The sequence below is a fragment of the Camarhynchus parvulus genome, unplaced genomic scaffold (genome assembly GCF_901933205.1).
Source record: "Camarhynchus parvulus unplaced genomic scaffold, STF_HiC, whole genome shotgun sequence".
NCBI classification, from domain to species: domain Eukaryota; kingdom Metazoa; phylum Chordata; class Aves; order Passeriformes; family Thraupidae; genus Camarhynchus; species Camarhynchus parvulus.
Window position 1 is genome coordinate 1 of NW_022147913.1, and position 64,859 is coordinate 64,859.

At 44.7% G+C, this 64,859-nt stretch overlaps 3 protein-coding genes across 3 annotated transcripts; 2 read left to right on the forward strand and 1 right to left on the reverse strand.

Moving 5' to 3' along the window:
- Positions 1-1,363: 1,363 nt before the first annotated feature.
- Positions 1,364-15,552, forward strand: LOC115915951 (translation initiation factor IF-2-like). Its single transcript, XM_030969652.1, has 4 exons — positions 1,364-1,411; positions 1,969-2,493; positions 9,526-9,656; positions 15,461-15,552. The coding sequence occupies exons 1-4, from the start codon at positions 1,405-1,407 to the stop codon at positions 15,515-15,517; spliced, it is 720 nt and encodes a 239-aa protein (XP_030825512.1). The 5' UTR covers positions 1,364-1,404; the 3' UTR covers positions 15,518-15,552.
- A 5,850-nt stretch (positions 15,553-21,402) lies between these two features.
- Positions 21,403-38,061, forward strand: CCDC97 (coiled-coil domain containing 97). Its single transcript, XM_030969651.1, has 4 exons — positions 21,403-21,671; positions 24,275-24,538; positions 28,625-28,790; positions 37,875-38,061. The coding sequence occupies exons 1-4, from the start codon at positions 21,539-21,541 to the stop codon at positions 37,981-37,983; spliced, it is 672 nt and encodes a 223-aa protein (XP_030825511.1). The 5' UTR covers positions 21,403-21,538; the 3' UTR covers positions 37,984-38,061.
- A 6,396-nt stretch (positions 38,062-44,457) lies between these two features.
- On the reverse strand, positions 44,458-57,362 carry LOC115915949 (transforming growth factor beta-1 proprotein-like; the record flags this gene model as incomplete). Its single annotated transcript, XM_030969650.1, has 5 exons — positions 44,458-44,683; positions 52,048-52,201; positions 53,369-53,455; positions 54,903-54,966; positions 57,273-57,362. Coding segments are annotated over 5 exons (554 nt in total), but the record flags the coding sequence as incomplete, so codon positions are not given.
- Between the last annotated feature and the right edge of the window lie 7,497 nt (positions 57,363-64,859).

Sequence of the window (64,859 nt, forward strand, 5' to 3'; positions counted from 1 at the left end):
TTAGGGATTTTTCAGGTGTTGGAAGGGTTGGGATGCAGGAAAAGGAGAAATTGGGGAGGTTTGAGAGGACAGGAATGGGGAAAACATGGGAATTTTGGGAAATTTTGGGGGGAAAATGGGATTTTGGGCAAATTTGGGGGAAAAAAAGGTGAAAGAATGGGGTGAAAATGGGATTTTTTGGGTTTTTTTCAGGGGGTTCTTGGGGCTTGGGATGCAGGAAAAGGAGAAATTTGGGAGTTTGAGAGGACGGGAACGGGGTAAAAAATGGGAATTTTGGGGGAAAAATGGAAATTTGGGCAAATTTGGGGGAAAAATGGGATTTTGGGAAAATTTGGGGAAAAAAAGGCAAAAAACCAGTGGAAAAACGGGGCAAAAATGGGATTTTTCAGGGACTTTTGTGGGTGGTTGGAAGGGTGTGGATGCAGGAAAAGGAGAAATTTGGGAAGTTTGAGAGGACGGGAATGGGGTAAAAAATTGGGATTTGGGGGGGAATTTGGGGAAAAATGGGAATTTCTGTGCAAAATTGGGAATTTTTGGGATTTTGGTGGAAAAAACGGGAATTTTGGGGGTTGGGAGCTGCAGGGACGAGGAGGGCAAGGACGTGCCCGAGCACGGCGTGCTCCAGATGAAGGGTGCGGGTTTGGGGGGAAAAAAGGGGATTTTGGGTAAATTAGGGGAAAAAATGGGGAAAAACGGTGAAAAAACCGCGAAAAACAGTGAAAAAATGGGGATTTTAGGTGGAAAAACGGGGCAGAAATGTGAAAAAATGGGAATTTTTTAGGGATTTTTCCAGGTGTTGGAAGGGTTGGGATGCAGGAAAAGGAGAAATTTGGGAGGTTTGAGAGGACGGGAATGGGGTAAAAAATGGGAATTTTGGGAAATTTTGGGGGGAAAATGGGAATTTTGGGGAAATTTGGGGGAAAAAAAGGTGAAAGAATGGGGTGAAAATGGGATTTTTTGGGTTTTTTCAGGGGGTTCTTGGGGCTTGGGATGCAGGAAAAGGAGAAATTTGGGAAGTTTGAGAGGACAGGAATGGGGTAAAAAATGGGAATTTTGGGGGAAAAATGGAAATTTGGGCAAATTTGGGGGAAAAATGGGATTTTGGGAAAATTTGGGGAAAAAAAGGCAAAAAACCAGTGGAAAAACGGGGCAAAAATGGGATTTTTCAGGGACTTCTCTGGGTGGTTGGAAGGGTGTGGATGCAGGAAAAGGAGAAATTTGGGAGTTTGAGAGGACGGGAATGGGGTAAAAAATTGGGATTTGGGGGAAAATTTGGGGAAAAATGGGAATTTCTGTGCAAAATTGGGAATTTTTGGGATTTTGGTGGAAAAATTGGGAATTTTGGGGGTTGGGAGCTGCAGGGACGAGGAGGGCAAGGACGTGCCCGAGCACGGCGTGCTCCAGATGAAGGGTGCGGCTTTGGGGGGAAAAAAGGCGATTTTGGGTAAAGTAGGGGAAAAAAACACGGAAAAACGGTGAAAAAACGGCGAAAAACGGTGAAAAAATGGGGATTTTAGGTGGAAAAACGGGGCAGAAATGGGATTTTTTGGGGGATTTTTTCAGGATTTTTAGGATTTGGCATTTTTGGGATTTCCCCAAATGACCCAAAATCCCGTGTTTTCACCCCAAAGCCAACTTCACTCTGCTGGAAGCAGTCGAGCTCCTGGCGGCCATGCAGTTTGTGGAGCTGCAGCCATTCCTGAATTTGGGATATTTTAGGGGATATTTGAGTTTTTAGGATTTTTTAGGGTTTTTAGGATTTCCCCAAATGACCCAAAATCCCGTGTCTTCACCCCAAAGCCAACTTCACGCTGCTGGAAGCAGTCGAGCTCCTGGGGGCCGTGCAGTTTGTGGAGCTGCAGATTTTGGGGATATTTTAGGGGATTTTTTTGGGGGATTTTTTTTGGGATTTTTTAGGGTTTTTAGGATTTCTCCAATGACCCAAAATCCCGTGTTTTGGCCCCAAAGCCAACTTCACGCTGCCCGAGGCGGGCGAGTTCCTGGAGGCCGTGCAGTTTGTGGAGCTGCAGCGGGACGAGGCGGCGGCGCTGGTGCGGCTCTACAACCTGGAGGGACAGCGCGCCGCGGCCGCAGCGGTGACCACGGCAGTGACCACCGGAGTGACCACGGGAGTGACCACGGCAGTGACCACAGTGACCACGGGAGTGACCACCGGGGTGACCACAGCAGTGACCACAGTGACCACTGGAGTGACCACGGGAGTGACCACGGGAGTGACCACAGGAGTGACCACAGTGACCACTGGAGTGACCACGGGAGTGACCACAGTGACCACGGGAGTGACCAATGGAGTGACCACAGTGACCAATGGAGTGACCACACCAGTGACCACAGCACTGACCACAACGCTGACCACAGCACTGACCACAGCAGGGTCCGGCCGCGGTGCCCGGCCCGAGCGCGGCCGCCCTTCCGGAACCTTCCACGGCTCCCGGGGACACCGCGGCTTCCAAGGGGCGGGGAACGGAACAGGTGAGAGGGGTTTGGGGGGATTTATGGGGTTTTGGGGGATTTTATGGGGTTTTGGGGAATTTTATGGGGTTTTGGGGATTTTATGGGGTTTTGGGGATTTGGGGTTTTTGGGGATTTTATGGGGTTTGGGGGCTTTCGGGGGTTTTTGGGGATTGTAGGGGGTTTTGGGGGGTTTTATGGGGTTTGGGGGATTTGGGGTTTTTGGGGATTTTATGTGGTTTGGGGGGTTTTATGGGGTTTGGGGGATTTGGGGTTTTGGGGGGGATTTTATGGGGGTTTGGGGGATTTTATGGGGTTTGGGGGGATTTTATGGGGTTTTGGGGTTTTTGGGGATTTTATGGTGTTTGGGGGGATTTTATGGGGTTTTGGGGGATTTTATGGGGGTTTGGGGGATTTTTTGGGATTTGGGCATTTTATGGGGTTTGGGGGGTTTTGGGGATTGTAGGGGTTTTGGGGGATGGATGTGGGATTGCCGTAGGATCCAGGTGTAGGGTTCCCATGGGATTCCCATGGGATTCAACATTAGGATTCTCATTGGATTCCTGTAGGATTCCCGTAGGATTCACCTGTGGGATTCCCATGGGATCCGGGTGTAGGATTCCCATAGGATTCCCATAGGATTCCCATGGGATCCGGGTGTAGGATTGCCATAGGATTCCCATAGGATTCCCATGGGATCCGGGTGTAGGATTGCCATAGGATTCCCATAGGATTCCCATGGGATCCGGGTGTAGGATTTCCAGAGGATTCCCATAGGATTCTGATGTAGGATTCCCAAAAGATTCCCATAAGATCCAGGTGTAGGATTCCCACAGGATTCTGTTGTAGGATTCTCATAGGATCCTCATAAAATTCCTATAGGATCCCCGTAGGATCCCCATAGGATCCAGGTGTAGGATTCTCATGGGATTTCCAAAGGATTCCCATAGGATTCAGCTGTGGGATTCCTGTAGGATTCCCGTAGGATCCAGCTGAAGAATCCTCATAGGATTCCTGTAGGATTCCCATAGGATTCCCAAAGGATTCCCAAAGGATTCCCATAGGATCCAGCTGTAGGATTCCCATAGGATTCCCAATAGATTCCCATAGGATCCAGCTGTAGGATTCCCATAGGTTTCCTGTAGGATTCCCATAGGATTCCCAAAGGATTCCCAAAGGATTCCCATAGGATCCAGGTGTAGGATTCCCATAGGATTCAGCTGTAGGATTCCACTGTAGGATTCCCGTAGGATTCCCGTAGATTTCCCATCGGACCCAACTGTAGGATTCCCGTGGGATTCCCGTAGGTTCCCGGTGTAGGATTTCCATGGGATTCCTGTTGGATTCCTATAGGATTCGGATGTAGGATTGCCATAGGATTCCCATAGGATCCAACTGAAGAATTCCCACAGGATTCTGTTGTAGGATTCTCATAGGATCCTCATAGAATTCCTATAGGATTCCCGTAGGATTCAGCTGTGGGATTCCCATAGGATCCAGGTGTAAGATTCCCATAGGATCCCCGTAGGATCCCCATAGGATCCAGGTGTAAGATTCCCATAGGATCCCCATAGGATCCCCATAGGATCCAGGTGTAGGATTCTCATGGGATTTCCAAAGGATTCCCGTAGGATTCGGCTGTGGGATTCCTGTAGGATTCCCGTAGGATCCAGCTGAAGAATCCTCATAGGATTCCTGTAGGATTCCCATAGGATTCCCAAAGGATTCCCAAAGGATTCCCATAGGATCCAGCTGTAGGATTCCCATAGGATTCCCAATAGATTCCCATAGGATCCAGCTGTAGGATTCCCATAGGTTTCCTGTAGGATTCCCATAGGATTCCCAAAGGATTCCCAAAGGATTCCCATAGGATCCAGGTGTAGGATTCCCATAGGATTCAGCTGTAGGATTCCACTGTAGGATTCCCGTAGGATTCCCGTAGATTTCCCATCGGACCCAACTGTAGGATTCCCGTGGGATTCCCGTAGGTTCCCGGTGTAGGATTTCCATGGGATTCCTGTTGGATTCCTATAGGATTCGGATGTAGGATTGCCATAGGATTCCCATAGGATCCAACTGAAGAATTCCCACAGGATTCTGTTGTAGGATTCTCATAGGATCCTCATAGAATTCCTATAGGATTCCCGTAGGATTCAGCTGTGGGATTCCCATAGGATCCAGGTGTAAGATTCCCATAGGATCCCCGTAGGATCCCCATAGGAATTAGCAGTAGGATTCTCATGGGATTTCCAAAGGATTCCCGTAGGATTCAGCTGTGGGATTCCTGTAGGATTCCTGTAGGATTCCCGTAGGATTCCCATAGGATTCCCGTAGGATTCCCATAGGATCCAGCTGTAGGATTCCCATAGGATTCTCATAGAATTCCCATAGGATTCCTGTAGGATTCCACTGTGGGATTGCCATGGGATCCACGTGTAGGATTCCCAATAGATTCCCATAGGATCCAGTTGTAGGATTCCCATGGGATCCCGGTGTAGGATTCCCATAGGATTCCCATAGGATTTAGTTGTAGGATTCCCATAGGATTCCCGTAGGATTCAGCTGTAGGATTCCCATAGGATTCAGCTGTCGGATTCCACTGTAGGATTCCCGTGGGATTCCCGTAGGTTCCCGGTGTAGGATTTCCATGGGATTCCTGTCGGATTCCTATAGGATTCGGATGTAGGATTGCCATAGGATTCCCATAGGATCCAACTGAAGAATTCCCACAGGATTCTGTTGTAGGATTCTCATAGGATCCTCATAGAATTCCTATAGGATTCCCGTAGGATTCAGCTGTGGGATTCCCATAGGATCCAGGTGTAAGATTCCCATAGGATCCCCGTAGGATCCCCATAGGATCCAGGTGCAGGGTTCCCAAAGGTTTCCCAAAGGATTCCCATAGGATTCAGCTGTAGGATTCCCATAGGATCCAGCTGTAGGATTCCACTGTAGGATTCCCGTAGGATTCCCGTAGATTTCCCATCGGACCCAACTGTAGGATTCCCGTGGGATTCCCGTAGGTTCCCGGTGTAGGATTTCCATGGGATTCCTGTTGGATTCCTATAGGATTCGGATGTAGGATTGCCATAGGATTCCCATAGGATCCAACTATAGAATTCCCAGAGGATTCCCATAGGATCCAACTGAAGAATTCCTACAGGATTCTGTTGTAGGATCCTCATAGAATTCCTGTAGGATTCCCATAGGATTCCGCTGTAGGATTCCCACGGCATCCGTGTGTAGGATTCCCATAGGATTCCCATAGGATTTAGTTGTAGGATTCCCATAGGATTCCCATGGGATTCAGCTGTGGGATTGCCGTAGGATCCAGGTGCAGGGTTCCCAAAGGATTCCCAAAGGATTCCCATAGGATTCAGCAGTAGGATTCTCATAGGATTCCTGTAGGATTCCCATAGGATCCAACTGTAGAATTCCTGTATGATTCCTGTAGGATCCAGCTGAAGAATCCTCATAGGATTCCTGTAGGATTCCCATAGGATTCCCATAGAATTCCCATCGGATTCCCATAGGATCCAACTGTAGGATTCCTGTAGGGTTCTCATAGGATTCTCATAGGGGCCAGCTGTAGGATTCCACTGTGGGATTGCTGTAGGATCCGCGTGTGGGATTCCCAATGGATTCCCATAGGATCCAACTGTAGGATTCCCGTAGGATTCTGTAGGATCCAGCTGTAGGATTCTTATAGGATTCCCATAGGATCCAACTGTAGGTTTCCCATAGGATTCTATAGGATCTGACTGTAGGATTCCCAATGGATTCCCAGAGGACTCAGCTGTAGGATTCTTATAGGATTCCCATAGGATCCAGCTGTAGGATTGCCATGGGATCCCGGTATAGGATTCCCAAAGGATTCCCAGAGGACTCAGCTGTAGGATTCTTATAGGATTCCCATAGGATCCAGCTGTAGGATTGCCATGGGATCCCGGTATAGGATTCCCAAAGGATTCCCAGAGGACTCAGCTGTAGGATTTTTATAGGATTCCCATAGGATCCAGCTGTAGGATTGCCATGGGATCCCGGTATAGGATTCCCAAAGGATCCCGGTATAGGATTCCCAAAGGATTCCCATAGGATCCAGCTGTAGGATTCCCGTAGGATTCCATCCTAGGAGTCAGCTGTAGGATTCCTGTAGGATTTCATGGGATTAAACGGCATTATTCCCATAGGGTTCTGTAGGATTCTCTTAGGATTTCCGTAGGACCCAATTGTACGATTCCCTTAGGATATCTGTAGGATTCCCATAGGATTCGTCTGTAGGATTCCCATAGGATTCATCTGTAGGATTCCCATAGGATTCGTCTGTAGGATTCCCATAGGATTCATCTGTAGGATTCCTGTAGGATCCAGGTGTAGGATCCCTGTAGGATTCCCATGGGATTCAGCTGTAGGATTCCCTTAGGATTTCCGTAGGATTTCTGTAGGATTCTTATAGGATTCAGCTGTAGGATTCCACTGTGGGATTCCCATAGGATACAACTGTACTATTCCCATAGAATTCCCATAGGATTCTGTAGGATCCAACTGTAGCATTCCCATAGGATTCAGCTGCAGGATTCCCTTAGGATTCCTGTAGGATTCCCGTAGGATCCAGCTGTGGGATTGCCATAGGTTCCAGGTGTAGGATTCCCATAGAATTCCCATAGGATCCCTATGGGATTCCCATAGGATCCCTATGGGATCCCCATAGGATCCAGCTGCAGGATTCCCGTAGGATTTCATAGGGTCCCGTAGGATTCCCGTAGGATATTTCCTGTAGGAAATGGGATCCTAGAGGAGTCCAATGGGGGAATCCTGTGGGAATTCTATGGGATCATACAGGGGAATCCTATGGGGGAGTTCTGTGGGATCCTACAGGGATCCTATGGGAATTCTATGGGATCCTACAGGAATCCTATGGGAATTCTATGGGATCCTACAGGGATCCTATGGGGGAATTCTGTGGGATCCTACAGGGAATGCTATGGGAATTCTATGGGATCCTACAGGGATCCTATGGGGGAATTCTGTGGGATCCTACAGGGAATGCTATGGGAATTCTATGGGATCCTACAGGGATCCTATGGGAATTCTGTGGGATCCTACAGGGATCCTATGGGGAATTCTATGGAAATCTTACAGGAATCCTACAGGGGAGTCCTATGGCAATCCTATAAGGAAATCCTATGGGAATCCTATAGGGGAATCTTACCTGAGTCCTGTGGGAGTTCTATAGGATCTGATGGGAATCCTGTAGGGGAATCCTATAGGGGAATCCTGTGGGAATTCTATGGAATCCTACAGGGATCCTAGAGGAGAATCCTATAGGGGAATCCTATGGGAGTTGTATGGGATCCTATGGGAATCCTATAGGGGAATCCTATGGGAATTCTATGGGATCGTAGAGGGGAATCCTATGGGAGTTGTATGGGATCCTACAAGGATCCTATAGGGGAATCCTATGGGAATTCTATGGGATCCTAGAGGGGAATCCTATGGGAGTTGTATGGGATCCTACAAGGATCCTATAGGGGAATGCTATGGGAATTCTATGGGATCCTATAGGGGAATCCTATGGGAGTTGTATGGGATCCTACAAGGATCCTCTAGGGGAATCCTATGGGAATCCTATGGGATCCTACAGGGATCCTATAGGGGAATCCTATGGGAGTTGTATGGGATCCTACAGGAATCCTATGGGAATCCTATGGGAATTCTGTGGGATTCTACAGGGATCCTATAGGGGAATCCTATGGGAGTTGTATGGGATCCTACAGGAATCCTATAGACAATGGGGGTGACAATGGGGGTGACAGGGTGACAATGGGGGTGACAATGGGGGTGACAATGGGGGGGGGTGACAATGGGGGTGACAATGGGGGTGACAATGGGGGTGACAATGGGGGTGACAATGGGGGTGACAATGGGGGTGACAATGGGGGATGACAATGGGGTGACAATGGGGGTGACAATGGGGGTGACAATGGGGGGTGACAATGGGGTGACAATGGGGGGTGACAGTGGGGGTGACACTGGGGGTGACAATGGGGGTGACAGTGGGGGTGACAATGGGGGTGACAATGGGGGGTGACAATGGGGGTGACAATGGGGGTGACAGTGGGGGGTGACAATGGGGGGTGACAATGGGGGTGACAATGGGGTGACAATGGGGGTGACAATGGGGGTGACAATGGGGTGACAATGGGGTGACAATGGGGGTGACAATGGGGGGTGACAATGGGGGTGACAATGGGGGTGACACTGGGGGTGACAATGGGGGTGACAATGGGGGGTGACAATGGGGGGTGACAGTGGGGGTGACAATGGGGGTGACAATGGGGGTGACAATGGGGGTGACAATGGGGGTGACAATGGGGGTGACAATGGGGGGTGACAATGGGGGTGACAATGGGGGGTGACAATGGGGGTGACAATGCGCGGGGGTGACAATGGGGGTGACAATGGGGGTGACAATGGGGGTGACAATGGGGGTGACAATGGGGGGGGGTGACAATGGGGGGGTGACAATGGGGGTGACAATGGGGGTGACAATGGGGGTGACAATGGGGGTGACAATGGGGGTGACAATGGGGGTGACAATGGGGGTGACAATGGGGGTGACAATGGGGGTGACAATGGGGGGGTGACAATGGGGGGGTGACAATGGGGTGACAATGGGGGTGACAATGGGGGTGACAATGGGGGTGACAATGGGGGTGACAATGGGGGTGACAATGGGGGTGACAATGGGGGTGACAATGGGGGTGACAATGGGGGGGTGACAATGGGGGTGACAATGGGGGTGACAATGGGGGGGTGACAATGGGGGTGACAATGGGGGGGGTGACAATGGGGGAGGTGACAATGGGGGTGACAATGGGGGTGGTGACAATGGGGGAGGTGACAATGGGGGGGTGACAATGGGGGGGTGACAATGGGGGGGTGACAATGGGGTGACAATGGGGGTGACAATGGGGGGCAGGGCACCGAGGGGGGGAGGGGACCCCGCTGTCCCCCCCTTGCCCCCTTGGTGACCCCGTGTCCCCCCCACAGGGTCCCCCCGGGGGGGGCTCCCTCTCCCCCCCCCTCGCTGGGGCGCCGCCCCTTCCCCACCCCCGGGCGGGGGGAGCCCCCCCAGAGCCGCCCCCTCCCCCACGGCCGCCTACGGACAGCACGGACGGCGGGTGAGAGACCCAAAAACCCCCAAATTCACCCCAAAATCACCCCGGGGACCCAAAATCCCCAAAATCCACCCCAAAATCACCACAGGGACACAAAATTCCCAAAATTCACCCCAAAATCACCCCGGGGACCCAAAATCCTGAAAATTCACCCCAAAATCACCCCAGGGACACAAAATCCCCCAAATCCACCCCAAAATCACCCCGGGGACCGAAATCCTGAAAATCCACCCCAAAATCACCCAGGGTACCCCAAATCCTGAAAATTCACCCCAAAATCACCCCGGGGTCCCAAAATCCTGAAAATTCACCCCAAAATCACCCCAGGGACCCAAAATCCTGAAAATTCACCCCAAAATCACCCAGGGTACCCCAAATCCTGAAAATTCACCCCAAAATCGCCCCGGGGACCCAAAATCCCCAAAATTCACCCCAAAATCACCCAGGGTACCCCAAATCCCACTGACATCCCCAAATTCCCCCAAAATTCCCCCAAAATTCCCCCATGTCACCCCAAATCCCCCAATTCTCCCTCTTAGCACCACAAAATAACCCAAAAATGACCCCAACCATCGTGGATCGCCCCAAAATCCCCCCAAATCCCCCCAAATTTACCCCATCTTAGCCCAAATTGCCCCAAAAATTAACCCAAACTACTCCCTATGACCCCCAAATCCCCCCTAAATTACCCCCAAAATCCCCCCAAATTCCACCTTATACCCCCAATTTACCCCAAACTCCCCCCAAAATCCCCTCAAATTACCCCAAATCACCCCAAAAATCCCCCCTTATTCCCCCAAAATCTCCCCGATTTCCACCCTAGTAACCCCAAATTACCCCGAAATCCCCTCAAATTACCCCCAAATCCCCCAAACTCTCCGATAGCACCCCAAAATGCCACAACATTTCCCCAAAATCCCCCCCAAATTCCCCCATTTTACCCCAAAATCCCCCAAACTACCCCATCTCACCCCAAAATCAAACCCAAAAATGCCCCATATGACCCAAAATCCCTCCCAAATCCTCCCAAATTCCACTTTATTACCCCCAAATCGCCCCAAACTCCCCCCAAACTCCCCTCAAATTACCCCAAATCACCCCAAAATTACCCCAAATCACCCCAAAATCCCCCCAAATTCCACCTTATTACCCCCAAGTTACCCCAAATCCCCCAAACTCTCCGATAGCACCCCAAAATCCCACAACATTTCCCCAAAATCCCCCCAAATTCCCCCATTTTACCCCCAAAGTCCCCAAAATCAAACCCAAAAATGCCCCATATGGCCCAGAACCCCCCCAAAATCCCCTGCAATGACCCCATCATGACCCCAGACCCCCCAAAATTTCCCCAAATCCCCCCAATCCCCGTAAGACCAACCCCCCCAGACTCCCCCAAAATTTTGGGATTTGGGGTCCCTCAGATGTGGGGAGGGGGCCTGGGGGGATTTTGGGGGATTGTAGTGCGATTTGGGGGGTCTGGGGGCTTTTTGGGGTCATTTTGGGGGAGTTTTGGGGTGATTTTGGGGGGTCTGGGGGGCTTTGGAGGAGTCGAGGGATTTTGGGGGGCTCCGGGGGCATTTTGGTGGGGTCCGGGGGAAATTTTGGGGTGGATTTTGGGGGGTTTGGGGATTTTGGGGGGCTCTGGGGTGGGGGGTCCAGGGTGGATTTTGGGGGATTTTGGGGGCTCAGGGGCGATTTTGGGGGGCTGTGGGGCAATTTTTGGGGTGGATTTTGGGGGTTTTGGAGGGGTTTGGGGGGACTCTGGGAGGTTCCAGATGGGTTTTGGGGCATTTGGGGGGATTTGGGGGGAAATAAGGGGAATTTCTGGTGGAAAAATGGGAATTTTGGGAGTAAAAATTGAGAATTTTGGGGTAAAAATTGGGGATTTTGGGCAGATTTTGAGGGAAAAAATTGGGAAGTTTGGGGGTAAAAAGGGAATTTCAGAGGGATTTGGGGGGGAAATTGGGAATGTTGGGGGATAAAAATTGGGAATTTTGGGGTTAAAATGGGAACTTTGGGTTAAAGTGGGAGATTTTCGGGTAGAAATTGGGAAATTTGGGCGGATTTTGAAGGGAAAAAATGCGAATTTTGGGGCTAAAATGTGGAGATTTGGGGGGAAATTGGGAATTTTGGGGTGAAAATGGGGAACTTTGGGGTAAAAATTGGGAATTTTGGATGGAGAAAAGGGAATTTGGGGGCAAGAAGTGGGAATTTTGGGGAAAAGCAGGGATTTTGGAGAGATTTGGGAGGAAAAATTGGTAAATTTGGGAGCAAAATTTGGGAAGTTTGGACAGAAATGGGGAATTTTGGGCAGACTTTGAAGGGAAAAGGGGAATTTTGGGTTAAAATTTGGAATTTTGGTAAAATTTGGGAAGTTTGGAGGGAAAATTGGGAATTTGGGGGTAAAAAAATGAGAATGTTGGGCGGATTTTGAAGGGAAAATTGGAAATTTTGGGGTAAAAATTTGGGAATTTTGGGGTAAAAAATGGGGAATTTGGGAATAAAATTGGGAAATTTTTGGGCGGATTTTGAAGGGAAAATGGGGAATTTTGGGTTAAAATTGGGAATTTTGGTGAAATTTGGGAAGTTTGGAGGGAAAAATGGGGAATTTGGGGGGTGAAATGAGAATTTTGGGCGGATTTTGAAGGGAAAATGGGAAATTTTGGGGTAAAAATTGGGAATTTTGGGGGGTAAAAATTTGGAATTTTGGGGTAAAAAATGGGGAATTTGGGAATAAAATTGGGGAAATTTTTGGGTGGATTTTGAAGGGAAAATGGGGAATTTTGGGGTAAAAATGGGGAATTTGGGGGAGGAAAATGGGAATTTTGGGGTAAAATTGGGAATTTGGGGTGGATTTTGAAGGGAAAAATTGGGAATTTTGGGTTTAAAATGTGGAATTCTGGGTAAAAATGGGAAATTTGGGTAAAAAATGGAAATTTGGGTTTAAAATGGGGAATTTTAGGGTAAAAATTGGGAATTTGGGAATAAAATTGGGAATTTTGGGCAGATTTTGAAGGGAAAAAGGGAATTTTGGGTTAAAATTTGGAATTTTGGTAAAATTTGGGAAGTTTGGAGGGAAAAATGGGGAATTTGGGGGGTAAAAAGAGAATTTGGGAAGGATTTTGAAGGGAAAATGGGAAATTTTGGGGTAAAAATTTGGGAATTTTGGGGGGTTAAAATTTGGAATTTTGGGAATAAAATTGGGAAATTTTTGGGGCGGATTTTGAAGGGAAAAATGGGGAATTTGGGGTAAAAAATGGGGAATTTGGGGGAGGAAAATGGGGATTTTGGGGTAAAAATTGGGAATTTTGGGTTTAAAATGTGGAATTTTGGGTTTAAAAGGGGAAATTTGGGTTAAAAAGGGAATTCTGGGGTAAAATTTGGGAAGTTTGGAGGGAAAACCTGGGAATTTGGGGGATAAAAATTGAGAATTTTGGGGTAAAATTGGGAATTTGGGGTGGATTTTGAAGGGAAAAATGGGGAATTTGGGGGTAAAAAATGGGGAATTTGGGAATAAAATTGGGAAATTTGGGCGGATTTTGAAGGGAAAAATGGGGAATTTGGGGTAAAATTGGGAATTTGGGGGAGGAGAATGGGAATTTTGGGTTTAAAATGTGGAAATTTGGGTTAAAAAGGGAATTCTGGGGTAAAATTTGGGAAGTTTGGAGGGAGAAATTGGGAATTTGGGGGATAAAAAATGAGAATTTTGGGCGGATTTTGAAGGGAAAATTGGAAATTTTGGGGTAAAAATTTGGGAATTTTGGGGTAAAAAATGGGGAATTTTGGGAATAAAATTGGGAAATTTTTTGGGCGGATTTTGAAGGGAAAATGGGGAATTTTGGGTTAAAATTTGGAATTTCGGTAAAATTTGGGAAGTTTGGAGGGAAAACCTGGGAATTTTGGGGTAAAAAATGGGGAATTTGGGGTAAAATTGGGAATTTGGGGTGGATTTTGAAGGGAAAAATTGGGAATTTTGGGTTTAAAATGTGGAATTCTGGGTAAAAATGGGAAATTTGGGTAAAAAATGGAAATTTGGGGTTAAAATGGGGAATTTTAGGGTAAAAATTGGGAATTTGGGAATAAAATTGGGAATTTTGGGCAGATTTTGAAGGGAAAATGGGGAATTTTGGGTTAAAATTTGGAATTTTGGTAAAATTTGGGAAGTTTGGAGGGAAAAATGGGGAATTTGGGGGTAAAAAAAGAGAATTTTGGGCGGATTTTGAAGGGAAAATTGGAAATTTTGGGGTAAAAATTTGGGAATTTTGGGGTAAAAAATGGGGAATTTGGGAATAAAATTGGGAAAATTTTTGGGCAGATTTTGAAGGAAAAATGGGGAATTTGGGGTAAAATTGGGAATTTGGGGGAGGAGAATGGGAATTTTGGGTTTAAAATGTGGAAATTTGGGTTTAAAAGGGGAAATTTGGGTTAAAAAGGGAATTCTGGGGTAAAATTTGGGAAGTTTGGAGGGAAAAATTGGGAATTTGGGGATAAAAAAATGAGAATTTTGGGCGGATTTTGAAGGGAAAATTGGAAATTTTGGGGGGAAAATTTGAGAATTTTGGGGGTCAAAATTTGGAATTTTGGGGTAAAAAATGGGGAATTTGGGGGAGGAGAATGGGAATTTTGGGGTAAAATTGGGAATTTGGGGTGGGTTTTGAAGGTAAAAATTGGGAATTTTGGGTTTAAAATGTGGAATTCTGGGTAAAAATGGGAAATTTGGGGTAAAATTTGGGAAGTTTGGAGGGAAAACCTGGGAATTTGGGGGGTAAAAATGGGGAATTTGGGAATAAAATTGGGAAATTTTTTTGGCGGATTTTGAAGGGAAAAATGGGGAATTTTGGGGTAAAAAATGGGAATTTGGGAATAAAATTGGGAAATTTGGACGGATTTTGAAGGGAAAATGGGGAATTTTGGGTTAAAATTTGGAATTTTGGTAAAATTTGGGAAGTTTGGAGGGAAAATGGGGAATTTGGGGGTAAAAAAAGAGAATTTTGGGCGGATTTTGAAGGGAAAATGGGGAATTTTGGGGTAAAAATTTGGGAATTTTGGGGGTAAAATTTGGAATTTTGGGAATAAAATTGGGGAATTTTGTGAAGCGGATTTTTGAAGGGAAAAATGGGGAATTTTGGGGGTAAAAATGGGGATTTGGGGGAGGAAAAACGGGAATTTTGGGGTAAAATTGGGAATTTGGGGTGGATTTTGAAGGGAAAAATTGGGAATTTTGGGTTTAAAATGTGGAATTCTGGGTAAAAATGGGAAATTTGGGGGTAAAATTTGGGAAGTTTGGAGGAAAACCTGGGAATTTGGGGGGTAAAATGGGAATTTGGGAATAAAATTGGGAAATTTTTTGGCGGATTTTGAAGGGAAAAATGGGGAATTTTGGGGTAAAAAATGGGGAATTTGGGAATAAAATTGGGAAATTTGGGAGGATTTTGAAGGGAAAATGGGGAATTTTGGGTTAAAATTTGGAATTTTGGTAAAATTTGGGAAGTTTGGAGGGAAAATGGGGAATTTGGGTGGTAAAAAAAAGAGAATTTTGGGCGGATTTTGAAGGGAAAATTGGAAATTTTGGGGTAAAAATTTGGGAATTTTGGGGTAAAAAATTGGGAATTTGGGAATAAAATTAGGAAAATTTTTGGGCGGATTTTGAAGAGAAAATGGCGAATTTTGGGGTAAAAAACGGGGATTTGAAGGAGGAAAATGGGGATTTTGGGGTAAAAAATGGGGAATTTGGGGAAATTGAGGATTTTCGATGCAGCCCGGGGGATTTGGGCTCTAATTTGGATTTTTTGGGATTTTTTTTGCAGTGGCAGCGCCGGGACCCCCAGAGCCCCCCCTGGCCGCCCTCGCCCGGCTCGGGGTGACCCCAAAAAATCCCCAAAAATCCCCAAAAAATCCCAAAAAATCCCCAAAAATCCCCCAAAAATCCCAAAAAATCCCCAAAAAACCCCCCCAAAAAATCCCAAAAAATCCCCAAAAAATCCCAAAAATCCCCCAAAAAATCCCCCCAAAAAATCCCCAAAATCCCCCCAAAAAATCCCAAAAATCCCAAATTCCCTTCCCTGGGCTCGGCCTGCAGCCACAGCAAAATAAAAATAAAAATGAAAATAGAAATAAAAATAAAAATAGAAATAAAAATAGAAATGAAAATAAAAATAAAAATAAAAAGATTTTTAACCTCGGCCGAGGCTCCGTGCTGTCACTGCCCCTCCCTGGCCGGGCTTTTCTCGCAGTTTTCCATTTTTATTCGGATTTTTCCCCTTTTTCCCCCTTTATTTAAAATTCAATTCTGGTTTTTCCCGCTCCAAAAATCCCTTTTTATTCGGATTTTTCCCCTTTTTATTCTGATTTTTTTTTAAATTATTTTCCCCCTTTATTCTGATTTTTTCCCCATTAAAAATCCCATTTTATTTGGATTTTCCCCTTTTTATTCTGATTTTCCCCCCATTTTATTCTGCTTTTTTAAAATTATTTTCCTCCTTTATTCTGATTTTTCCCTATTAGAAAAATCCCATTTTATTCGGATTTTTCCCCATTTTATTCTGATTTTCCCCCCATTTTTCCCCATAAAAAAATTCACATTTTATTCTGATTTTCCCCATTTTATTCTGATTTTTAAAATTCTTTTCCCATTTAAAAAAATCCCTTTTTATTCTCATTTTTCCCCATTTTATTCTGATTTTTTAAAATTATTTCCCCCTTTATTCTGATTTTTCCCCCATTTTTCCCCATTATAAAAATCCCTTTTTATTCGGATTTTCCCCAATTTTTCAATTTTTTTCCCCATTTCTTTCAATTCTTTCCCCCTTTATTCTGATTTTTTCCCCATTAAAAAATCCCATTTTATTTGGATTTTCCCCTTTTTATTCTGATTTTCCCCCCATTTTATTCTGCTTTTTTAAAATTATTTTCCTCCTTTATTCTGATTTTTCCCTATTAGAAAAATCCCTTTTTATTCGGATTTTTCCCCATTTTATTCTGATTTCCCCCCCATTTTTCCCCATAAAAAAATTCACATTTTATTCTGATTTTCCCCATTTTATTCTGATTTTTAAAATTCTTTTCCCATTTAAAAAAATCCCTTTTTATTCTCATTTTTCCCCATTTTATTCTGTTTTTTTAAAAAATTATTTCCCCCTTTATTCTGATTTTTCCCCCATTTTTCCCCATTATAAAAATCCCATTTTATTCGGATTTTTCCCCAATTTTTCAATTTTTTTTCCCCATTTCTTTCAATTCTTTCTCCCTTTATTCTGATTTTTTCCCCATTAAAAAATCCCATTTTATTTGGATTTTCCCCTTTTTATTCTGATTTTCCCCCCATTTTATTCTGCTTTTTTAAAATTATTTTCCTCCTTTATTCTGATTTTTCCCGCTCCAAAAATCCCATTTTATTCGGATTTTTTCCCCTTTTTATTCTGTGGTTTTTTTTATTATTTTCCCCTTTTTATTCTGATTTTCCCCATTTTATTCTGGTTTTTAAAATTACTTTCCCCATTTAAAAAATTCACATTTTATTCGGATTTTTCCCCATTTTATTCTGATTTTTAAAAATTATTTTCCCCTTTATTCTGATTTTTCCCATTTAAACAAAATCCCATTTTATTCGGATTTTTCCCCATTTTATTCTGGTTTTTAGAATTATTTTTTCCCCTTTATTCTGATTTTTCCCCCCATTTTTCCCCATTAAAAAATCCTTTTTATTGGATTTTTCCCCTTTTATTCTGATTTTTAAAATTCTTTTCCCATTTAAAAAAATCCCTTTTTATTCTCATTTTTCCCCATTTTATTCTGATTTTTTAAAATTATTTCCCCCTTTATTCTGATTTTCCCCCCATTTTTCCCCATTATAAAAATCCCTTTTTATTCGGATTTTTCCCCAATTTTTCAATTTTTTTCCCCATTTCTTTCAATTCTTTCCCCCTTTATTCTGATTTTTTCCCCATTAAAAAATCCCATTTTATTCGGATTTTTCCCCTTTTTATTCTGATTTTCCCCCCATTTTTCCCCATAAAAAAATTCACATTTTATTCTGATTTTCCCCTTTTATTCTGATTTTTTAAAATTATTTTCCCCTTTATTCTGATTTTTTCCCCACTAAAAAATCCTTTTTATTCTGATTTTTCCCCATTTTATTCTGATTTTTTTTAATTTTTTCCCCCTTTATTCTGATTTTTTCCCCCATTTTTCCCCATTTAAAAAATCCCATTTTATTCTGGTTTTTTAAATTATTTTCCCCTTTATTCTGATTTTTCCCATTTAAACAAAATCCCATTTTATTCGGATTTTTCCCCATTTTATTCTGGTTTTTAGAATTATTTTTTCCCCTTTATTCTGATTTTTCCCCCCATTTTTCCCCATTAAAAAAATCCCTTTTTATTCGGATTTTTCCCCCTTTTATTCTGATTTTTAAAATTCTTTTCCCATTTAAAAAAATCCCTTTTTATTCTCATTTTTCCCCATTTTATTCTGATTTTTTAAAATTATTTCCCCCTTTATTCTGATTTTTCCCCCATTTTTCCCCATTATAAAAATCCCTTTTTATTCGGATTTTTCCCCAATTTTTCAATTTTTTTCCCCATCTCTTTCAATTCTTTCCCCCTTTATTCTGATTTTTTCCCCATTAAAAAATCCCATTTTATTTGGATTTTCCCCTTTTTATTCTGATTTTCCCCCCATTTTATTCTGCTTTTTTAAAATTATTTTCCTCCTTTATTCTGATTTTTCCCTATTAGAAAAATCCCTTTTTATTCGGATTTTTCCCCATTTTATTCTGATTTCCCCCCCATTTTTCCCCATAAAAAAATTCACATTTTATTCTGATTTTCCCCCTTTTATTCTGATTTTTTAAAATTATTTTCCCCCTTTATTCTGATTTTTTCCCCACTAAAAAAATCCCTTTTTATTCTGATTTTTCCCCATTTTATTCTGATTTTTTTTAATTTTTTCCCCCTTTATTCTGATTTTTTCCCCCATTTTTCCCCATTTAAAAAATCCCATTTTATTCTGGTTTTTTAAATTATTTTCCCCTTTATTCTGATTTTTCCCATTTAAACAAAATCCCATTTTATTCGGATTTTTCCCCATTTTATTCTGGTTTTTAGAATTATTTTTCCCCCTTTATTCTGATTTTTCCCCCCATTTTTCCCCATTAAAAAAATCCCTTTTTATTCGGATTTTTCCCCATTAAAAAAAAATAAATTCCTCCTTTATTCTGATTTTTCCCCATTTTAAAAAATTCCAATTTTATTCGGATTTCCCCCATTTATTCCGCTTTTTTAAAAATTATTTTCCCCCATTTTATTGGGATTTTTCCCAATGTAAAAATTCCCATTTTATTCGGATTTTTCCCCATTTTATTCTGGTTTTTTTTTTTAATTATTTTCCTCCTTTACTCTGATTTTTCCCCATTAAAAAATCCCATTTTATTCTGGTTTTTCCCCATTTTTATTCTGATTTTTTCCCCTTTTTATTCTGTTTTTTTTAATTATTATTATTTTCCCCTTTCTATTCTGATTTTCCCCATTTTATTCTGGTTTTAAAAATTCTTTTCCCCCCTATTCTGATTTTCCCCCATTTAAACAAAATCCCATTTTATTCTGATTTTTTAAAATTATTTTCCCCCTTTATTCAGATTTTTCCCCATTAAAAATCCCTTTTTATTTGGATTTTCCCCCTTTTTATTCTGGTTTTTTAAATTATTTTCCCCTTTATTCTGATTTTTCCCATTTAAACAAAATCCCATTTTATTCGGATTTTTCCCCATTTTATTCTGATTTTTTTTTAATTTTTTCCCCCTTTATTCTGATTTTCCCCCCATTTTTCCCCATTAAAGAAATTCCCATTTTATTCGGATTTTCCCCATTTTATTCTGCTTTTTTAAAATTATTTCCCCCTTTATTCTGATTTTAATCCATTTCTCCCCATTATAAAAATCCCTTTTTATTCGGATTTTTTAAAATTATTTTCCTCCTTTATTCTGATTTTTCCCCATTAAAATAAAATTTTATTTTCCCCCAATTTTTCAATTCTTTTTTCCCAATTTTTTTCCCCATTTTTTCCCATTTTATTCCGATTTTCCCAATTCTTTTTTCATTATTTTCTCCTTTTATTCTGATTTTTCCTATTTTAAAAATTCCCATTTTATTCCGATTTTCCCCCCATTTCTTTCACTTTTTTCTCCCATTTTATTCGGATTTTTCCCCATTTTCCCCCCTTTTTTTTTAATTTATTTTCCCCCTTTATTCTGATTTTTTCCCTCATTTTTTCGATTTTTCCCCAATTTTTTTTTTAATTTTTCCCATTAAAAAAATCCCATTTTATTCGGATTTTCCCCAATTTTCCCTTTTTTTTTTTCATTTTTTCCTCCATTTCTTTCGGATTTTTTCCCTTTTTTTCCCCATTTTTTGTTCCCCTTTTCAGCTCCTCTCTCGTTTTCCTCATTTCCCCCTTTTTTTTTCTGCTTTTTTCCTTTTTTTTACCATTTTTCCCCATTTTCCCCACTTTTTTTTTCCAATTTTTTTCCAAATTTTTTCCCCAATTTTCCTCCAATTTTTCCCAATTTTCCCCCAATTTTTTCCCAATTCTTTCCCATTTTCTCTCTGTTTATTCCCATCCCCCTGTCCCCGCCACATTTTCCAGAAATTTCCATTTTTTCCCATTTTCCCCCCAATTTTGGGGAATTTTTGGGGGAACCTTTGGGGAGTTTGGAGTTTTGGCCTCAGTTTTTACAGGGGGAAACAAAATTGAGAAAAACCGATGAGAACCCCCAGTCCCGCCTCTTTCCCTCCAATTTTGGGACAAATTTGGGAATTTTGGGGAAATTTTTGGGACAAATTTGGGAAATTTTGGGGCTTTCCGGAACCAAAACACCCCGGAACCATCGGGCGAAGCCTTTGCTTCCCTCACCGGAAGTGACGTCAAGGCGCGCCGGACCCGCTCCCTGAGGCGCCGCCGGTGTCGCACTGAAACGGGGCCGGGCGGAACCGCGGGGAAGTTTTGGGGCTCCCGGGGGCGATTTTGGAGTCCCCGCGAGGATTTTTGGGGTCGCCGGGAAATTTCTGGGGTCTTCGAGAGGATTTTGGGGTTTCGGGGGAGTCTGGGGGGTTTAGGGGCGTTTTGGGCTCTCAGCAGCCGCGGTGGCGAATTGGGGCCTGCAGGCCCCGCTGAGGCCTTGGGAGGATTTTGGGGTCCCTGAGGAAATTTTGGGGTCCCTGAGGGGATTTGGAGGACCCTGAAGGAGTTTTGGGGTTTCAAGGAGAATTTTAGGATTCTCTGAGGGGATTTTGGGGTCCCTGAGGGGATTTTCAGTCCCTGAGGGGATTTTCAGGTTCTTTGAGGCAATTTGGGGATCCTCGGGATGATTTTGGGGTCCCTGAGGGGATCTTCAGGTTCTTTGAGGAGATTTTGGGGTCCCTGAGAGGATTTTGGGGACCCTGAAGGAGTTTGGGGATTTCGAGGAGGATTTGGGGATTTTCAGTCCCTGAGGGGATTTTTGGTTTCTTTGAGGAGATTTTGGGGTCCCCGGGACGATTTTGGGGTCCCTGAGGGAATTTTGGGGTCCCTGAGAGGATTTTGGGGTCCCTGAGGGGATTTTTGGGGTCTCTGAGAGAATTTTGGGTCCCTGAGGGGATTTTTGGGTCCCTGAGGGAATTTTTGGGGTCCCTGAGAGAATTTTGGGGTCCCTGAGAGGATTTTGGGGTCCCTGAGGGGATTTTGGGTCCCCGAGGGGATTTTTGGGGTCCCAGAGAGAATTCCCCCCACTCCCCCAATTCCTGACACCTTTGGGCTCTCCTGAGGGACCCCTCCCCCCTTTTTTTTTTTTTTTTTTTTTTTTTTTAGGATTTTGGGGACCCCTCCCCCCAATTTTTGGTGTCCCCTCCCCCATGGACCCCCCCCGCTGCCCCTCCCCCCCCCAGGAGCCCCAAAATCGCCGGAATTGGCCCCAAAAATTCCCCGAGCGGGGCCGGACGCAGCTGAGGAACCGCAGGTTCGCCGCCCTCAGGGAGCTGATCCGAGGTAAAAACGGCAATGGAAATGGAAATAAAAATAAAAATAGAAACTGAAATGGAACCAGAAATATCCACCTCCCCCAAATTCCCCCTTTTTTCCTCTTTTTTCCCCCCATTTTCCTCCTTTTTTTCCCCCATTTCCTCCCAAATTTCCCCTTTTTTTCCAGTTTTCTCCCCATTGTCATCTCATTTTCCCCCATTTTGCTCCCTTTTCTCCCCATTTCCCCCATTTTCCCCCAATTTTCCCAATTTTTCCCAATTTCTTCCCCATTTCCCCCCAGATTTTCCCATTTTTTCCCATTCTCCTCCCATTTTTCCCAATTTTCCTTTTTTTACTCCTATTTTTCCCATTTTTTCCCCATTTTCCCTCAAATTTCCCTCGGTTTTCCCCAGTTTTCCCCAATTCCCCCAAATTTTCCCATTTTTCCCATTCTCCACCCATTTCCCCAAATTTCCCCCAAATTTTCCCCAATTTTGTCCCCAAATTTCCCCCAAACTTTCTCCAAATTTTCCCCAATTTTCCCCCCAAATTTTTTCCCCAATTTTTCCCCCATTTCCTCCCAAATTTCCCCCAAATTTTCCCATTTCCCTTTCTTTTTCCTCCCATTTCCCCCCCAATTTTCCCCCATTTTCCCCCCATTTTCCCCCCAAATTCCCCATTTTTCTCCCCAAATTCCCCATTTCCTCTCATTTTTCCCAATTTTTCCCATTTTCCCCATTCTCCACCCATTTCCCCAAATTTCCCCCAATTTTTTCCCCAAATTTTCCCCAAAATTTCCCCCAAATTTTCCCCAATGTTTCCCCATTTCCTCCCAAATTCCCCCAAATTTTCCCCAATGTTTCCCCATTTCCTCCCAAATTTTCCCCCAATTTTTCCATTTTCCTTTCATTTTCCTCCCTTTTTCCCCCAATTTTCCCCATTTCCCCCCAATTTTCCCCCCATTTTTTCCCAATTTTCCCCCATTTCACCCCAAATTCCCCACATTTCACCCCAAATTCCCCATTTCCTCTCATTTTCCCAATTTTCCCATTTTCCCCATTCTCCCCCCATTTCCCCCAATTTTTCCCCCAATTTTTCCCCCAATTTTTCCCCCAATTTTTCCCCCAAATTTTCCCCCATTTTTTCCCCAATTTTTCCCCCATTTCCTCCCAAATTTTCCCCAAATTTTCCCATTTCCCTTTCATTTCCCTCCCATTTTCCCCCCAATTTTCCCCATTTCCCCCCATTTTTCTCCCCAAATTCCCCATTTCCTCTCATTTTCCCAATTTTTCCCATTTTCCCCATTCTCCACCCATTTCCCCAAATTTCCCCCAATTTCCCCCCCCAAATTTTCCCCAATTTTTTCCCCAATTTCCCCCAATTTTCCCCCCCAAATTTTCCCCAATGTTTCCCCATTTCCTCCCAAATTCCCCCAAATTTTTCCATTTTCCTTTCATTTTCCTCCCTTTTTCCCCCAATTTTCCCCATTTCCCCCAATTTTCCCCCATTTTTTCCCAATTTTCCCCATTTCACCCCAAATTCCCCACATTTCACCCCAAATTCCCCATTTCCTCTCATTTTCCCATTTTTCCCATTTTCCCCATTCTCCCCCCATTTCCCCCAATTTTTCCCCCCAATTTTTCCCCAATTTTTCCCCCAAATTTTCCCCCATTTTTTCCCCAATTTTTCCCCCATTTCCTCCCAAATTTCCCCCAAATTTTCCCATTTCCCTTTCATTTCCCTCCCATTTTTCCCCCCAATTTTCCCCATTTCCCCCCATTTTTCTCCCCAAATTCCCCATTTCCTCTCATTTTCCCAATTTTTCCCATTTTCCCCATTCTCCACCCATTTCCCCAAATTTCCCCCAATTTTCCCCCCAAATTTTCCCCAATGTTTCCCCATTTCCTCCCAAATTCCCCCAAATTTTTCCATTTTCCTTTCATTTTCCTCCCTTTTTCCCCCAATTTTCCCCATTTCCCCCCAATTTTCCCCCCATTTTTTCCCAACTTTTCCCCATTTCACCCCAAATTCCCCACATTTCACCCCAATTTTCCCATTTCCTGTCATTTTCCCAATTTTTCCCATTTTCCCCATTCTCCCCCCATTTCCCCCCAAATTTCCCCCAATTTTGTCCCCAAATTTCCCCAAAATTTTCCCCAATTTTTCCCCCATTTCCCCCCAAATTTCCCACAATTTTCTCCCCAAATTTTCCCCAATTTTCCCTCCCAAATTTTCCCCAATTTTTCCCCCATTTCCTCCCAAATTTTCCCCAAATTTTCCCATTTCCCTCTCATTTTCCCTCCAATTTTCCCCATTTTCCCCCCATTTTTCTCCCCAAATCCCCCATTTTTCTCCCCAAATCCCCATTTCCCCCAAATTCCCCATTTTCCCCCAAATTCCCCATTTCCCCCAAATCCCCCATTTTCCCCCAAATTCCCCATTTTCACCCCAAATTCCCCATTTTTCTCCCCAAATTCCCCCCATTTCCCCCAAATCCCCATTTTCCCCCAAATTCCCCATTTCCACCCCAAATTCCCCATTTTTTCCCCCAAATTCCCCATTTTCCCCCAAATTCCCCATTTTTCCCCCCAAATTCCCCATTTCTCACCCCATTTTCCCCGTTTTTCCAGAGGGCGATTATTTCAGCGAGGAGCGGATGCGCCTCCGCGCCCCGGCGCTCTTCCACCACTACATCGGGAGGTTCCGGGACCCCAAAAACCCCCAAAATCCCCCCAAAAACCCCCAAATTCACCCCAAAAACCCCCAAATTCACCCCAAAAATCCCGAAAATCACCTCAAAAATCCCCAAAATGGCCCCAAAATCCCCCAAAATGGCCCCAGAACGTCCCCGGCGCTGCGGGAGCTGCTGCTCACGGCCCTGGAGGAGGCCGAAGGTACCGGGGAGTTTTGGGGGAATTTGGGGCTTTTTGGGGTTTTTTAGGGAATTTATTGGGGTTTTATTTGGGGTTGGATTGGGGTTGGATTGGGGATTTTTTGGGTTTTTTTGGGGGATTTTTTTGGGATTTTTTGGGGATTTTGGGGGGATTTTTTTTGATTTTTTTGGCGTTTTTTTGGGGGATTTTTTGGGTTTTTTGGGGGGATTTTTTGGGGATTTTTTGGGAATTTTTGGGGGATTTTTTTTGATTTTCTTGGGGTTCAATGGGGATTTTATTGGGATTTTTGGGGGATTTTATTGGGGATTTAATGGGGATTTTTCGGGTTTTATGGGGGATTTTTGGGGGATTTTTGGGGATTTCATGAGGATTTTATTGGGATTTTATGGGGGATTTATGGGGATTTTATTGGGATTTAATGGGGATTTTATTGGGATTTAATGGGGATTTTTTGGGGATTTTTTTTTTGGGGGATTTTTTGGGGATTTTGGGGATTTTTTGGGGATTTTTTGGGGATTTTTGGGGGATTTTTTGGGGATTTTTTTTGATTTTTTGGGGGGATTTTTTGGGGATTTTTTGGGAATTTTTGGGGGATTTTTTTTTAATTTTTTGGGGTTCAATGGGGATTTTTTTGGGGTTTTTGGGGGATTTTATTGGGTTTTTTTGGGGTTTTTTTGGGATTTAATGGGGATTTCATTGGGATTTTATTGAGATTTTATTGGGGATTTAATGGGGTTGGGATTTATTGGGGTTTTATTGGGATTTAATGGGGATTTTATTGGGTTTTATGGGGATTTTTTGGGGATTTTGAGGGATTTTTATTGGGATTTTTATGGGGGGATTTAATGGGGATTTTATTGGGATTTAATGGGGATTTTATTGGGATTTAATGGGGATTTTTTGGGGATTTTTTTTTAATTTTTGGGGGATTTAATGGGGATTTTTTGGGGGATTTTTTGGGGATTTTTTTTTTTGGGGGATTTTTTGGGGGATTTTTTGGGTTTTGGGGATTTTTTTGGGAATTTGGGGGGATTTTTTTTTTTTGGGGTTCAATGGGGATTTTATTGGGATTTTTGGGGGGGTTTTATTGGGTTTTTTTGGGATTTTGGGGGGGTTTTTATTGAGAGTTTTTTGGGGATTTAATGGGGATTTTATGGGGATTTTATTGGGGGTTTTATTGGGGGATTTTTGGGGATTTTTATTGGGTTTTTATGGGGGATTTTGGGGGATTTTTGGGGATTTATGGGATTTTATTGGGATTTTTATGGGGGATTTAATGGGGGATTTTATTGGGATTTAATGGGGATTTTATTGGGATTTAATGGGGATTTTTTGGGATTTAATGGGGATTTTTGGGGATTTTTTGGGGGATTTTTTTGGGGATTTTGGGGATTTTTTGGGGATTTTTTTTTTTTTTTGGGGATTTTTGGGGGATTTTTTGGGTTTTTTGGGGGGATTTTTTTGGGGATTTTTGGAATTTTGGGGGATTTTTTTGATTTTTTTGGGGTTAATGGGGATTTTATTGGGATTTTTGGGGGATTTTTTTGGTTTTTGGGGGTTTTTGGATAATGGGGATTTTTTTGGGATTTAGTGATTTTTATTGGGGATTTTTGGGGATTTTTATGGGGATTTATTGGGGGTTTTATTGGGATTTTAATGGGATTTTATTGAGATTTTTATGGGGATTTTTGGGGATTTTTTTTGGGATTTTGGGGATTTTATTGGGATTTTATGGGGATTTAATGGGGATTTTTATTGGGATTATGGGGTTTTTTTGGGATTTGGGGATTTTTTGTTTTTTGGGGATTTTTGGGTTTTTGGGGATTGGGGAATTTTGGGGATTTTTTTTTTTTTTGGGTTAATGGGGGATTTTATTGGGATTTTTGGGGGGGGATTTTTATTGGGTTTTTTTTGGGGATTTTTGGGTTTTTTGGGGATTTGGTTGGGATTTGGGATTTGGGGGAGTTTTTGGGATTTTTATTGGGGATTTGGGATTTTGATTTTTATTGGGTTTTTATTGGGGATTTAGGGATTTTTTGTTTTATTGGGGGATTTTGGGGATTTTTGGGATTATGGGGATTTTTATTGGGATTTTGGGGATGGGGATTTTTATTGGGATTTTTGGGGGATTTTTATTGGGATTTTTTGGGGGATTTTATTGGGATTAATGGGATTTTATTGGGATTTTGTGGATTTAATGGGGATTTTTTGGGGGATTTTTGGGGGTTTATTTGGATTTATTTTGGGATTTTTGGGGGATTTAATGGGGGATTTATGGGGATTTTATTGGGTTTTAATGGGATTTTTTGGGGGATTTTTATTGGGATATGGAATTTTATTGGGATTTTGGGGGGGATTTTATTTGGATTTAATGGGGTTTTTGGGGGATTTTTATTGGGATTTGGGGGATTTTTTTGGGGGATTTTTTGGGATTTTTGGGATTTTTATTGGGATTTTTAGGGTTTTGGGGGATTTTGGGATTTTTGGGGGATTTTATTGGGATTTTTTTGGGGATTTTTTTTTGGGATTTTTTGGGGATTTTTTTGGGATTTTTGGGATTTATTGGTTTGGGGGATTTTTGGGATTTTTTTGGAGTTTTATTGGATGGGTTGGGGATGGTGGGTGGGGATTTTGGGGATTTTTATGGGATTTTGGGGAGTTGGGATTTTGGGTTTTTTGGGGATGATTTTTGGGATTTTATTTGGGGGTTTTGGGGTTTTTGGGGATTTTATTGGGATTGGGGTTTTATTGGATGGGGATTTTATTGGGATTGGATTGGGGATTATGGGTTTTGGGGGTTTTGGGATTTTATTAGTGGGGGATTTTTGGGGATTTTGGGGTTTTGGGGTTGGGGTTGGGGATTTTGGGGGGGTTTTGGGGATTATTGGAATGGGGGTTTTTTTAGTGGGGGGGGATGGGGTTGGATTTTGGGATTTATTGGGTTTTGGGGGATTTTTGGGATTATGGGGGTTTTATTGGGGATTTTTGGGGGTTTTTGGGGATTTTTGGGATTTTTTATTGGGATTTTTGGGGATTTTTGGGGGTTTTTTGGGATTGGGTTTATTGGGATTGGGGATTTGGGGATTTTTTTTTGGGATTTTTGGGGGTTTATGGGGTTTTTGGGGATTTTGGGGATTTTTTTGGGGTTTTAGGGGATTTTATTGGGATTTTTTGGGATTGGGATTTTGGGGATTTTTGGGATTTGGGATTATGGTTTGGGGATTTGGGGATTTGGGATTAGGGATTTATTGGGTTTTTGGGGATTTATTGGATTTTTGGGGATTTTTATTGGGATTTTTGGGATTTTTTGGGTATTTATGGGGGATTTTGGGGGATTTTTTGGGGGCTTTTTGGGATTTAATGGGATTTTATTGGGTTTTTATTGAGGGTTTTATTGGGATTTTGGGGGGATTTTTTTGGGTTTTGTTGGGATTTTTGGGATTTGATTGGGATTTTTTGGGGTTATTGGGTTTTATGGGGGATTTTTGTGGGATTTTATTGGGATTTATGGGGATTTTATTGGGATTTGGGGTTTTGGGGTTTTGGGGGATTTAATGGGGATTTTATTGGGGATTTTATTGGGTTTTTATGGGGGGATTTTTGGGGGGATTTTTTGGGATTTCATGAGGATTTTATTGGGATTTTATGGGGGATTTAATGGAGATTTTTTTGGGATTTAATGGGGATTTTATTGGGGATTTTATTGGGATTTTTGGGGATTTAATTGGGATTTTTTGGGGATTTTATTGGGATTTTATTGGGATTATTTTGGGATTTTATGGGGATTTTAGTGGAGTTTTCCTGGCCTTTTTAATGTGGTTTTGATTTAGATGTCAGTGGCATTCTTTTGAGATTTTTTTCTTTTTAAATTCAGTGGGATTCTTTTGAGATTTGATTGAGGGATTCTATTGGGATATTTTTTATTTTATTGCTATTTTTAAAAAATTGAGATTTGCTTTGATTTTCTTCTGATTTGATTATTTTCTTCTGATTTGTTTTTTTTTTTAATTTTCTCATCATTTTCTCTCATTCCCGAGCACTGTTTTGATTTTTTTTTTTGTTAATTTTGTTGCTTCCTTGCCCCAGCCGAGGATGAGGAGGATGAGGAGGATGAAGATGAGGATGAGGAGGATGAAGATGAGGATGAGGAGCAGCTCCCGGACGAGGCCGAGCAGGAGCTGCTGCGCCTCGAGTTCACCTCCCGCATGCACCAGCGCTTCCTGGAGGGGCTGGACGGAGATTTCGATTACAGGTGAGCCCCAAACATCCCAGAATAATCCAAAATCACCTCCAAAGGGTGAGAATCCAAAAAAAACCCCCAAAAAATCCGTTAAAAATGGCCCAAAAAACCCCAAAATCCCCCCAAAAATGCCCCAAAAATTCCATTTAAAATCCCCCCAAAATCTCTAAAAAGTCATCAAAAATTCCACCAAAAAATCCCTCAAAAATCTCTAAAAAAATCCCCAAAAAATCCCCCAAAATTCTCAAAAAATTTCCCCAAAATTCCATTTAAAATCCCCCCAAAAATCTCTAAACATTCCCCAAAAATTTGACAAAAAATCCCCCAAAAAAATCTCAAAAAATGCCCCAAAAATTCCACAAAAATTCCATTTAAAATCCCCCAAAAAATCTCTAAAAATTCATCAAAATTTTACAAAAAATCCCCCAAAAATCCCCCCCAAAATGCCCCAAAAAGGCCCCAAAAATCCCCCAAAAAATCCCCAAAAATTCCATTTAAAATCCCCAAAAAATCTCTAAAATTCCCCAAAAATTTGGCAAAAAATCCCCCAAAAAATCTCTAAAAATTCATCAAAATTTTTACAGAAAACCCCCCAAAAATTCCCCAAAAATTCCCCAAAAATTTCCCAAAAATCCCCCAAAAAATCCCCCAAAAATTCCATTTCAAATCCCCCAAAATCTCGAAAAATTCATCAAAACTTCCACCAAAAAATCCCTCAAAAATCTCTAAAAAAATCCCCAAAAAATCCCCCAAAATTCTCAAAAAATTTCCCCAAAATTCCATTTAAAACCCCCCAAAAAATCGATTTCAAATCCCCCCAAAAATCTCTAAAAATTGCCCAAAAATTTGACAAAAAATCCGCAAAAAAATCTCAAAAAATGCCCCAAAAAATCCACAAAAATTCCATTTAAAATCCCCCAAAATCTCTAAAAATTCATCAAAATTTTTACAAAAAATTCCCCAAAAATTCCCCAAAAATTCCATTTTAAATCCCCAAAAATCTCTAAAAAGTCATCAAAAATTCCACCCAAAAATCCCTCAAAAATCCCCAAAATTCCATTCAAAACCCCTCAAAACTTCAGCAAGGGCACCAAAAATCCCCCAGAAAAATCCCTCAGAAAACCCCAAAAGTCTCTAAACCAACACAAACAACCCCAAAATTCAAAAATAAAATCTCCAAAGATTCAAAATTTTTTAAAAATCCAAAAACAATCCCATCAAAAATTGACCCAAGCAGCCCCAAAATCCATTAAAAACCCCGCCAAGCCCAGGGAAAACCTTCAACCTTGCAAAAATCGCCCAAAAATTCCTGCAGGAAACCCCAAACAACCCCAAATTCATAAAGAAAATTCTTAAAATATTCACAATTTTTTAAAAAATTTAAAAAAAATCCATCAACAAATGACCAAAAATCCAAAAAAACCCCAAAAAATCCATCACAAAATGCCCAAAATGGCCCAAAAATCCCCCCAGAGCTTCCTGGAGGGGCTGGACGGAGATTTCGATTACAGGTGAGCCCCAAACATCCCAGAATAATCAAAAATCACCTCCAAAGGGTGAGAATCCAAAAAAAACCCCAAAAAAATCCGTTAAAAATGGCCCAAAAAACCCCAAAATCCCCCCAAAAATGCCCCAAAAATTCCATTTCAAATCCCCCAAAAATCTCCAAAAATTCCCCAAAAATTCTCCAAAAATTCCCCAAAAATGCCCCAAAAATTCCATTTCAAATCCCCCAAAATCTCTAAAAATTCATCAAAACTTCCACCAAAAAATCCCACAAAAATCTCTAAAAATTCCCCAAAAATTCCCCCAAAATTCTCAAAAAATTTCCCCAAAATTCCATTTAAAACCCCCAAAAAATCGATTTCAAATCCCCCCAACAATCTCTAAAAATTGCCCAAAAATTTGAGAAAAAATCCCAAAAAAAATCTCAAAAAATGCCACAAAAATGCCCCAAAAATTCCATTTAAAATCCCCCAAAAATCTCTAAAAATTCATCAAAATTTTTACAAAAAATTCCCCAAAAATTCCCCAAAAATTCTCCAAAAATTTCCCAAAAATGCCCCAAAAATCCCCCAAAAATTCCATTTCAAATCCCCCAAAATCTCTAAAAATTCATCAAAAATTCCACCAAAAAATCCCTCAAAAAATCTCTAAAAATTCCCCAAAAATTCCCCCAAAATTCTCCAAAAATTTCCCCAAAATTCCATTTAAAACCCCCCAAAAAATCGATTTCAAATCCCCCCAAAAATCTCTAAAAATTGCCCAAAAATTTGATAAAAAATCCGCAAAAAAATCTCAAAAAATGCCCCAAAAATTCCACAAAAATTCCATTTAAAATCCCCCCAAAAATCTCTAAAAATTCATCAAAATTTTTACAAAAAATCCCCCAAAATTCCCCAAAAATTCTCCAAAAATTTCCCAAAAATGCCCCAAAAAATCCCCCAAAAATTCCATTTAAAATCCCCAAAATATCTCTAAAAATTCATCAAAAATTCCACCAAAAAATCCCTCAAAAAATCTCTAAAAATCCCCCAAAAATTCCCCCAAAATTCTCCAAAAATTTCCCAAAAATGCCCCAAAAATGCCCAAAAAATCCCCAAAAATTCCATTTAAAATTCCCCAAAAAATCTCGAAAAATTCATCAAAAATTCCACCAAAAAATCCCTCAAAAATCTCTAAAAATTGCCCAAAAATTTGACAAAAAATCCCCCCAAAAAATCTCAAAAAATGCCCCAAAAATGCCCCAAAAATTCCATTTAAAATCCCCCCAAAAATCTCTAAAAATTCATCAAAATTTTTACAAAAAATCCCCCCAAAAATTCCCCAAAAAATGCCCCAAAAATTTCCCAAAAATGCCCCAAAAATTCCATTTCAAATCCCCAAAAAATCTCTAAAAATTCATCAAAAATTCCACCAAAAAATCCCTCAAAAATCTCTAAAAAAATCCCCCAAAATTCCCCCAAAATTCTCCAAAAATTTCCCAAAAATGCCCCAAAAATCCCCCAAAAAATCCCCCAAAAATTCCATTTAAAATCCCCAAAAATCTCCAAAAATTCCCCAAAAATTCTCCAAAAATTTCCCAAAAATGCCCCGAAAATTCCATTTAAAATCCCCCAAAATCTCGAAAAATTCATCAAAAATTCCACCAAAAAATCCCTCAAAAATCTCTAAAAATTCCCCAAAAATTCCCCCAAAATTCTCAAAAAATTTCCCCAAAATTCCATTTAAAACACCCCAAAAATCGATTTCAAATCCCCCCAAAAATCTCTAAAAATTGCCCAAAAATTTGAGAAAAAATCCCAAAAAAAATCTCAAAAAATGCCACAAAAATGCCACAAAAATTCCATTTAAAATCCCCCAAAAATCTCTAAAAATTCATCAAAATTTTTACAAAAAATCCCCCAAAAATTCCCCAAAAATTTCTCCAAAAATTTCCCAAAAATGCCCCAAAAAATGCCCCAAAAATTCCATTTAAAATCCCCAAAATATCTCTAAAAATTCATCAAAACTTCCACCCAAAAATCCCTCAAAAATCTCTAAAAATTCCCCAAAAATTCCCCCAAAATTCTCAAAAAATTTCCCCAAAATTCCATTTAAAACCCCCAAAAAATCGATTTCAAATCCCCCCAACAATCTCTAAAAATTGCCCAAAAATTTGACAAAAAATCCCAAAAAAAATCTCAAAAAATGCCCCAAAAATTCCACAAAAATTCCATTTAAAATCCCCCAAAAATCTCTAAAAATTCATCAAAATTTTTACAAAAAATCCCCCAAAAATCCCCCCAAAAATGCCCCAAAAATCCCCCAAAAATGCCCCAAAAATGCCCCAAAAATTCCGTTTAAAATCCCCCAAAATCTCGAAAAAGTCATCAAAAATTCCACCCAAAAATCCCTCAAAAATCTCTAAAAATTGCCCAAAAATTCCCCCAAAATTCTCCAAAAATTTCCCCAAAATTCCATTTAAAACCCCCCAAAAAATCGATTTCAAATCCCCCCAACAATCTCTAAAAATTGCCCAAAAATTTGACAAAAAATCCCCCAAAAAATCTCAAAAAATGCCCCAAAAATTCCCCAAAAATTCCATTTAAAATCCCCCCAAAATCTCTAAAAATTCATCAACATTTTTACAAAAATCCCTCAAAAAATCTCTAAAAATTCATCAAAAATCCCCCAAAAATCTCTAAAAATTCCCCAAAAATTCCCAAAAAATTCTCAAAAATTTCCCCAAAAATGCCCCAAAAATTCCATTTAAAATCCCCTAAAAATCTCTAAAAATTCATCCAAAATTCCACAAAAAATCCCTCAAAATTCCCCAATAATTCCACAAAAATTCTCAAAAAAAACCCAAAGAAAAATCAAATAAATGCCCAAAAAATGCCCAAAAATTCACCAAAAATTCCCCAAAAATTCACCAAAAATTCACCAAAAATTGCCCCAAAAAAGCCAAAAATTTCCCCAAAATTCCCCAAATTCCCAAATTCCCAAATTTCCCTTTTTCCCCAGCCAGGTGGGCGAGAAGGCCGAGCTGCTCGCTCTGGATTTGCTCTCGCAGCTCCTGGAGGAGCAAAACCCAAAAAATCAAATCAAAAATCCCCAAAAATTCCTCTGAAAAATCAAAACCAAAATTCCCAAAAAAAATCCCCAAATTTCCCCCAAAAATGGCAAAAAAAACCTCTCAAAAATCCCCAAAAATTCCTCTGAAAAATCAAAAACAAAATTCCCAAAAAAATCCCCAAAAATTCCCCCAGAAATGCCAGAAAATCCCCCCAAAAATGGGAAAAAACCTCTCGAAAATTCCAAAAAAATGCACAAAAAATTCCCCCAAAAAATCCCCAAAAATGGCAAAAAACACCCAAAAAATTCCTCCAAAATTCCCCCCAAAAATGGCAAAAAACTCCCCAAAAAGTGCCCAAGAATCCCAAAGAAATGCCCAAAAATGGCCAAAAAAACCCTCAAAAATTCCCCAAAAAAAAGCAAAAAAAAGCAAATAAATGCCCCAAAAATGCCCAAAAATTCACCAAAAAACCGAAGAAAAATTCGAAAAATTCCCCAAAAAATCAAAAAAATTCTCAAAAAAAACCCAAAGAAAAATCAAATAAATGCCCAAAAAATGCCCAAAAATTCACCAAAAATTCACTAAAAATTCACCAAAAATTGCCCCAAAAAAGCCACAAAATTCCCAAAATTCCCCCAAAAATTCCCCCCAAAAATGGCAAAACACTCCCCAAAAAGTGCCCAAGAATCCCAAAGAAATGCCCAAAAATGGCAAAAAAAAACCCCTCAAAAATTCCCCAAAAAACCAAAGAAAAATCCGAAAAATTCCCCAAAAAATCAAAAAAATTCTCAAAAAAAAACCCCAAAGAAAAATCAAATAAATGCCCAAAAAATGCCCAAAAATGGCCAAAAAATGCCCAAAAATTCACCAAAAATTCACCAAAAATTCACCAAAAATTGCCCCAAAAAAGCCAAAAATTTCCCCAAAATTCCCCCAAAATTCCCCAAATTCCCAAATTTCCCTTTTTCCCCAGCCAGGTGGGCGAGAAGGCCGAGCTGCTCGCTCTGGATTTGCTCTCGCAGCTCCTGGAGGAGCAAAAGCCCAAAAAATCAAATCAAAAATCCCCAAAAATTCCTCTGAAAAATCAAAAACAACATTCCCCAAAAAGAAATCCCCAAAAAATCCCCAAAAATGGGAAAAAAACCTCTCAAAAATCCCCAAAAATTCCTCTGAAAAATCAAAAACAAAATTCCCAAAAAATTCCCCAAAAATTCCCCCAGAAATGCCAGAAAATCCCCCCAAAAATGGGAAAAAACCTCTCGAAAATTCCAAAAAAATGCACAAAAAATTCCCCCCAAAAAATCCCCAAAAATGGCAAAAAACACCCAAAAAATTCCTCCAAAATTCCCCCCAAAAATGGCAAAACACTCCCCAAAAAGTGCCCAAAAATCCCAAAGAAATGCCCAAAAATGGCCAAAAAAACCCCTCAAAAATTCCCCAAACAAAAACCAAAAAAAAATCAAATAAATGCCCAAAAAATGCCCCAAATATTCCCCAAAAAACCGAAGAAAAATCCGAAAAATTCCCCAAAAATGGCAAAAAAATTCTCAAAAAAAAAAAAACCCAAAGAAAAATCAAATAAATGCCCAAAAAATGCCCAAAAGATCCCAAAAACTTGCAAAAAAAAATCCCAAAACATCCCCAAAAAATTAAAACCATTCTGGAAAATGATAAAAAAATAAAAAACAAAAAATTTAAAAATCCCAAAAAATGGTCAAAAATCCCTCAAAAATTCCCCAAATCCTCCTAAAAATCCCCTGAAAATTCAAAAAAAAACCTTTAAATATTCAAAAAATTCCTCCCATTTTTCAAAATAAAAAAATTCCAAAAAATGCCGAAAAAATGCCCAAAAATGGGCAAAAAAATTCCAAAAAAATGCCCAAAAATGGGCAAAAAAAGGGCAAAAAGCCAAAAAATGCCCAAAAAAAGCCAAAAAATGCCAAAAAAAAGCCAAAAAATGGGCAAAAAATGGTAAAAAACCCTCAAAAATTACCCCCAAAAATTCCCAAAAATGGCAAAAAACACCCAAAAAAATTCGTCAAAAATTCCCCCCAAAAATGGCAAAAAACTCCCAAAAAAGTGCCCAAAAATCCCAAAGAAATGCCCAAAAATGGCCAAAAAAACCCCTCAAAAATTCCCCCCAAAAAAAATCAAAAGAAAATCAAATAAATGCCCAAAAAATGCCCAAAAATGCCCAAAAATTCCCCAAAAAACCGAAGAAAAATCCAAAAAATTCCCCAAAAAATCCAAAAAATTCTCAAAAAAAACCCAAAGAAAAATCAAATAAATGCCCAAAAAATGCCCAAAAATTCACCAAAAATTCCCCAAAAATTCACCAAAAATTCACCAAAAATTGCCCCAAAAAAGCCAAAAATTTCCCCAAAATTCCCCAAATTCCCAAATTCCCAAATTTCCCTTTTTCCCCAGCCAGGTGGGCGAGAAGGCCGAGCTGCTCGCTCTGGATTTGCTCTCGCAGCTCCTGGAGGAGCAAAACCCAAAAAATCAAATCAAAAATCCCCAAAAATTCCTCTGAAAAATCAAAAACAAAATTCCCAAAAAAAATCCCCAAAAAACCCCAGAAATGGGAAAAAAACCTCTCAAAAATCCCCAAAAATTCCTCTGAAAAATCAAAAACAAAATTCCCAAAAAAATCCCCAAAAATTCCCCCAGAAATGCCAGAAAATCCCCCCAAAAATGGGAAAAAACCTCTCGAAAATTCAAAAAATGCACAAAAAATTCCCCCAAAAAATCCCCAAAAATGGCAAAAAACACCCAAAAAATTCCTCCAAAATTCCCCCCAAAAATGGCAAAAAACTCCCCAAAAAGTGCCCAAGAATCCCAAAGAAATGCCCAAAATGGCCAAAAAAACCCTCAAAAATTCCCCAAAAAAAAAAAAAAGCAAATAAATGCCCCAAAAAATGCCCTAAAAATTCACCAAAAACCCGAAGAAAAATCCCAAAAAATTCCCCAAAAAATCCAAAAATTCTCAAAAAAACCCCAAAAAGAAAAATCAAATAAATGCCCAAAAATGCCCAAAAATTCACCAAAATTCACCAAAAAATTGCCCCAAAAAGCCACAAAATTCCCAAAATTCCCCCAAAAATTCCCCCCAAAAATGGCAAAACACTCCCCAAAAAAGTGCCCAAGAATCCCAAAGAAATGCCCAAAAATGGCAAAAAAACCCTCAAAAATTCCCCAAAAAAAAGCAAAAAAAAAATCAAATAAATGCCCAAAAAATGCCCCAAAAATGCCCAAAAATTCACCAAAAAACCAAAGAAAAATCCAAAAAATTCCCCAAAAAATCCAAAAAATTCTCAAAAAAAAACCCAAAGAAAAATCAAATAAATTCCAAAAAAATGCCCAAAAATGCACCAAAAATTCACCACAAATTCACCAAAAATTGCCCCAAAAAAGCCAAAAATTTCCCCAAAATTCCTCAAATTCCCCAAATTCCCAAATTTCCCTTTTTCCCCAGCCAGGTGGGCGAGAAGGCCGAGCTGCTCGCTCTGGATTTGCTCTCGCAGCTCCTGGAGGAGCAAAACCCAAAAAATCAAATCAAAAATCCCCAAAAATTCCTCTGAAAAATCAAAACCAAAATTCCCAAAAAAAATCCCCAAATTTCCCCCAAAAATGGCAAAAAAACCTCTCAAAAATCCCCAAAAATTCCTCTGAAAAATCAAAAACAAAATTCCCAAAAAATTCCCCAAAAATTCCCCCAGAAATGCCAGAAAATCCCCCCAAAAATGGGAAAAAACCTCTCGAAAATTCCAAAAAAATGCACAAAAAATTCCCCCCAAAAATCCCCAAAAATGGCAAAAAACACCCAAAAAATTCCTCCAAAATTCCCCCCAAAAATGGCAAAAAACTCCCAAAAAATGCCCAAAAATCCCAAAGAAATGCCCAAAAATGGCAAAAAAACCCTCAAAAATTCCCCCCAAAAAAAAACCAAAAAAAAATCAAATAAATGCCCCAAAAATGCCCAAAAATTCACCAAAAAACCGAAGAAAAATCCGAAAAATTCCCCAAAAAATCCAAAAAATTCTCAAAAAAAACCCCAAAGAAAAATCAAATAAATGCCCAAAAAATGCCCAAAAATTCACCAAAAATTCACCAAAAATTGCCCCAAAAAAGCCACAAAATTCCCAAAATTCCCCCAAAAATTCCCCCCAAAAATGGCAAAACACTCCCCAAAAAGTGCCCAAGAATCCCAAAGAAATGCCAAAAAATGGCAAAAAAACCCTCAAAAATTCCCCCAAAAAAACCCGAAAAAAATCAAATAAATGCCCCAAAAATGCCCCAAAAATGCCCAAAAATTCCCCAAAAAACCGAAGAAAAATCCGAAAAATTCCCCAAAAAATCAAAAAAATTCTCAAAAAAAATCCCAAAGAAAAGTCAAATAAATTCCAAAAAATGCCCAAAAATGCCCAAAAATTCACCAAAAATTCACCAAAAATTCACCAAAAATTGCCCCAAAAAAGCCAAAAATTTCCCCAAAATTCCCCAAATTCCCCAAATTCCCGAATTTCCCTTTTCCGCAGCCAGGTGGACGAGAACCCCGAGGTGGTGGCTCTGGATTTGCTCTCGCAGGATCTCGAGGATCGATATTTCGATGAGGAGGAGCCGGGCCCGGCGCCCCCGCTGCTCTAGGCGCCCCAAAATCCCCACGTTTCACCCCAAAAATGCCCCCCAAAATCGCCCAAAAATCGCCCAAAATATCTCCCAAAAATCCCCAAAATATCTCCCAAAAATCCCCAAAATATCTCCCAAAAATCCCCAAAATATCCCTGAAAATCGCCCAAAATATCTCCCAAAAATCCCCAAAATATCTCCCAAAAATCCCCAAAATATCTCCCAAAAATCGCCCAAAATATCCCTGAAAATCCCCAAAATATCTCCCAAAAATCGCCCAAAAAATCCCTGAAAATCGCCCAAAATATCTCCCAAAAATCCCCAAAATATCTCCCAAAAATCGCCCAAAATATCTCCCAAAAATCCCCAAAATATCTCCCAAAAATCCCCAAAATATCTGCCCAAAAATCCCCAAAATATCCCTGAAAATCGCCCAAAATATCCCTGAAAATCGCCCAAAATATCTCCCAAAAATCCCCAAAATATCCCTGAAAATCGCCCAAAATATCTCCCAAAAATCCCCAAAATATCTCCCAAAAATCGCCCAAAAAATCCCTGAAAATTCCCAAAAATCGCCAAAAAACATTTCCAAAATTGCGAAAAAAAATTCCAACGAATTGCCAAAAAAAATTCAGAAATAGTTGCAAAAAAATTCCAAAAAATCGCCAAAAAAATTTCCAAAAATTGCAAAAAAAATTCCAAAAAATTGCAAAAAAAAATCCAAAAAATTGCAAAAAAAAATTCCAAAAAATTGCAAAAAAAAATTTCCAAAATTGCGAAAAAAAATTCCAACGAATTGCAAAAAAAAATTCAGAAATAGTTGCAAAAAAATTCCAAAAAATTGCCAAAAATCGTCGCAAAAAAAAATTCCAAAAAATTGTGAAAAAAAAATTCCAAAAAATTGCAAAAAAAAATCCAAAAAATTGCAAAAAAAAATTTCCAAAATTGCGAAAAAAAATTCCAACGAATTGCAAAAAAAATTCAGAAATAGTTGCAAAAAAATTCCAAAAAATTGCCAAAAATCGCAAAAAAAAAATTCCAAAATATTACAAAAAAAATTCCAAAAAATTGCAAAAAAAATTTCCAAAATTGCAAAAAAAAATTCCAACGAATTGCAAAAAAAATTCAGAAATATTTGCAAAACAATTCCAAAAAGTTGCAAAAAAAATTTCCAAAAATTACAAAAAAATTGCAAAAAAATTGCAAAAAAAAATTTCCAAAATTGCGAAAAAAAATTCCAACGAATTGCAAAAAAAAATTCAGAAATATTTGCAAAACAATTAATTCCAAAAAGTTGCCAAAAATCGCAAAAAAAAATTCCAAAAAATTACCAAAAAAAATTCCAAAAAATTGCAAAAAAAAAATTTCAAAAAATTGCGAAAAAAATTCCCAAAAATTGCAAAAAAAATTCCAAAAAATTGTGAAAAAAATTCCAAAAAATTGCAAAAAAAATTTCCAAAAATTGCAAAAAAATTGCCAAAAAATTGCAAAAAATTCAAAAAACTTGCGGAAAAAATTCCAAAAAATTGCAAAAAAATTCCCAAAAATTGCAAAAAAAATTCCAAAAATTTGTGAAAAAAATTCCAAAGAATTGCAAAAAAATTTCCAAAAATTGCAAAAAAAATTTCCAAAAATAGCAAAAAAAATTCAAAAAATTGCGAGAAAAAAATTCAAAAAATTGCGAAAAAAATTCCCAAAAATTGCAAAAAAAATTCCAAAAAATTGCAAAAAAATTTCCCAAAATTGCAAAAAAAATTTCAAAAACTTGCGGAAAAAATTCCAAAAAATTGTGAAAAAAATTTCCAAAAATTGCAAAAAAAATTCCAAAAAATTGCGAAAAAAATTCCCAGAAATTGCAAAAAAAAAGTTCAAAAATATTTGTGACAAAAATTTTTTAAAAATCCAAAAAATTCCCAAAAATTGCAAAAAAAATTCCCAAAAATTGCGAAAAAATTCCAAAAAATTGCGATAAAAATTCCAAAAAATTGTGAAAAAAAAATTCAGAAAAACTGCAAAAAGAACTTGCAAAAAAAATTTTAAAAATCCAAAAATATTGGAAAAAAAAATATCACGGAACGATGACAAAAATTCGCACAAACATTTCAAAAATACAAAAAAAGAATTGCAAAAAAAATCACGAAAAATTCAAGACATGAAAAAAAAAAGCGAAAAAACCACGAAAAAAATGAAAAAAATGAAAAAAAAAAGCCAAAAAATTGCAGAAAAAATTGCAGACAATTTGCAAGAACATCCCAAAAGCGGTAAAAAAATTTCCAAAAAATTGCAAAAAAAAAAATCCTAAAAATTTGCATTGAATTCCCAAAAAAATCCCATAAATTTCCCCCAAAAAATCCCATAAATTTCCCCAAAAAATCCCCAAAAATTCCCCAAAAATTCCCATAAATTTCCCCAAAAAAATCCCATACATTTCCCCAAAAATTCCCCAAAAATTCCCCCAGAATTCCCCAAAATGCCCCAAATCCCCTGGAGTTTGCAGCCATTAAAGAACTTTGGTTGGTCCAAGGCGACCCCAGAGCCGGGAAATGCTGGGGGGGTTTGGGGATTGAGAGGGGGGTTTTGGGGAATTGAGGGCATGAGGTGAATTTGGGAAACCTTGGGGATGAGCCGAGGATTGGGGGGTTTGGGGAATTTGGGGGAATTTGGGGGTGGGGGATTTGGGGGGAATTTGTGGGAATTTGGGAGATTTGGGGGAATTTGGGGGATTTGGGGAATTCGGGGGATTTGGGGGTTGGGGGATTTGGGAGAATTTGGGGAATTTGGGAGATTTGGGGAATTTGGGGGGATTTGGGGGGTGGGGATTTGGGGGAATTTGGGGGATTTGGGGGGGGGGTTTGGGGGTTTTGGGGAATTTGGGAATTTTGGGGTTTGGGGGTTTAGGGGGATTTGGGGAATTTGGGGTTTGGGAGTTTTAGGGGGAGTTTGGGGGGAATTTGGGGGTGGGGTTTGGGGTTTTTGGGGGGATTTGGGGAATTTGGGGGAATTTGGGGTTTTTTGGGGTTGTTGGTTTTTTTGGGGGATTTGGGGGGGAATGGGGAATTTGGGGTTTGGGGGTTTTGAGATTGGGGGGGTTTTGAGTGGGGATTTGGGGATTTGGGGGTGAGTTTGGGGTTTGGTGGGATTTGAATTTGGGAATTTAGTTTGGGGGTTTGGGGGATTTGGGGGATTTGGGGTGGGGGGAGGTGGGGTTTTGGGGGTTTTAGGGGTTGGGGGAATAGAATATTTTTGTTTGGGGGTTGTTAGGGGTTTTGGGGAATTTGGGTTTGGGGAATTGGGGGTTTGGGGGTTTGGGGATTTGGGGGAATGGAATTGGGGTTGTGGGGGATGGGGAATTTGGGGGGGAATTGGGGTTTGGTTGGGGATTGGAATGGGGGATTTGGTTTGGGGGTTTGGGATTGGGGGATTTGGGGTTTGGGGTTTGGGGGATTTTTAGGGGGGATTTGGGGGATTTGGGGTTTGGGGTTGTGGGGGTTTTGGGGGGATTGGGGGATTTGGGAATTTGGGGTTTGGGGGGTTTGGGGGATTTGAGAACGGGGAATTTGGGGTTTGGGGTTTTTAGGGGGATCTGGGGGAAATTTGGGGGTTGGGGAATTTGGGGGTTTGTTTTTAGAGGGGGATTTGGGGAATTTGGGGAATTTGGGGGAATTTGGGGTTTGGGGGTTTAGGGTTTGGGGGGATTTGGGGAATTTGGGGTTTGGGCGGTTTTAGGGGATTTGGGGAATTTGGGGGAATTTGGGGTTTGGGGGGTTTTAGGGGGATTTGGGGATTTGGGGAATTTGGGGGGAATTTGGGGTTTGGGGGTTTTAGGGGGGTTTGGGGGGAATTTGGGGGAATTTGGGGGAATTTGGGGTTTGGGGGTTTGGGGGTTTTAGGGGGGATTTGGGGTGGGTTTGGGGTGGGTTTTGGGGTCGATTTGGGGTGGGTTTGGGGTTTTTTGGGTGGATTTTGGGGTGGTTTTGGGGGGATTTGGGGCAGTTTTGGGGTCGATTTTGGGTGGGTTTGGGGCAGTTTGGGGTGGATTTGGGGTGGGTATCGGGTGGATTTGGGGTGGATTTGGGGTTTTGGGGTGCATTTTGGGGCAGTTTTGGGGGGAATTTGGGACAGTTTGGGGTGGGTTTGGGGCCAATTTTGGGGTGGTTTTGGGGTGAGATTTGGGGTGGTTTTGGGTATTTTTGGTGCTGATTTTGGGGCAGTTTTGGGGTGGATTTTGGGGCAGTTTCAGGGTGTTGGGGCAATTTTGGGGTTTTGGGGTGGGTTTGGGGCAGTTTTGGGGTGGGTTTGGGGCAGTTTTAGGGTGGTTTGGGGCAGTTTTGGCAATTTTTGGGGTCAGTTTTGGGGTGCTTTTGGGACAGATTTGGGTGGTTTTGGGGTGAATTTGGGGTGGATTTGGGGATTTTTGGGGTGGATTTTGGGGTTTAATTCCGGCAATTCTGGCAATTTTTGGGGCCAACTTTGGGTGGTTTTGGGGTCAAATTTGGGGTGGATTTGGGGTCAGTTTTGGGGTGGATTTGGGTATTTTTGGGGCAGATTTTAGGGCAGTTTCGGGGTGTTGGGGCAATTTTGGGGTTTTCCGGTGGGTTTGGGGCAGTTTTGGGGTCGATTTGGGGTGGGTTTGGGGTTTTTGGGGTGGATTTTGGGGTGGTTTTGGGGGGATTTGGGGCAGTTTTGGGGTCAGTTTTGGGTGGGTTTGGGGTGGAGAGGGTGGATTTAAGGTATTTTGGGGTGGATTTTGGGGCAATTTTGGGGTGGGTTTGGGGCAGTTTTGGCAATTTTTGGGGTCGATTTTGGGTGGTTTTGGGGTCAGTTTTGGGGTGGATTTGGGTATTCTTGGGGCAGATTTTGGGGCAGTTTTGGGGTGTTGGGGCAATTTTGGGGTGGGTTTGGGGCAGTTTTGGGGTCACTTTGGGGTGGATTTGGGATTTAGTGTGGATTTGGGGTGAATTTGGGGTGGTTTGGGGCAGTTTTGGCAATTTTAGGGGTCGATTTGGGGTGCTTTTGGGGTGAGATTTGGGGTGAGATTTGGGGTGGATTTTGGGGCAGTTTTGGGGTGGTTCTGGGGCAACTTTGGGGTTTTGGTGAATTTGGGGGTTTTGGTGAATTTGGGGGTTTTGGGGAGGTTTTGGGGTTTTGGGGTCGATTCTGGGTGGATTTGAGGGGGTTTGGGGTGGTTTTGGGGTTTATTTGGGGCGGTTTTGGTGAATTTGGGGATTTGGGGGTTTGGGGTCGATTCTGGGGGGATTTGGGGGGAATTTTGGGTGGTCTTGGGCAATTTTGGGCTTTTGGGGTGGTTTTTAGGGTGGGTTTGGTGTAGTTTGGGGGTTTTGGGATGGTTTTGGAATTTTAGGATGGGTTTGGGGTGGATTTGGGGTGGGTATGGGGCATTTTGGGGTTTTGGGGCAGATTTGGGGGGAATTTGGGATGGTTTGGGGGTTTTGGGGTCGGTTTGGTGCAGTTTGGGGGGAGTTGTGACACTTTTGGGGTGGATTTGGGTGATTTGGGGGCATTTTGGGGTGGATTTGGGGGGTTGGGGTGGATTTGTGAGGATTTGGAGGATTGGGGGGTTTTGGGGTGGATTTTTTGGGATTTTGGAGGTGGATTTTGGGGGGATTTTTAGGGGGATTTGGGGTTGATCTGGGGGGATTTGGGGCTTTTTGAGGGGGGATTTTTTGGGGGGATTTAACACCAAAAACCAGCAAAAAAATAGAAATTAAATAAAATTTATTGGTCCAAACGGGCCGGGAAAACTTCTTGGGGTGAATGTGGAGATGTTGGGGGTGGGGTGGGGATTTTTTGGGGTGGATTTGGGGGATTTTGGGGTGGAATTTTTGGGGGATTTTGGGGGGATTTTGGAGGTGGATTTTTGGGGGATTGGGGGATATTTTGGGGTGGATTTTGGGGGCATTTTTGGGAGGGATTTGGGGGTTATTTGGGGGGATTTTTAGGGTGATTTGCGGTTTATTTTTCGGGGATTTTTTCCTTTTTTGAGGGGGGATTTGGGGAGATTTTTTGGGGGGGATTTTGGGTTTTTTTGTGAGTGCCCTTGGGTGGGATTTGAGCTTTTTGTGGTGGATTTTTTGCCATTTTTAGAGTCAAAACCAGCAAAAAAATGGAAATTAAATAAAATTTATTGGTCCAACACAGCCGGAAACTTCTTGGGGTGAATGTGGAGATTTTGGGGGTGGGGGGTTGGGGATTTTTTGGGGTGGATTTGGGGGGTTTTGGGGTGGAATTCTGGGGGGATTTTAGGGGGATTTGGGATTTATTTTGGGGGGATTTGGGGCTCTTTTTTGGTGGATTTTTGGGGCTTTTTTGGGGTAGTTTTTGGGGCGCTTTTGGGGGAATTTGGGGCTTTTTGTGGAGGATTTTTGGGGTCACTCTGGGGAGGATTTGCAACCACTGAACACCAAAAACCACACAAAAAAAATAGAAATTAAATAAAATTTATTGGCCCAACGCAGCCGCAAACTTCTCGGGGTGAATGTGGAGATGTTGGGGGGTGGGGGTGGGGATTTTTTGGGGTGGAATTTGGGGGTTTTTGGGGTCAGCTGCACTTGCAGGCGCTGACCACCATCCCCGAGAGCTGCTCCACGCGCGCCTTGCGCCCCACGTAGTAAACGATGGGCAGCGGCTCCAGGCTCTGCGGGACGCAGCACGGCGCGGCCGAGGCGCCCGGGTTGTGCAGGTTGTACAGGGCCAGCACCTGGGGGGCAGGAAAATGGGAAATCTGGGGCAAAATGGACCCAAAATGTGCCCAAAATAGCTGCAAAATGCATCCCGAAATAACTGAAATGTACCTTCAAAATACGCCCCAAATACACTGCAAAATAGGCCCCAAATACACCCCAAAATAACCACAAATACACCCCCAAATGCATCCTAAAATACTCTCCAAATAACCCCAAAATACACCAAAATACCCTCAAAATACACCACAAAATAACCCCAAAATCAGCCTGAAATACACTGCAAAATACACCACAAAATAACCCCAAAATACACCACAAAATAGACCCCAAAATTCACCAAAATATCCTCAAAATTCACCACAAAATAACCCCAAAATGAGCCTGAAATACACTGCAAAATACCTCCTAAAATAACCCCAAATTATCCCCAAAATTCACCCAAAATTCACCCAAAATGGCCCAAACCCCCTGAGCTGTGCAGGTTGTACAGGGCCAGAACCTGGGGGGCAGAAAAACGGGGAATTTGGGGCAAAATGGAACCAAAATATCCCCAAAATGCCCCAAAATGGCCCAAACCCCCCGGGCTGTGCAGGTTGTACAGGGCCAGCACCTGGGGGGCAGGAAAATGGGAAATCTGGGGCAAAATGGACCCAAAATGTGCCCAAAATAGCTGCAAAATGCATCCCGAAATAACTGAAAATGTACCTTCAAAAATACGCCCCAAATACACTGCAAAAATAGGCCCCAAATACACCCCAAAAATAACCACAAATACACCCCCAAATGCATCCTAAAATACTCTCCAAATAACCCCAAAATACACCAAAATACCCTCAAAATACACCACAAAATAACCCCAAAATCAGCCTGAAATACACTGCAAAATACACCACAAAATAACCCCAAAATACACCACAAAATAGACCCCAAAATTCACCAAAATATCCTCAAAATTCACCACAAAATAACCCCAAAATGAGCCTGAAATACACTGCAAAATACCTCCTAAAATAACCCCAAATTATCCCCAAAATTCACCCAAAATTCACCCAAAATGGCCCAAACCCCCTGAGCTGTGCAGGTTGTACAGGGCCAGAACCTGGGGGGCAGAAAAACGGGGAATTTGGGGCAAAATGGAACCAAAATATCCCCAAAATGCCCCAAAATGGCCCAAACCCCCCGGGCTGTGCAGGTTGTACAGGGCCAGCACCTGGGGGGCAGGAAAATGGAAAATTTGGGGCAAAATGGACCCAAAATGTGCCCAAAATAGCTGCAAAATGCATCCCAAAATAACTGAAATGTACCTTCAAAATACGCCCCAAATACACTGCAAAATAGGCCCCAAATACACCCCAAAATAACCACAAATACACCCCCAAATGCATCCTAAAATACTCTCCAAATAACCCCAAAATACACCAAAATATCCTCAAAATACACCACAAAATAACCCCAAAATGCGCCTCAAAATATCCTCAAAATACACCACAAAATAACCCCAAAATACACCACAAAATAACCCCAAAATACACCACAAAAATAGACCAACAATACAAAAAAATATCCTCAAAATACACCACAAAATAACCCCAAAATGAGCCTGAAATATCCTCAAAATACACCATAAAATAACCCCAAAATGAGCCTGAAATACCTGCAAAATACCTCCTAAAATAACCCCAAATTATCCCCAAAATTCACCCAAAATTCACCCAAAATGGCCCAAACCCCCTGAGCTGTGCAGGTTGTACAGGGCCAGAACCTGGAGGGAACAAAAATGGGGAGTTTGGGGCAAAATGGACCCAAAATGCGAGAAATGGCCCCAAAATGCAGCCAGGATGTGCTGAGAAAAAAGCCTTGGAAATACAGATGTGATAGAGCCAAAATATCCGGAAAATACATCCCAAAATAACCCCAAAATGCACCAAAATACCCCCAAAATACACCCCAAAATAACCTCAATGAACACCACAAATACACCCCAAAATAACCCCAAAATAACCCCCAATACACCCCAAAATAGCTGTAAAATACATCCCAAAATAACCCCAAAATCAGCCTGAAATGCGCTGCAAAATGCACCCAAAATAGTCCCAAAATAGCCCCAAAAATGACATCAAACTAACCCAAAAATGGACCCAAAAATGGACCCAAAATTCCCCAAAAATGGACCCAAAATGGACCCAAAATGGACCCAAAATACCCCAAAAATGGACCCAAAATGGACCCAAAAATGGACCCAAAATGTCATCCAAAATGACCCAAAATGCCCCAAAATGGCCCAAACCCCCCGGGTTGTGCAGGTTGTTCAGGGCCAGCACCTGGGGGGGCAGAAAAACGGGGAATTTGGGGCAAAATGGACCCAAAATCGAGCAAAATGGACCCAAAATGCAGCCAGGATGTGCTGAAAAAAAAAGCCTTGGAAATACAAACGTGATCTGGTCAAAACAGACCAGAAATACATGAAAAATGTGTCCCAAAATGACCCCAAAATAGAGCAAAATACACCACAAAAGCATCGAAAAAAATATGCCCCAAAATGCACCAAATGACCCTCAAAATCCACCACAGAATATATGAAAAATATGCCCAAAATACCCGCAAAATACATCCTAAAATACACCTCAAATACACCCCAAAATACACCCCAAAATACACCCCAAACACACCCCAAAAAAACATCAAAATACCCCCAAAATACACCCCAAAATAAGCCACGAATTACCCCAAAATGCTCTCAAAACACACCCCAAGTACACCCCAAAATATGCCCTAAATGCACCCAAAATAGGCTCAAAATGAACCCAAAATACGCCCCAAAATCTGCCCCAAATACACCAAAATACGCCCCAAAATAACCCCAAAGTGAGCCTGAAATGCGATGCAAAATGGCCCTAAAATAATCCCAAAATATCCCTGGAGTGCACCCAAAAGTGGTTCCCAAATGACCCCAAAGTATCCCCAAATTGTACCCAAAAATGGACCCAAAAATGGCCCCAAAATATCCCCAAATTGTACCCAAAAATGGACCCAAAATATCCCCAAATTGTACCCAAAAATGGACCCAAAAATGGCCCCAAAATATCCCCAAATTGTACCCAAAAATGGACCCAACATGACCCCAAATATCTCCAAATTGTACCCAAAACTGGACCCAAAATATCCCCAAATTGTACCCAAAAGTAGCCCCGAAATGGCCCCAAAATAGCCCCAAATTGTACCCAAAAATGGCCACAAAATGACCCCAAATATCCCTAAATTGTACCCAAAACTTGACCCAAAAACGGTCCCCAAATGACCCCAAAATGACCCCAAAATGACCCCAAATTGGACCCAAAAATGGCCCCAAAATGACCCCAAATTATCCCCAAATTGTACCCAAAACTGGTCCCAAAAATGACCCAAAAATATCCCCAAATTGTACCAAAAATGGACCCAAAATGGCCCCAAATTGTACCCAAAAATGGCCCCGAAATGTCCCCAAAATATCCCCAAATTTTACCCAAAAATAGCCCCGAAATGGCCCCAAAATAGCCCCAAATTGTACCCAAAAATGGACCCAAAAACGGTCCCCAAATGACCCCAAAATGACCCCAAAATGCATCCAAAAATGACCCCAAAAATGACCCCAAAATCTCCCCAAATTGTACCCAAAACTGGCCCCAAAATATCCCCAAATTGTACCCGAATTGTACCCAAAAACGGACCCAAAAATGGCCCCAAAATGACCCCAAAATATCCCCAAATTGTACCTAAAAATGGCCCCAAAATGACCCCAAAATATCCCCAAATTGTACCTAAAATGGCCCCAAAATGACCCCAAAATATCCCCAAATTGTACCAAAAATGGACCCAAAATGGCCCCAAATTGTACCCAAAACTGGACCCCAAAATGGCCCCAAAATGACCCCAAATTGCCCCAAAAATGACCCCAAATATCCCCAAATTGTACCCAAAAATGGACCCAAAATGACCCCAAATATCCCCAAATTGTACCCAAAAGTAGCCCGAAATGGCCCCAAAATAGCCCCAAATTGTACCCAAAAATGACCCCAAATTGGACCCAAGAATGGCCCCAAAATGACCCCAAATTGGACCCAAAAATGGACCCAAAACTGGACCCAAAAATGACCCCAAATATCCCCAAATTGTACCCAAAACTGGACCCCAAAAATGACCACAAATATCCCCAAATTGTACCAAAAATGGCCCCAAAATGACCCCAAAAAATCCCCAAATTGTACCCAAAAGTAGCCCCGAAATGGCCCCAAAATATCCCCAAATTGTACCCAAAAATAGCCCCGAAATGGCCCCAAAATAGCCCCAAATTGTACCTAAAAATGGCCCCAAAATGACCCAAATCCTCCCCAAAGCCCCTTCAATGCTCCCAACCCCCCAGGACCCTCTGGGACCCCCAAGGACCCCCAAAACTCCCCCCAGGATGCTCTCGGACCCCCAGGACCCCCCAACCCCCCCAAATCCCCCAGGGACATCCCAGGAACCCCCAAATCTCCCCCAATCCCCCCAAACTCCCCCAAATCCTCCAGGGACATCCCAGGAACCCCCAAATCTCCCCAAACACCCCCAGGACCCCCAAAATCTTCCCCAAACTCCTCCAAATGCCCCAAACCCCCCCAGGACCCTCTGAGACCCCCAAGGACGCCCTCAAATGCCCCCCAGGACTCTCTGGGACCCCCCAGGACCCCCCAAACTCCCCCAAATCCCCCAAACTCCCCAGGGACATCCCAGGACCCCCAAATTCCCCCAAATCCCCCCAAACTCCCCCAGGACCCTCTGGGACCCCCAAATCCCCCCAGACTCCCCCAAAACTCCCCCCAGGACCCTCTGGGACCCCCAAGGACCCCCAAATCCCACCCAAATCCCCCCAAACTCCCCCAGGACCCTCTGGGACCCCTCAAATCTCCCCAAATCCCCCCAAACTCCCCCAGGGGCATCCCAGGACTCCCCAAATCTCCCCAAATCCCCCCAAACTCCCCCAGGACCCTCTGGGACCCCTCAAATCTCCCCAAATCCCCCCAAACTCCCCCAGGACCCTCTGGGACCCCCAAGGACCCCCCAAATCCCACCCAAATCCCCCAAACTCCCCCAGGACCCTCTGGGACCCCTCAAATCTCCCCAAATCCCCCCAAACTCCCCCAGGGACATCCCAGGAACCCCCAAACTCCCCCAAATCCCCCCAAACTCCCCCAGGACTCTCTGGGACCCCACGAGGATCCCTCAAATGCCCCCCAGGACCCCCCAGGACCCTCTGGGACCCCCCAAATCTCCCCAAATCCCCCCAAACTCCCCAGGGACATCCCAGGACCCCCAAACTCCCCCAAATCCCCCAAACTCCCCAGGACTCTCTGGGACCCCCAAATCCCCCCAGACTCCCCAAAACTCCCCCAGGACCCTCTGGGACCCCCAAGGACCCCCCAAATGCCCCCAAATCCCCCTCAGAAATGCCCCTCCGGGACCCTCTGGGACCCCACGAGGACCCCCAAATCCCCCCCAAACGACCCCCTAAACACCCCCAGGACCCCCCAAATCCTCCCCAAACCCCCAAACCCCCAAAACCCCAGGATCCTCTGGGACCGCCCAGGACCCCCAAAGTCCCTCCAAACACCCCCAAACTCCCCCAGGGTGCTCTGGGACCCCCCAGGACCCCCAAATCCCCAGATACCCCCAAATCCCCCAAACGACCCCTAAACACCCCCAGGACCCCCCAAATCCCTCCCAAACCCCCAAATCCCCCCAAACACCCCCAGGACCCTCTGGGACCGCCCAGGACCCCCCAAAGTCCCTCCAAACACCCCCAAACTCCCCCCAGGACCCTCTGGAATCCCCAAAATCCTCCCCAAACCCCCCCAGACCCTCCCAGGACTCCCCAAATCCCCCCAGGACCCACAAATGCCCCTCTAGGACCCTCTGGTACCCCCCAAATTCCCCCAAACTCCCCCCAGATCTCCCCCAAACACCCCCAGATGCCCCCAAATCCCACCTGGGACTCCCAAATCCCCCCCAGGACCCCCTAAACTCCTCCCAAACGCCCTCCAGGTTGCTCTGCGACCCTCTGGGACCCCCAAAACTCCCCAGGACCCTCTGGGACCCCCAAAACCCTCCCCAAACCCCCCATTATTCACTCAGGGAGAGCCGGGGACCCCCTGGGAGCCCCAAATTTTCCCCAAATCCCCCCAAAATTCCTCCCTAAAGCCCCAAATTTTCCCCACCTTGGTGTGGTGGGTGTCGGCGCTCCAGATGTAGGAGCAGGTACCCCCAGGGACCCCCCCAAACACCCCCAAATCCCACCGTAACCCCCCCAAATTCCACCCAAACTCCCCCCAAATTCCACCCAAACTCCCCCAGGACCCTCTGGGACCGCCCAGGACCCCCCAAAGTCCCTCCAATCCCCCCCAAACTCCCCCCAAACCCCCCTCAGAAATGCCCCTCCGGGACCCTCTGGGACCCCCCAAACCCCCCAAATCCCCCTAAATCCTCCCAAATCCCACCCAAATCCCACCCAAATCCCACCCAAATCCCCCCTAAATCCCACCCAACCCCCCCCAAATCCCACCCAAATCCCACCCAAATCCCCCAAACCCCCCGGGACCCCCAAATCCCCACCTTGGTGTGGTGGGTGTCGGCGCTCCAGATGTAGGAGCAGGTACCCCCAGGGACCCCCCAAACCCCCAAATCCCACCCAAACCCTCCCAAACCCCCCAAACACCCCCAAATCCCACCCAAACCCCCAAATCCCACCCAAATCCCCCCAAACCCCCGGGACCCCCCAAATCCCCACCTTGGTGTGGTGGGTGTCGGCGCTCCAGATGTAGGAGCAGGGCCCCCCGCAGAAGTTGGCCATGTAGCCCCGGGGACCCCCAACCCCCCCAAATCCCCCCAAATTCCACCCAAACACCCCCAAACCCCCCAAACCCCACCCAAACCCCCCAAATCCCACCCAAATCCCCTCAAACCCCCCCCAACCCCCACCCAAACACCCTAAATCCCCCCCAAATCCCACCCAAATCCCCTCAAACCCCCCAAATCCCACCTTGGTGTGGTGGGTGTCGGCGCTCCAGATGTAGGAGCAGGTACCCCCAGGGACCCCCCCAAACCCCCAAATCCCACCCAAACCCCCCTAAATCCTCCCAAACCCCACCCAAACACCCCCAAATCCCACTCAAACCCCCCCAAATCCCCACCTTGGTGTGGTGGGTGTCGGCGCTCCAGATGTAGGAGCAGCTCCCCCCAGGGACCCCCAGGGACCCCCCCAAACCCCCCGGGACCCCCAAGCCCACCTTGGTGTGGTGGGTGTCGGCGCTCCAGATGTAGGAGCAGGTACCCCCAGGGACCCCCCCAAACCCCCCCAAATCCCCACCTTGGTGTGGTGGGTGTCGGCGCTCCAGATGTAGGAGCAGGGCCCCCCGCAGAAGTTGGCCATGTAGCCCCGCGGCTCGTGGATCCACTTCCACTCCAGGTCCCGGCGGAAATCGATGTACAGCGGGCGCACGCAGCAGCTCTGCTCCTCGGCGCTGGAATCGGGGGGTCCCGGGGTCACAAATGGGGGTCCCGGGGTCAGAAATGGGGGTTTGGGGACAGTTTGGGGGTCCCAGGGGGTCCCAGCCCCAGTGGATGCTCAGGGGGCGCACGCAGCAGCTCTGCTCCTCGGTGCTGCAAATCGGGGGGTCCCGGGGTCAGAAATGGGGGTCCCGGGGTGATAAATGGGGGTTTGGGGGGATTTGAGGGGGTCCCAGAGGGTCCCAGCCCCAATCAATGTACAGGGGGCCCACGCAGCAGCTCTGCTCCTCGGGGCTGGAATTGGGGGGTCCCGGGGTCAGAAATGGGGGTCCCAGGGGGTCCCATGGTGATAAATGGGGGTTTGGGGGGGATTTTGGGGGTCCCAGCCCCAGTTGATGTACAGGGGGCGCACACAGCAGCTCTGCTCCTCAGGGCTGGAATTTGGGGGTTTGGGGGGACTTTGGGGGAATTTGAGAGGATTTTGGGGGTCCCAGGGTGATAAATGGGGGTCCCAGGGTGATAAATGGGGGTCTCAGGGGATCCCCAGCCCTCCCTGAGTCAATAATGGGGGATTTTGGGGGTCCCAGGGGGTCCCAGCCCCAATCGATGCTCAGGGGGCGCACGCAGCAGCTCTGCTCCTCAGCGCTGCAAATCGGGGGTTTGGGGGGATTTGAGGGGGTTTTGGGGGTCCCAGGGTGATAAATGGGGGTCCCAGGGTGATAAATGGGGGTCCCAGGGGATCCCCAGCCCCAATCAATGTACAGGGGGCGCACGCAGCAGCTCTGCTCCTCGGGGCTGCGAATCGGAGAATTTGGGGGAATTTTGGGGGATTTGGGGAACATTTGAGGGGATTTTGGGGGTCCCAGGGTGATAAATGGGGGTCCCAGGGGGTCGCAGGGTGATAAATGGGGGTTTGGGGAGGATTTTGGGGGTCCCAGGGGATCCCAGCCCCAATCCCCCCATTGTCCCTACTGTCCGAAGTGTCCCCAATGTCCCCACTGTCCCCCAATGTCCCCGGTGTCCCCATTACCCCCACTGTCCCCATTGTCCCCACTGTCCCCACTGTCCCCATTGTCCCCGGTGTCCCCACTGTCCCCAGTGTCCCCGCTGTCCCCATTACCCCCACTGTCCCCACTGTCCCCACTGTCCCCACTGTCCCCACTGTCCCCGGTGTCCCGTACCCCCCGCAGTGCTGTCCCTCCAGCTCCCGGCGCTGCCGGTGCCCGTGCAGGGCCTGGGCGCGCTCGGGGGGCAGCGCCATGGCGGGCGCGGACGGGACGCTGGCGCGTGGCGGCGCTACATGTTTCTGCATGTCACCCCGCTCCTGCTCGAACCCTGGGGACAATGGGGACATCATCATTGGGGACATTGGGGACATTGGGGACGCGGCGGTGGCGGCGCGCGATGCTCTGCATGTCACCGCGCTCCTGCTCGAACCCTGCAGGGGACAGTAATGACATCATCAATGGGGACATCATCATTGGGGACATTGGGGACATTGGGGACGCGGCGGTGGCGGCGCGCGATGCTCTGCATGTCACCGCGCTCCTGCTCGAACCCTGGGGACAATGGGGACATCATCATTGGGGACATCATCATTGGGGACGCGGCGGTGGCGGCGCGCGATGCTCTGCATGTCACCCCGCTCCTGCTCGAACCCTGGGGACAATGGGGACATCATCATTGGGGACATCATCATTGGGGACGCGGCGGTGGCGGCGCGCGATGCTCTGCATGTCACCCCGCTCCTGCTCGAACCCTGGGGACAGTAATGACATCATCATTGGGGACATTGGGGACGCGGCGGTGGCGGCGCGCGATGCTCTGCATGTCACCGCGCTCCTGCTCGAACCCTGCAGGGGACAATGGGGACATCATCATTGGGGACATCATCATTGGGGACATTGGGGACGCGGCGGTGGCGCCGCGCGATGCTCTGCATGTCACCGCGCTCCTGTTCAAATCCTGCAGGGGACAGTAATGACATCATCAATGGGGACATCATCATTGGGGACATTGGGGACATTGGGGACGCGGCGGTGGCGGCGCGCGATGCTCTGCATGTCACCGCGCTCCTGCTCGAACCCTGCAGGGGACAATGGGGACAGTAATGACATCATCATTGGGGACAGTAATGACATCGTCATTGGGGACATTGGGGACGCGGCTGTGGCGGCGCGCGATGCTCTGCATGTCACCCCGCTCCTGCTCGACCCCTGCAGGGGACAATGGGGGACATCATCATTGGGGACATCATCATTGGGGGGGGGGGCGGGCGCCGATGTCTGCATGCAGGCTCCTGTTCAAATCCTGCAGGGGACAGTAATGACATCGTCATTGGGGACAGTAATGACATCATCATTGGGGACATTGGGGACGCGGCGGTGGCGCGCGATGCTGTGCATGTCACCGCGCTCCTGTTCAAACCCTGCAGGGGACAATGGGGACATCATCATTGGGGACATTGGGGACATTGGGGACGCGGCGGTGGCGGCGCGCGATGCTCTGCATGTCACCCCGCTCCTGCTCGAACCCTGGGGACAATGGGGACAGTAATGACATCATCATTGGGGACAGTAATGACATCATCATTGGGGACGCGGCGGTGGCGGCGCGCGATGCTCTGCATGTCACCGGGCTCCTGTTCAAACCCTGGGGACAGTAATGACATCATCATTGGGGACAGTAATGACATCATCAATGGGGACATTGGGGACATTGGGGACGCGGCGGTGGCGGCGCGCGATGCTCTGCATGTCACCCCGCTCCTGTTCAAACCCTGGGGACAATGGGGACAGTAATGACATCATCATTGGGGACATCATCATTGGGGACAGTAATGACATCATCATTGGGGACATCATCACTGGGGACATCACTGGGGACATCACTGGGGACATCACTGGGGACATTGGGGACATCACTTGGGACATCATCACTGGGACGGTCTCTGCCCCTCCGCCTGCTCGAAACGCGGCCAAAATCCACCGAAATAAAAACCACACAATCCTCACACTCTGAAATCCCCCACCCCCAAATTCTCCCAAAATTCCCACAAAATCCACACATTCCCCCAAATCCCCCCAAAATACCAAAATTCCTCCCAAAAATCTCCCCAGAATGTCCAAAAATTCGCCCAAAATACCAAAATTCACCCAAAGTTCCTCAAAATTCAAATTCACCCCAAATCCCTCAAAATCTCCTCAAAATCCCCCAAATACTTTGAAATCCCCCAAAATCCCCCTACTTCCCCTCAGAATCCCCCCCAAATCCCCCCAAAATACCTCCCAAAATCCCCCCAAAATTCCCAAAAATTCACCAAAAATCCTTCAAAATCCCCAAAATTTTACCCAAAATCTGAAAATTTTACCCAAAATTACCCCAAATTCTTTGAAATCCCCCAAAAATCCCTCAATCCCCCCAAATTCCCTCCATATTCCCCCAAAAATCTCCTCAAAATCCCCTCAAATTTTTCCCAAATTCCCCCAAATTTTCCCAAAATCCCCCCAAGTCCCCCCTGAAAATCCTCCCCAAAATTATCCCAAAATCCCCTCCAACTCCCCCAAATCGCCCCAAAAATTCCCTTCAAATCCCCCTCATTCCCCCAAAAATCCCCCACAGTTTCAAAATTCCCCAAAAAATCCCCCCAAAATTCCCAAAAATTCGCCCAAAATTTTCCCCAAATCCCCCCAAAGATCCTCTTCTCCCCCTGCCAAACTCCTCCCATATCCCCCCAAATCTCCTTAAAATCTCCTAAAAATCCCCCCAGATTTTTCCCAAATCTCCCCAAATTTTTCCCAAAAATCCCCCAAATTTTCCCAAAATCCCCCCAAATCCCCAAATCTCCAAAAAACGCCCCAGATCCAGCACCTTCGATGCTGATTCCCCCAAATTCCCCTCCAAATCTCCCTCAAAATCCCAAAATCCCCCCAAAATACCAAAATTCCTCCCAAAATCCCGCCAAAATACCAAAATTCCTCCCAAAATTTTCCCAAAAATTTGCCCAAAATTTTCCCCAAATCCCCCCAAAGATCCCCATCTCCCCCTGCCAAACTCCCCATATTCCCCCAAATCTCCCAAAAATCTCCTCAAAACCCCCTCAAATTTTCCCAAATCCCCCCCAAATTCCCCCGATTTTCCCAAAATCCCCCCTCAAAATCCCAAATCCTCCCAAAATCCTCCCCAAAAATACCCTAAAATCCCCTCAAACTTCCCCGAAAATCCCCCAAATCTCCACCAAATCCCCCTAAAGTCCCCCTCATTCCCCCAGAAATCCCCCCCAAAAATCCCCTACTTCCAAAATTCCCAAAAAAATCCCCCCAAAATCCCCAATTCTCCCCAACTTCCCCCCAAATCTGCCTCAAAATCCCCCCCAGAATCCTCCCAAAATCCCCCCAAAATTCCCAAAAATTCGCCAAAAATCCTTTAAAATCTGCCCAAAATTTTACCCCAAATCCCCCCAATCCCTTCAAAATCCCCCCAAAAATTCCCCCAAATCTCCTAAAAATCCCCTAAAATCCCTCCATCCCCCAAACTTTTCCCAAAAATCCCCAAATTTTCCCAAAATCCCCAAATCCCAAAATCCCCCAAAAATCGCCCCAGACCGGCACCAGCTCCCCCAAATCTCCCTCAAAATCCCAAAATCCCCCCCAAAAGCCCCTCTAAAATCCCCCCAAAATACCAAAATTCCTCCCAAAATTCTCCCAAAAATTCACCCAAAATTTTCCCCAAATCCCCCCAAAGATCCCATCTCCCCCTGCCAAACTCCCCCCATATTCCCCCAAATCTCCCAAAAATCTCCTCAAAACCCCCTCAAATTTTCCCAAATCCCCCCAAAATTCCCCCGATTTTCCCAAAATCCCCCCTCAAAATCCCAAATCCTCCCAAAATCCTCCCCAAAAATCCCCTCAAACTCCCCCAAAAAATCCCCCCAAATCCTTTGAAATCCCCCAAAAAATCCCCATATTCCCCCCAAAACTCCCAAAAATCTCCTCAAAACCCCCCCAAATTTTTCCCAAAATCCCCAAATTTCCCCAAAATCCCCAAATTTTCCCAAAATCGCCCAAAATCGCCCCAAATCGGCACCTTCGATGCTGATTCTCAGGGCGGCGCCGTCGCCGTCGCCGCCGCGCTCGCAGGGGCAGTGAGCGCTCAGCCGGAACAGCCCCACGGGCTCTGCCCCAAATTGGGGAAAATTTGGTGGGTTTGGGGATTTTCGGGGATTTCGGGGGGTTTCGGGGGATTTGAGGGGATTTGGGGGGGTTTGGGGGAGATTTTGGGGAAATATCTGGGGATTTTCGGGGATTTTGGGGGATTCGGGAGGATTTGGGGGGATTTTGGGGGGATTTGGGGGAATTTTGGGGAATTTTCTGGGGGTTTTTGGGAATTTAGGGGAGATTTTGGGGGCATTTGGGGGGAATTTTGGGAATTTTGGGGGGACTTGGGGGGGTGGATTTTTGGGGAGTTTTGGGGGATTTTGGGGGGGATTTGGGGGTATTTTTGGGGAATTTTCTGGGGGTTTTGGGGAATTTAGGGGAGATTTTGGGGGCATTTGGGGGGTTTTTGGGATTTTTGGGGATTCTGAGGGGATTTTGGGCGTGGATTTTGGGGAAGTTTTGGGGGATTTTGGGGGGGATTTGGGGAATTTTGGGGAATTTTCTGGGGGTTTTGGGAACTGGGGAGATTTTGGGGGCATTTGGGGAATTTTTGGGGAGTTTTGGGGGGACTTTGGGGGTGGATTTTGGGAAGTTTTGGGGATTTTTGGGGGTTTTTGGGGATTTTGGGGGAATTTTCTGGGGGTTTTGGGGAATTTAGGGAGATTTTGGGGGGCATGTGGGGGGATTTTGGGGGATTTTTGGGGATTCTGAGGGGACTTTGGGGGTGGATTTTTGGGCAGTTTGGGGATTTTGGGGGGGATTTGGGGAATTTTGGGGGAATTTTTGGGGGTTTTTGGGAATTTAGGGGAGATTTTGGGGGCATTTGGGGGGATTTTTGGGGAATTTTGGGGATTCTGGGGGACTTTGGGGGTGGATTTTGGGAAGTTTTGGGGATTTTGGGGGGGATTTGGGGGAATTTTGGGGAATTTTCTGGGGGTTTTTGGGAATTTAGGGGAGATTTTGGGGGCATTTGGGGGGATTTTTGGGAATTTTGGGGGGATTTGGGGGATTTAGGGAGGATTTGGAGGGATTGGAGTGGATTTTGGGGGAATATTTGGGGATTTTGGGGGGACTTTGAAGGGAATTTTGGGGGTTTTTGGGAATTTAGGGGGAGATTTTGGGGGCATTTGGGGGGATTTTGGGGATTTTTGGGGATTCTGAGGGGACTTTGGGGGTGGATTTTGGGAAGTTTTGGGGATTTTTGGGGCGATTTGGGGATTTTTGGGGAATTTTCTGGGGGTTTTTGGGAATTTAGGGGAGATTTTGGGGGCATTTGGGGGGATTTTTGGGGAATTTTGGGGATTCTGAGGGGACTTTGGGGGTGGATTTGGGGAAGTTTTGGGGATTTTTGGGGGGATTTCGGCTCGCAGGGGCAGTGAGCGCTCAGCCGGAACAGCCCCACGGGCTCTGCCCCAAATTCGGGGGAATTTTGTGGTTTTGGGGATTTTTGGGGATTTTGTGGGATTTTGGGGGATTTGAGGGGATTTGAGTGGATTTTGGGGGAATATTTGGGGATTTAGGGGAGATTTTGGGGGCATTTGGGGCGTGATTTGGGGGGATTTTTAGGAATTTTGGGGTAATTTGGGGATTTCGAGGGGACTTTGGGGGGGTTTGGGGGTGGATTTGGGGAAGTTTTGGGGGTGGATTTGGGGATTTTTGGGGGATTTTGTGGTGGATTCAGGGGGATTTTGGAAGGATCTTGAAGGATTTTGTGAATTTTGGGGGGAATTTGGGGATTTTAAGGGGATTTTGGGGGGATTTGAGGGGATTTTGGGAGGTTTTGGGGGAGATTCTGGGGTTTTGGGGGGAATTTGGGAACTTTGGGGGCACTTTGGGAAGTTCTGGGGGGGATTTGGGGATTTTGGGATTTTGGGGGGATTTTGGGGTAATTTTTGGGATTTTCAGGGGACTTTGGGGGGATTTTGGGGTTTGGGCAGAATTTGGGGAATTTTGGGGGAATCTTAGGGAGATTTTGGGGGGATTAAGGGGCGATTTGGGGGAATTTGGGGATTTTTGGGTGGATTTTGGGGGGATTTGGGGGAGATTTTGGGGGGGGTTGCAGGGAATTTAGGGATTTTGGGGAATTTGGGGGGATTTTTGGTGGATTTGGGGAAAATTTTGGGGAGGATTTGGGGGAATTTTTCGGATGATTTTGGGGAATTTTGGGGGGAATTTAGGGATTTTGGAGGAATATTTGGGAATTTTGTGGGGGATTTTGAAGGGATTTTGGGGGGATTTTTGGGGGGATTCTGGGGGAATTTCGGGATTTTTGAGGGGATTTGGGGGCATTTTGGGATTTTGCGGAGGGAATTGGGGGGAATTTTAGGGGATTTTGGGAGGATTTGGGGGATTTTGGGGGCATTTTTGGGATTTGAGGGGATTTGGGGAATTTTGGGGGGAATTTCGAGGATTCTTGGGGCAATTTTGGATGATTCTGGGGGGATTTTTGGGAATATTTGGGGTCATTTTGGGAGGATTTGGGGGATTTTGGGGCATTTTTGGGATTTGAGGGGATTTGGGGAATTTTATGGGGGATTTGGGAGGGAAATTTGGGCTTTTGAAGGGATTTTGGGGTGACTTGGGGGGATTTGGGAGAGTTCTGAGGGAATTTTGGCAATTTTTGGGGGGATTTTGGCAGGGTTTTGAGAGAATTTTGGGGGAAGTTTGGGGAAAGTTTGGGATTTGGGGAGAATTTTTCAGGGGATTTGGGTGGAACTTTGGCCGATTTTTGCAGAATTTTCGGGAATTTTGCTGAATTTTTGGGAATTTTGCAGAATTTTTGGGAATTTTGCAGAATTTTCGGGAATTTTCGGGATTTTGGGGACGCTGGGGACGGCGCTGTCCCTCACCGGAGCCGCGAAAACACAATCACATTTTTGGGGAGATTTTGCCGTATTTGGGTGGAACTTTGGCCGATTTTTGCAGAATTTTTGGGAATTTTGCTGAATTTTCAGGAATTTTGCTGAATTTTCAGGAATTTTCGGGAATTTTCGGGATTTTGGGGACGCTGGGGACGGTGCTGTCCCTCACCAGAGTGGCGCAAACACAATCACATTTTTGGGGGAATTTTGCCGTATTTGGGTGGAACTTTGGCCGATTTTTGCAGAATTTTTGGGAATTTTGCAGAATTTTTGGGAATTTTGCAGAATTTTGGGAATTTTGCTGAATTTTCAGGAATTTTCGGGATTTTGGGGACGCTGGGGACGGCGCTGTCCCTCACTGGAGCCGCGCAAACACAATCACATTTTTGGGGGAATTTTGCCGTATTTGGGTGGAACTTTGGCCGATTTTGCAGAATTTTCGGGAATTTTGCAGAATTTTCAGGAATTTTGCAGAATTTTCAGGAATTTTGCTGAATTTTCAGGAATTTTCGGGATTTTGGGGACGCTGGGGACGGCGCTGTCCCTCACCGGAGCCGCGCAAACACAATCACATTTTTGGGGAGATTTTGCCGTATTTGGGTGGAACTTTGGCCGATTTTTGCAGAATTTTGGGAATTTTGGTGAATTTTCAGGAATTTTGCTGCATTTTGGGGAATTTTCGGGAATTTTCGGGATTTTGGGGACGCTGGGGACGGCACTGTCCCTCACCGGAGCCGCGCAAACACAATCACATTTTTGGGTGGATTTTGCCGTATTTGGGTGGAACTTTGGCCGATTTTTGCAGAATTTTTGGGAATTTTGGTGAATTTTCAGGAATTTTGTTGAATTTTGCAGAATTTTCGGGAATTTTGGGGATTTTGGGGACGCTGGGGACGGCGCTGTCCCTCACCGGAGCCGCACAAACACAATCACATTTTTGGGTGGATTTTGCCGTATTTGGGTGGAACTTTGGCCGATTTTTGCAGAATTTTTGGGATTTTTGGTGAATTTTGGAATTTTGCTGAATTTTTGGGAATTTTGCAGAATTTTCAGGAATTTTGCAGAATTTTTGGGAATTTTCTCGATTTTCGGGGATTTTGGGGATTTTGGGGACGGGGCCCCCTGTCCCTCACCAGAGCGCGCAAACACAATCACATTTTTTGGGGGAATTTTGCCGTATTTGGGTGGAACTTTGGCCGATTTTTGCAGAATTTTCGGGAATTTTGCTGAATTTTCGGGAATTTTGCTGAATTGTCGGGATTTTGGGGACACGGCGCTGAATCCTCACGGGCGCCGCAGCCACTGCGGGGCGGTGTGGGTGAATCGAACCAGAGCCACTGTCCCTCGCGGCGCGGCCGCGCAAACACAATCGACATTTTTGGGAGATGCCGATTTGGGTGGAACTTTGGGACATTGTGCAGAATTTGGGAATTTTGGGGACATTTGGGAATTGGGGATTGGGGACATTGGGAATTGGGCAATGGGGGCGTGGAATTTGGGGACTTGGGGACATTGGGACATCGCTGGGGATGTGGGGCCATGGGGGTGGGGAAACACAATCGAGATTTTTGGGGACATGGGGACATTTGGGGGAACTGGGGACATTAGGGACATTGGGGGTGGGGATTTGGCGGATTGGGGACATTGGGGGGATTGGGGACATTGGGGACGTGGGGACACACGGGACATTTGGGGACGTGGGGACATTTGGGGTGGGGAGACATTGGGGACATTGGGGACATTGGGGACATTTGGGGACACTGGGGACATTGGGGACAGTGGGGGGATTGGGGACATTGGGGACATTTGGGGACACTGGGGACAATGGGGACATTTGGGACATTGGGGGCGTTGGGGACATTGGGGACACTGGGGACACTGGGGACACTGGGGGGATTGGGGAGATTGGGGACATTGGGGGCATTGGGGACATTGGGGACATCGGGGACATTGGGGACACCAAGGGGACACCAAGGGGACATTGGGGACATTGGGGACATTTGGGGACGTTTGGGGACATTGGGGGATTGGGGACACTGGGGACATTGGGGACATTGGGGACATTGGGGACATTGGGGACATCGGGGACATTGGGGACACCAAGGGGACACCAAGGGGACATTGGGGACATCCTCACTGCCCAGTGTCCCCAAACACCCCAATCCCCTCAGTGTCCCCCACTCCCCTCAATGTCCCCAATGTCCTCAGTGTCCCCTCAATGTTCCCAATGTCCCCAAATGTCCCAAATCCCCCAAGCCCCCCAATGTCCCATTGATGTCCCCAAATGTCCCCAATCTCCAAAATGTCCCCAAATGTCCCAAATCTCCCAGATGTCCCCAAATGTCCTCACCGCTGTCCCCGATGTCCCCAATGCCCTGAATGTCCCCAATGTCCCCTCAGCGTCCCTGATCTCCCCAATGTCCCCAATGTCTCCAAACATCCCGAAAGCCCCAATGTCCCCAACACCCCGATGTCCCCAATCTCCTTAAATGTCCCCAAATGGCCCCAATCCCCTCAATGTCCCCAATGTCCCCATTGATGTCCCCATTGATGTCCCCAGTGTCCCACCTGGTACAGCTCCACTCTCTGCTCCAGCCCCACTGTCCCCAATGTCCCCAATGTCCCCATTGATGTCCCCATTGATGTCCCCAATGTCCCCAGTGTCCCCAATGTCCCCACTGATGTCCCCAGTGTCCCCAGTGTCCCCAATGTCCCCAATGTCCCCATTGATGTCCCCAATGTCCCACCTGGTACAGCTCCACTCTCTGCTCCAGCCCCAATGTCCCCAATGTCCCCAGTGTCCCCCCAATGTCCCCAATCCCCCATTGATGTCCCCAATGTCCCCAATGTCCCCATTGATGTCCCCAATGTCCCCGATGTCCCCATTGATGTCCCCATTGATGTCCCCATTGATGTCCCCATTGATGTCCCCATTGATGTCCCCAATGTCGCACCTGGTACAGCTCCACTCTCTGCTCCAGCCCCGCTGGCCCCATGTCCCCAGTGTCCCCAGTGTCCCCAATGTCCCCAGTGTCCCCAATGTCCCCATTGATGCCCCCAGTGTCCCCATTGATGTCCCCAGTGTCCCCATTGATGTCCCCAATGTCCCCAGTGTCCCATTGATGTCCCCAATGTCCCCAATGCCCCCAATGCCCCCAGTGTCCCCAATGCCCCCATTGATGTCCCCAGTGTCCCCAATGTCCCCAGTGTCCCCAATGTCCCCAGTGTCCCCCAATGTCCCCAATGTCCCCAATGTCCCCATTGATGTCCCCAGTGTCCCCAATGATGTCCCACCTGGTACAGCTCCACTCTCTGCTCCAGCCCCCGCCCCAGTGTCCCCACTGATGTCCCCAGTGCCCCCAGTGCCCCCAATGTCCCCAGTGTCCCCAGTGTGCCCAATGTCCCCACTGATGTCCCCAATGTCCCCAATGTCCCCAATGTCCCCAATGATGTCCCACCTGGTACAGCTCCACTCTCTGCTCCAGCCCCGCCGGCCCCAGTGTCCCCACTGTCCCCAATGTCCCCAATGTCCCCATTGATGTCCCCATTGATGTCCCCAATGTCCCCATTGATGTCCCCAGTCCCCCCAATGTCCCCAATGTCCCCAGTGCCCCCAATGTCCCCAATGTCCCCAATGTCCCCAATGTCCGCCCCAGTGCCCCAATGCCCAGTGTAATGTCATGTGTCCCAATGTCCCCAATGTCGTCCCAATGTCCCCAGTGTCCCCAGTGTCCCCAGTATCCCGACCCCATTGATGTCCCCAGTGTCCCCAATGATGTCCCACCTGGTACAGCTCCACTCTCTGCTCCAGCCCCGCCGGCCCCAGTGTCCCCAATGTCCCCATTGCTGTCCCCAATGTCCCCAATGCCCCCAATGTCCCCAGTGTCCCCAATGATGTCCCCAGTGTCCCCAATGATGTCGCACCTGGTACAGCTCCACTCTCTGCTCCAGCCCCGCCGCCCTGGCGCCCCCCCCCCGCCCTGAGCTGCCGCCGGCCCTGCTCAGCAGCGCACCCTCCCCAGGGGGGGTTAAAGCCCAGCCGAGGGGCGGCGGTCAACCCGGGGGAAGGACGGCACTAGGGGAGGGGACAGGGATGACACCACAGGGGACATCAATGGGGACATCAGTGGGGACATGGGGACATCAATGGGGACAGTGGGGACATCAATGGGGACAGTGGGGACATCAATGGGGACATCAATGGGGGATTGGGGACATTGGGGACATCAATGGGGACATCAATGGGGACATCAATGGGGGCATCAATGGGGACATCAATGGGGACATCAATGGGGACATCAATGGGGACATCAATGGGGACATCAATGGGGACATTGGGGACATTGGGGACATCAATGGGGACATTAATGGGGACATTGGGGACATCAATGGGGACATTGGGGACATCAATGGGGACATCAATGGGGACATTGGGGACATCAATGGGGACATCAATGGGGACATCAATGGGGGGCATCAATGGGGATTGGGGACATTCATGGGGACATTGGGGACATCAATGGGGACATCAATGGGGACATCAATGGGGACATGGGGCATGGGGGACATCATGGGGAGATCTGGGGACATCCTGGGGACATGGGGACATCAATGGGGACATGAATGGGGGACATTGGGGACATCAATGGGGACAT

Bases quoted from the DNA above. Each gene is read 5' to 3' on its own strand.
- LOC115915951 (XM_030969652.1), top strand. The intron at 2,494-9,525 runs GTGAGAGGGGTT...TCCCCCCCACAG, and splicing joins AGGGGCGGGGAACGGAACAG to GGTCCCCCCGGGGGGGGCTC. The intron at 9,657-15,460 runs GTGAGAGACCCA...TTTTTTTTGCAG, and splicing joins ACGGACAGCACGGACGGCGG to TGGCAGCGCCGGGACCCCCA.
- CCDC97 (XM_030969651.1), top strand. From the start codon at position 21,539: ATGGACCCCCCCCGCTGCCCCTCCCCCCCCCAGGAGCCCCAAAATCGC. The intron at 21,672-24,274 runs GTAAAAACGGCA...CCGTTTTTCCAG, and splicing joins CCTCAGGGAGCTGATCCGAG to AGGGCGATTATTTCAGCGAG. The intron at 28,791-37,874 runs GTGAGCCCCAAA...CCTTTTCCGCAG, and splicing joins GACGGAGATTTCGATTACAG to CCAGGTGGACGAGAACCCCG.